This window comes from Bremia lactucae, linkage group LG8 (assembly GCF_004359215.1).
Source record: "Bremia lactucae strain SF5 linkage group LG8, whole genome shotgun sequence".
NCBI lineage: Eukaryota > Oomycota > Peronosporomycetes > Peronosporales > Peronosporaceae > Bremia > Bremia lactucae.
In genome coordinates this window covers 1,362,922-1,420,186 of record NC_090617.1, presented here as the reverse complement: position 1 = coordinate 1,420,186, position 57,265 = coordinate 1,362,922, and the positions used below count along the sequence as shown (strand labels likewise).

General features: G+C 44.6%; 11 protein-coding genes across 11 annotated transcripts; 5 read left to right on the top strand and 6 right to left on the bottom strand.

Annotated features, from left to right (window-relative positions):
- Positions 1–5,197: 5,197 nt before the first annotated feature.
- CCR75_003633 (uncharacterized protein) lies at positions 5,198–7,054 on the top strand (the record flags this gene model as incomplete). Its single annotated transcript, XM_067961727.1, has 1 exon — positions 5,198–7,054. One exon carries the CDS (start codon positions 5,198–5,200, stop codon positions 7,052–7,054), a length of 1,857 nt encoding a protein of 618 aa, XP_067823495.1.
- A 413-nt stretch (positions 7,055–7,467) lies between these two features.
- On the top strand, positions 7,468–9,547 carry CCR75_003634 (uncharacterized protein). Its single transcript, XM_067961728.1, has 2 exons — positions 7,468–7,816; positions 7,870–9,547. Exons 1-2 carry the CDS (start codon positions 7,595–7,597, stop codon positions 8,482–8,484), a joined length of 837 nt encoding a protein of 278 aa, XP_067823490.1. The 5' UTR covers positions 7,468–7,594; the 3' UTR covers positions 8,485–9,547.
- On the bottom strand, positions 8,635–12,138 carry CCR75_003635 (uncharacterized protein; the record flags this gene model as incomplete). Its single annotated transcript, XM_067961729.1, has 1 exon — positions 8,635–12,138. One exon carries the CDS (start codon positions 12,136–12,138, stop codon positions 8,635–8,637), a length of 3,504 nt encoding a protein of 1,167 aa, XP_067823489.1.
- Positions 12,139–14,134: 1,996 nt separating this feature from the next.
- On the bottom strand, positions 14,135–16,498 carry CCR75_003636 (uncharacterized protein). Its single transcript, XM_067961730.1, has 3 exons — positions 16,196–16,498; positions 15,453–16,132; positions 14,135–15,388 (listed from the first exon to the last, which is right to left on the bottom strand). Exons 1-3 carry the CDS (start codon positions 16,425–16,427, stop codon positions 14,345–14,347), a joined length of 1,956 nt encoding a protein of 651 aa, XP_067823492.1. The 5' UTR covers positions 16,428–16,498; the 3' UTR covers positions 14,135–14,344.
- Positions 16,499–22,903: 6,405 nt separating this feature from the next.
- CCR75_003637 (uncharacterized protein) lies at positions 22,904–23,590 on the top strand (the record flags this gene model as incomplete). The annotated part of the gene is made up of 3 exons (XM_067961731.1): positions 22,904–22,938; positions 23,234–23,420; positions 23,456–23,590. The coding sequence occupies 3 exons, from the start codon at positions 22,904–22,906 to the stop codon at positions 23,588–23,590; spliced, it is 357 nt and encodes a 118-aa protein (XP_067823491.1).
- A 3,312-nt stretch (positions 23,591–26,902) lies between these two features.
- CCR75_003638 (uncharacterized protein) lies at positions 26,903–27,238 on the bottom strand (the record flags this gene model as incomplete). The annotated part of the gene is made up of 1 exon (XM_067961732.1): positions 26,903–27,238. The coding sequence occupies one exon, from the start codon at positions 27,236–27,238 to the stop codon at positions 26,903–26,905; it is 336 nt and encodes a 111-aa protein (XP_067823488.1).
- Positions 27,239–32,436: 5,198 nt separating this feature from the next.
- CCR75_003639 (uncharacterized protein) lies at positions 32,437–34,215 on the bottom strand. Its single transcript, XM_067961733.1, has 5 exons — positions 33,949–34,215; positions 33,812–33,892; positions 33,110–33,740; positions 32,944–33,047; positions 32,437–32,875 (listed from the first exon to the last, which is right to left on the bottom strand). Exons 1-5 carry the CDS (start codon positions 34,075–34,077, stop codon positions 32,741–32,743), a joined length of 1,080 nt encoding a protein of 359 aa, XP_067823487.1. The 5' UTR covers positions 34,078–34,215; the 3' UTR covers positions 32,437–32,740.
- A 73-nt stretch (positions 34,216–34,288) lies between these two features.
- On the top strand, positions 34,289–35,591 carry CCR75_003640 (uncharacterized protein; the record flags this gene model as incomplete). The annotated part of the gene is given in 6 exon segments (XM_067961734.1): positions 34,289–34,342; positions 34,411–34,596; positions 34,607–34,675; positions 34,766–34,890; positions 34,902–35,349; positions 35,376–35,591. The coding sequence occupies 6 exon segments, from the start codon at positions 34,289–34,291 to the stop codon at positions 35,589–35,591; spliced, it is 1,098 nt and encodes a 365-aa protein (XP_067823262.1).
- A 750-nt stretch (positions 35,592–36,341) lies between these two features.
- CCR75_003641 (uncharacterized protein) lies at positions 36,342–37,154 on the top strand (the record flags this gene model as incomplete). Its single annotated transcript, XM_067961735.1, has 3 exons — positions 36,342–36,494; positions 36,579–36,644; positions 36,710–37,154. 3 exons carry the CDS (start codon positions 36,342–36,344, stop codon positions 36,761–36,763), a joined length of 273 nt encoding a protein of 90 aa, XP_067823263.1. The 3' UTR covers positions 36,764–37,154.
- Positions 37,155–37,943: 789 nt separating this feature from the next.
- CCR75_003642 (uncharacterized protein) lies at positions 37,944–39,111 on the bottom strand (the record flags this gene model as incomplete). Its single annotated transcript, XM_067961736.1, has 1 exon — positions 37,944–39,111. The coding sequence occupies exon 1, from the start codon at positions 39,036–39,038 to the stop codon at positions 37,944–37,946; it is 1,095 nt and encodes a 364-aa protein (XP_067823264.1). The 5' UTR covers positions 39,039–39,111.
- A 14,435-nt stretch (positions 39,112–53,546) lies between these two features.
- On the bottom strand, positions 53,547–54,578 carry CCR75_003643 (uncharacterized protein; the record flags this gene model as incomplete). Its single annotated transcript, XM_067961737.1, has 1 exon — positions 53,547–54,578. One exon carries the CDS (start codon positions 54,576–54,578, stop codon positions 53,547–53,549), a length of 1,032 nt encoding a protein of 343 aa, XP_067823265.1.
- Positions 54,579–57,265: the final 2,687 nt, after the last annotated feature.

Below are 57,265 nucleotides of genomic sequence, written 5' to 3'. Positions count from 1 at the left end.
GATTCGCGTTAAATTTTTGAAGCCAGGCTTCGCGTCCAATGTCTTTGAGAATGCGAATGAACGCGCTCCAGGCTTGCATAAGCAACACTAATCTCGCTTATTGTTGGCACTAAACCATCGATGCTTAAAAAAGCATCGAGATAAAATCTTACTCAGCGCGAAAGTTCTTCGCCCTAGGATCAAGGCCATGTAGCTTTGTCGCAATAAATAAAGGATATTTATTGTGAGAAGTAGTTTCTCCAGACAAGCTATTGATAAGCCGTTCTGGCAAAAGCCATGGCTTCTTTTCAGGGGCGAGATGAGACATTTTATTGCCTTCACTCCCCGAGTGGTACCCACTGAAGCAGGGGTACCACAAGAACTTTTCTTACGATGGCTTACGCCATCGTCGTCACCTTGCACAGAGACACGTGCAGGTGACCGTATGGGAGACCGTACGGGAGATCGTACGGGCGATGAGGGATCATCCTCATCGTCGGATCCAAATAGACTGTTTACACGTCTATCAGAATGAGCCCTCTCATTCGAAGGCTCATAGTCAGCCGCCTGACGTCTATCAGGCGACTATTCCATTCTCCCCGAGTCGGCCATTTTGTCCGACTCGCATTTCGTAATCGACCTCCAAAGAGAAGTCGTATTCACGGGGTGAATCACCACGTGCACTCGCAACACCAAGTGTTGTGCGAGTGGAAGACACTACGGCAGACGTTCGTCTGCCGCAAGAGATAACAGTGCGTCACTCGCGGCTGCACGAATCGCAGCCGAAGGCGCAGCACTATCGACACCCCGCATGAGTTGATTCTTCATGCGATGGAATTTAAAATGATGGTTCTGACCAATTAACATCGTTTTAAAATTAAGTGGTCACATAATGGCCACTCCATCCAATGACAGTCAGAGTGATTGTCGTTTAAAGGAGGGGTGATGTAACGGGGTGTAACGTTACATGATATTAACACTTAAAAATTGGTAATTAATATATTATCTAAAAGGTAGATATTATTTTGAGAATATTACTTTATATGGTTATGTTCAGAATTCTAATTTATAAATGGGTATAGACAATTATATCTATTTCTTCCGCAGACTAATCAGCTGTAGAGATAAACAAAGAGAGATACAGATAAGATAAAGATAAGAATTCAATTACATGTTTAGTTTTAGATTATAACTAAGTCAGTATTTACAAGATAAAATGAGAGACACTGAATTATATCAATACAGCTTTTTTTTAACCTCTTTAAGCTAGTAACTTTAAAGAGAACTCTTCCTCTGCACGTACTAGTGTACGCGAAATAACGTAAGGCACCACTCGCAACTGAAGCAGTGCGAAGTGGACTTATTTTGAAGCAGTACAAGTCATTGTGCCCCGTTACACGGGTCCTCTACGGTCGACTCTCTAATCGACCTAGGATAAGCGTGTTGTCCCTTTTGGGCAACCCGTTTAGTCCTTAAATGTCACCCGCTAGGCGTATATTCCTTGAATGTCGCCCGCTAAATGTACAATCATGTCTCACTCCACTGGACTTATCGAGTGGTGGACCTTCGGCGCTGACCGTGCATTCGCACAGCCGCCGGCAGCTGACTCCATAGTGTAATTAGTCATCACACTGTGATCTTGTGCAGTCGTACTAACGACCTTACCACAAGTGAGCTTATCGCACTCACTGGTAGTACATCCACACGCTTGTGGACGCTCCAAGACGTTCATCAGATGGCCATCTGATGAATAAGCGGCAGCCATCTTTACGGATCGATGCTGCCAGCTGATCCTTAGCTCATATTTCCTGAGCCAAGGTAGACCTAGAATGACATCAAATTTGTCATCCAAATCTAATAGGGTAAAATTATCATCGTACTGTAATCTTTTAACGTTTGTTATAATTTTACTACGCGTTTCATTACTGTTATCGATGCGCCTGTCGCTCGACGCACCGTCATTTTCGTTGGACGAATGTCGCGCTCAATATATTTGAGTCTACGACCCTCTAGCGACTGGCGACGAATAAAGTTATTCGACGCTTCACAGTCCACTAGGGCTCTAAGTGACAAATCATTCGTCACTCGTAATTTAAGGTGATGAGTGATACCTCATCGCCAGGTGCTGAGACGCATAATGTCTGTGTGTCTAGAGCAACTTGCGTCATGAGATTTGCAAATTCTCGTGAAGTTGCTGGGTCATTAGGGCGTTGTGCCCCTACTGACCTTGACCGTTTTTTAGCGATCCGTCTTGCTGTTGCGATTTCGCAGCAATATCGGACCCGCGACCGTTGCCCTTTTTGCATTCGGTCCATAAAAACGTTCAGTTCCTTTCGCTGCTGGGCGTGGGGCACTACACTCATAAGCGTAGTGTCCTAATTTTTGGCAGCGATTTGATTTCTGCGATCGCTTATTGTTCGAAAAGCGAAAGTATTCGCTTTCGACATAAGAAAGGTAAATAATTTTTGGACCTCTAAGCTCCTGTCGTCTTGGAGGACGATATGATGACGAACTAGCTAGAGCCTGTCTCAAGCTAAAGTCATCCTGTTCCGCAACGAATATTGCTTCTTCAAGAGTATCCAGTTCCAAGTAGAACAGGTGGGTCCTTACGAGACCATCCGTAAGAACTTGCGTGAACTCCGTAATCAACGAGTGATCATGAACCGGATTGTTCGTGATACAACTCGCTAAGAGTCGTATGTGGTGGGCATAAGCGTGAACATCACGCTTGCCTTGCTTGAGTGAACTCAGCCCCAGGCAATTAAAATGTCTGTTGAGCCGAACATTAAAAGCTATAGCGACCCAAAGACATATGGCTTACGCAACTTGAAGCCTAGTGCCCAAGTTTTGGCACGACCTGCCAAATTTGATTAAGCAAATGCGACTTGCATTTGCTCGTCGACGATGTGACGAGCCTTTATGGCATCGTCCAATTCCACAAACCACCTTAAAAGGGAATCCTCTTCGACTCACCTATGTTAAGAGATGTTAATCTTTAAGGTTTTTGGACGACGCGTGTGCGTCATCCCAGGTAAGGGGTCTGTACCTGTTGTAACCTCAACAGTTCTGCCTGTTGAGAGCGTTGATGATTCAGCAAGGCTACTTTTTCCTTCGCCTTGTCAAGTTCATGTTGTATAAACTTGGCGATGGCTGAATGGACGGCATCTCTGTCCAAATCGGACAGCTCCCGGTCAGACGAATTCGTTCGACCACACTCCTTTCTATAATACCTAGAAAGGAGTAGCTCTCACGCGAAACGTGACGCCTGTCTCCATAATCATTTACATGTCCATGGTCTTGGACGGACTACAAAGTGCTTCCAGGTGTAACGAGGGACTGCCGACTTGTACTGCTTCAATACAAGTCCACTTTGCACTGCTTCAGTACAAGTCCACTTTGCGCTGCTTCAGTACAAGTGGTGCCACACGTCACTTCATGTACACTAGTATACGTGCAGAGGAAGACTCTCTTTGAAACACTTGCTTGAAAGAGGGTTCAAAGTAAACTGTATTTTATGAATTTAAGTACTTCTGTTTCTGTCTACTTAATACTAATTCAATTACATACTAATACGAAACATGTAATAAAGTATTATCTGTCTCTCTTTACGCGCGTCCAGTGCTGACTGGACCGCGGAGCAAGTAGATATAATGGCCTATATCTACCAATGGATAAGATTTCAACATATTACTGTTAAAGTAATCTAACCAAACACCGTTACAATTAAGATAATATATAATTCAACAATTTTTAAGTGTTAATTTCATGTTACGATACACTTTAAATCAACTAATGAACATAACTTATATTACTGTCGCCATATCAATATGAATGGTAATATTAATAAAAATATCGATTTAGATAAAATACATGATTCTGCGTTACTCTTACTATATGTAATAATGGATACGTAACGAGCTACCCCGTTACATGCAGTGCTCACAACGGTGCGAATACTGACAACTTGCGTCTGGCTTAATAACCTTAACTTTTTTTAAGTTTTGTCCATTCAAAATCATAACGTGGACACAAATAAAAATATATATGAGTCAAGGCGAAGGCAACATCTCGAATGGATTCGTAAGAATCAGCAAGCTTATAATTATCTAAGATATCTATGCAGCCCGCTTCTTAGTAAATAAAGCGCTGCGTGACCCCGCTGCTAATGAAATTTGAGGATACGCTTTCAAAGTGGGCCAGATAATAATTAAATGATATGCTTCAATGCTAATAACGATTTGAAATGGTAAAATTTAGATCGTAATGTGAAGTAATACATAGTTCATCAGCAACATGCTGCAACTACATGGGTGGTACAAAAGGTTGCCACCATATTGAGGGTTAAAGGATTGACTGACCGGCCTGTCGCAGCTGGTAGTTAAGTGCATCGACTTTCTTCGAGAGATTGTTGACTCCCTGGACATCAGACAGAAGCTGCAGCGTAAAATTTAAAGGACCAAGTCGTCTTATTTTCGAGACCGTGCTTCACTTTTCTTCCAGTCGCTTAATATTCCTTTTAAAAGGTGTCTAGCAGCCGCGAGGTCTGAGAATCAGTTGCTCACTATGATTTGAAGGCAGACGCTAAGCCCTCCGATCAGATGACCGGTGCATAGCAAGGAGTCAAGTTTTGAAACCAGCCTTGACATCAGAATAATAGCTTGCTGGCCCCATTATAGTCTGGAGTCAGACGAACACGAGATCTTACGTTTTTTCAATAATACATAGGCTTATTTCTGTCGTGAAAGTATGAAGACGCTATTCGGAGGTCTTTAACGGGTTAAAAATCCGTGATCACATGTATAGCCTTTTGAAAGATGCGATGGATGCATTAGGACATAAGAAGCTGGATAGCATCCGTTGAAAGCGTTTCAACACAATCACGAGCTTAGCTAGCACAATGAAGTCTCCTATTTCTAGCAAGTGCAGAACTAAAACAGCCGCTTTCGGCGCAGCCGTAGGACTCAAAATGTACTGGCACTTTTCAAAGCAGCAATCGCACGTTTCGACAGATATCAAGATAGAAGCCTATTATTCTTAACTAGAGATTTTTCTGTTTGTAACCTAATCAAACAGAAGGCCGTTCCAGCTGATCTCAAGTTCAAGTGGCGCTCAGCTCCCAGCAAGAAGCCGCTGAGCCAACAATGGAAAATGTATTGAATCATTTCTCAATTCCTTTCGCAGTGTTAACGCCTTTGCCACCCCTTGTGCTTTGCTCGCAATGAAAGTGATTCCAGGAATCTTGGCATTGAGCGCCTCCATTGCCGCATTGTTTGTTGGCGGGGACACGAGCAATGTTCAAAGTATCCTGGAAGCAAAGCCCGGGAGTGACTTATTCGAACAGTTCCGTACGACGTATCACTTTACTGCTCGTCAAAAGTGGATGAACGATCCATGTGCGCCCTATTACGACAAGAAGACGGGTTTGTATCACATGTTTTATCAATTGAATCCGGGAGTAACCATGCCGGGTAATGTGACGTGGGGTCACGCCGTGTCCAAAAATCAAGTCACGTGGAGGGACCTCCCAGACGCGCTTCTTCCGTTTGAAAACAAGTGGGACTACCTCAGTGTCTTTTCGGGGTTTGCCATGGACAATGCCATCGATGGCAAGCAAACCATTTTTTACACGGGGGTTACGGCGCTTCCCATAAATTGGAAGCTTGAATACCTCTTTGGGGAGCACGTCATGTACGCCACTACGGATGACGGAGGTCTTACGTGGCAGAAGGGCCGTGAACCGCTTATCAAGCTCCCACCTAAGGGCCTTAACGTCACCGGTTGGCGGGACCCCATGCCATTTCATTCGCAGTCTCTAGACGCTCATTTCGGTTACGATTTTGCTTCCGAAAAGAGCAATTATTTAATTGTCGCCGGCGGGATTCACGACGTTGGGCCCCGTATTTTCTTGTATCATGCGCACGACTATGTCAATTGGAAATTCAAAGGCTTTCTATTGGCACCAGAAAAAGGGACCAATTTTTCTCACTACAGTGGGACATGGGGATACAATTTTGAGACCAGTATTTACCGCGAAATGACAGACGAGGACGGTGAGCTTCATAATGTCATCCTGTTTGCAGCCGAAGGTCAGACGAACCGGTACCCCATGTGGGCCACAGGAACGTTCTCGAGCAAAAAAAAAGCCAACTTGAATGCTGGCCTCTTGACGCCTCATATGGTCGGTATTACTGATCGTAGTGACTGGTATGCGAATAATATTTACACGGACAAGAGTGGCAAAGACGTTGTGATTGGGTGGATCACTGAGGACAATAATTTTCTCAATGGACAGCCACAGGGGTGGGATGGAATTTTGTCCCTTCCTCGTGAAGTCACTATTACGATTCTTCGCGATATTTATGATCTCGACGACCATCTGGTTGGAAAGGGGGACTGGATTGTGTCGGACGTCGACAATATGACTTGCGCTGATGGGTCGACTGTCGAGAGCAAGACGATTAAAACACTTGGCGTAAAGCCTTTGAGTGATTTGCATTTGCTACGCAATGAAAAGGAGTATGAACAAGTGGCTCATGTGTCGGTCAAGGCTTCCTCACGAGTGCTTAAGTCCATGGATGCTTCGTTTGAATTGATGGCCGAGGTGTCGAAATTTAAACGCGGCAGTAAAGTGGGCTTTGAGGTCCGTCGGAGTTTGGCTGGTGATGAAGTCACGACGATCGTGTACGACGATACCGAGAAGAAGATTATTATTGACCGCTCAAAAAGCTCAAGTGGGGACTGTGCCGTCTTTGCGGAACACGACGTCGAGCCGAATGCGGAGCCAATTTGGGGCCACTTTTACTTGTATGATCTCTTTACGAATGCCGAACAGAATGACGAGTGTGTCACGAGCCGTGAAAACCTGCGTTTTCACATCTTTGTAGACGTATCAAGTGTTGAGGTGTTTGTGAACGATCGGTTTTCATTATCGGCTCGAATATACCCATGTGCAACTCAAACGGAATCAGACGGCATTGCTCTGATGGCCTCAGCTAGCGCCACGTTTAAAAATGTGCAGGTCTGGACAAATCCTAAACCCGCTTGGCCGGAAACACGAAAAGTACCAACGTATTAAAAGTCAAGTCGGAGAAAGCGCGCCTTCGCTGCTCACAGCTATTGCTGTCGTCTTTTACGCTGCAAAAAAGTTTCGTGTTAATAAATCATTTTTATCCCTTAAACGTATTATTCGTAGGTGAAATTTCTTCTAATAATAAAAATTACAGCTTTTTTCGCCTCTTTAAAATCGATACAGTCAGTATTTACGGACAGTATCCTCTTGCCTTGCTTTCAAGCGGCCAGCTGACAAGTCTTTAAGCACTTAGATCAATTTAACGTCACAACATTGAGGTAGCAAGCTAGCTGTCAATGCCAACATATTTGTGGACCACGTGATTTAACTATAAAACTGTAATATTGTTATAGCGCTTTGAGGTACCACTTATAGGAATATGTTGCCACCACAAAACAGACAATTCAACTATGTCACCAGATTAGTTCAAAATTATTTTAGGTTACGCGGTTCGTAAGTACCCATTTCAAACTGCCTTGACCAATCACGAGGTGTTTACTGCCTCGCGCTTCTTCACCAGCCACATCTTCGTCAACTTAACGGAAAATGGTGGAGACTCGTCGGACCTCGCAACGCCTCCAGGCCAAAGCGGCCTTAAGCCTCTCACCCCAGAAGTCCCCCGTTACTATTGATAAAAAAGTACGCCACACGCCATCACCAACCACTCTTACAACGACAAACGTGGACGCCATCGTAATGACGGAAGTCGAACCGACTATTGAAGACGAAACATCGCCACTAGAAGACGAGGAGGATATTGCACACTATGTACGTGTTTTGACCTAATCGTTTCAATAAACTGACTCACATGAATTCTTTAGGCTCGCCTCGCAGCATCAACCATTTCCTTCTCCAGTTACTCCAAGACGCTGCCTCTAGAAGTGTCTACAAAGCCACTCGCAACGCTTAAGCGGCAGCTCGTACCGAATGAATTAAACAGCGGGGCATCTAAGTCTCAAACATTTCTACATTTTCACGCGTCTCAAGCGGCGACGATTAAAAACGACGTTCGAGCAGCGGAAGAAGCCACTGTGGTCGCCGCAATTCGCAAAGAAGTGGCGCATTCGGATTGGCAACGCGTGGATGCGCAGTCGTCGTCGGCAGGACGTCGTTGGTTAAACTTTACGTCGCACGAAATGACGGATGAAGCGCGTTGTGATTTAGCGCTCTTGCGCATGAGGAATTACTTGGACCCAAAGAAATTCTACAAGTCGTCGGATCATGCTCGTACTTTACCGAAACAATTCCAACGCGGGCAAGTAATTGAAGGTGCGCAAGAATTCTATTCAGCCCGGCTCGCGAAACGACAGCGCCGACAAACGTTTACGGACGAAGTCATGGCTGATGACGCCGTAGTGCAATACACGCAACGAGTCGCACGGAATCTCCATAACGCTCGGAGTCACCACGGCAGTAAAAAATCGAGGCATAAGTAGACATTGTCGTATAAAAACATGCATGGCTTTTAGGAATTCGCACGTACGGTATATTGGTACAATTGTGTCGACTACACGAAATAGTGTTGGATACAATCAAAGCCTACGGTGTTGTCTAAAAAACTATTCAAGTGCTTCGCTGCCTTCATTTCAACTTGTCATTAGCCCCGTGGGCGATCGTTCGGTATGTGACAGTACTTCATGGTGTGGCTCGACTTTCACGCGAATTTCGAGCTGTTGCAGTCGCATCCGAAGGTTTTGAATCTCCTCGGCCATTCCAGCATACGTGGCTTCTGCCGCGCGACGCAACTTGACACGGTCTCGACGACGATACACTAGTTTAAGCGTCTCACCCAACGCGACCATTGTGACGGCAAAGACCATGGCAAACATCCATTCGTACCATTGAATGTACGCAAACCCAAAAAGATCATCATTCACCATAGGAATGGTGGTCACCGAGAGCGTCAAGACCATCGACCCCACAGCTGCTAATTGCATCCACTTGTTGCTAAATAAATCCTTACAAACCGATTGCGTGAAGCTCCGTGCCGTGTACGCACGGAGCATCTCCATAGTGGTAATGTAAATAAATGCCATGGTCTGGGCACGGGCAGTACCCTCGGAGACACAGTCATACGTGCCATTAAAGCACAGCAATGCGTCGCTTTCGTAGTACCCTTCTGTTCGAATACTTTCGTCAAAACGGTACGTGCCGTCACGATTTCGCGCTTGGCAATTGCTATATGCTTGCCAACCATGTCCAAGACCCAACCATCGCGAGCACACTGCATTCCGGTACGCCACTTGTCCTTTTGTGGCATCAATATCGGCAATAATGTCGTCGAGAAGAATGTGTTTAAAATTCCAATACAAGCCACACGTAAAGACAATCAAAGCTCCACAGGCAATTAAAAACGCATTCACAAGTACAATGACCCAGAGTCGACCAAAAATAATACGCTCGTTCCGTGGTCGTGGGCGATCAAGCATGACCGTGCCATCGCCCTTTTCAAGACTCAACGCCACAGCTGCCATACCATCCGCAAATAAATTAAGCACGAGAATCTGCAACGGTTCGAGTGGATTTGGCATGCCAACCGCCATGGCCACAAAAATCACCGCAATTTCACCAAAATTCGTCGAAAGGAGAAAACACACAAACCGCTGAATGTTGCCATAGATTTCGCGACCTTTTTCCACGGCCGAGACAATGCTGCAAAAGTTATCGTCTGTGAGAACGAGATCCGATGCTCCTTTGGCGACCGCGGTCCCAGCAACGCCCATGGCGATGCCAATGTCGGCTTCTTTCAACGCAGGAGCGTCATTCACTCCATCGCCAGTCATGGCCACGACGTGTCCCTGGCGTTGCAATGACTTGACAATTTCAATCTTGTCTTCGGGTTTCGCACGTGCAAAGATCGAGACTTGACTCGTGAGCTCATCGACCATAGCATCGGGCAAGTATTCGTTCTCATTCGAGCGCAAGTCGCCACAATCCACCGCTTGAGTTTCAATAGCCACGTCGAGAGGCAACAGCTCGACTTCGCGTGCAATAGCCACGGCTGTTTGGAGGTAATCACCTGTGATCATCACAGTCCGAATTGAAGCTTGACGAGCAGTCTGAATTGCTTCTTTCACACCTTCTCGAGGAGGATCAATGGAGGCAATGAGTCCCACAAAGACGAGAGAAGTGCATAAACTTTTGCACTTTATCTCCATGTCGTCGTCGTCGTCGAAAGACGGCAACGTATCCATTGGACGAATCGCAATTGCAAACACACGAAGGGCTTGGGAAGACAGTGTATCGACAGCTTCGTAAATACGCTTACGTTCAAAATTGTCCAATGTCGCAATGGATCCGTCCGTCCGCACAAATTGCGTGCAATTCTTGACAATCGAAAGAGGCGCTCCTTTCACATTGGCCACGATCGTAGTGTTTCGGGGCAATTGAAGCAAATCGAAACGACACGTTCCTGCTGGCACTTCGTTGACGGTAATCATCATTTTTCGCGTCGATGAAAAAGGCACTTCCAATTGTCGGGGGTAGTTTCGCATGGCTTCGTCGCGCCAAATATTCGCTTTCGCCGCCGCCACAATCAGTGGTGCTTCAGACGAATTGCCCATATAGACCCACGAGATCGCACCAGCTTCGTCTTGATCTTGTTGCAAATTTGTGTTGCTGCACAACACGGCCGACAAGAGGGTCGCACGGACGGAAATCGACTCGTGTACGTGACTCACGCCGTCTGCGATAATGTCCCCATGCGGCGTGAACCCTTTGCCCGTAATATCGTACATGACAGCGTCACTCCAGAGTTTCACGGCAGTCATTTTACATTCCGTGAGCGTTCCAGTCTTGTCGGTGCAAATGACAGAACTTGCCCCCAACGACTCGACGGCAGCAAGTTTGCGCACAAGAACGTTCTTCTTGACCATCTCCGCCGTACCCGTGGACAAACAAATGGTAACGACCATGGGAAGACCTTCGGGTACGGCACTTACCGCCAGTGAGACAGCAATCATGACAACCGACAACGTCACGGATCGATCCGGGTCTTTCGGGTCGGCATTGCCACGCACCATGCCAACTAGAAAAACAATACTACAAATGCCCATGACCACGGCCCCCATAAACAAACCCAAGTGATGCAAACTTTGTTGCAAAGGCGTTCGTTTGGGTGTAGTATACACGTCCACGAATTGGTGATACCAACTTGGTCTTCTTGTCAATGGAGTACGACTTTTCTGTAGTAACGCGGCAATCGAGCCTACACGGGTACGCATGCCGGTTTCCACCACGACTCCCGTAGCATTGCCCATGGCTACGGACGTTGATGCAAAGACCATATTCGAAGCGGTTAAGTTATCAGTAGGTTTTGTCTCGATGTCCACTTTCTTAAGCACGTCATTGGATTCGCCCGTGAGAATCATTTCATTCACTTGCAATTCAGAGCTCTGGATCAATCGCATGTCCGCAGGCACAAGATCCCCCGTGGCCAAGAGGACAATGTCGCCCACGACAAGTTCTTCGCTTGGGATTTCCACGTGTCGTCCACGATCGCGCAGAACCATACACTGTGGCGTCGTCATCTTTTGCAATGCATCGAGCGCATTTGTTGCATTGTGTTCTTGAATCGTCGCAATGATTGCATTTAACGTCACGATCGCAATGATCGCAATCCCTTCGACGTACTCGTGCAATGCAATGGACGCCATGGCCGCAGCCATTAGCAATGCAATAATAACAGTGGTGAATTGCATGGCAAATATCAGTAATAATGGCGTCTTGCGGTCCGCTTCGAGTGCATTGAGACCATTTTGCGCCAATCGCTTGCTTGCCATGTCCGCGTCGAGACCGTGTGTTGCATTGACTTGTAATGTGTCGAGAATTGTCGTGATTGATTGCTCGTGCCACGCCCAGACGTCGACTTTTGCAAAAGAATCGCGTGTTTTGCGTGGATCCATGACCACGAGATGCTCGGCGCTGTTTAAAAAACGGTCGCGATGCGACGAGCGGTACTCCATGTCATCAATGCGAAGCCGCGCATCGATGGGAGTGTGTGCGGACGCGTACGACAGCGCTGACGACAAAGGCATTCGGGTCAAACAGTCTGCATCTCTCGGAGACGACGCGCACTTGAGTTTGCTCATGGTTCGACTCATGCGCTGCGATCTCGGCCATACAAAGGCTTGACGTTATCGGAGCAGGTTGCGGAATGATGTGCTTTCTGTTTATGGGTTTACAGTTATGTAAACGCGTACTCTTCTGGATGTCTTTGTGTACCCTTTCTGTAGGATTAAGTTGCACGAGAATTGTGGGTTTTGTCTTGTCTTTTGCTACTTTGTCTCAAATATTGCCTAAAACTTACGGAAATGTTGCTACTTGGTAGTCGAGGTGCCTTAAATTGGGATGACCAATCGGGTTATAGCGTCAGTTTTTTGATTGTACCACGGTATCACAGCGCGTAATCGTCAGCTCTGTGAATCTTACCTTCAATTTGAACGGTGGACCAGAGAAAAAACGTCCAGAGACTTTTTGAGAGTACCAGCCTGTACATTGTAGGTACGATGGGAGTCTGCTAAAGCGAATTGTTACAGATACGGCAGTATCGAGCCACGAATGAGATTGCACCTCATGGGCCTGGTTTTAGGCCTTCTATGTTAATGGAAAATTTTGATGCGATATAAGGATAAGCTAGAGCGACTAAACCGCCTTCACGACGTTACATACTTGGAGTGGCAAGTGATCCTTAAAATCTTCTAGATGCTACGCAAGAACAGCTTGTCAAGTGCGAGAGTTGCTGGTACCATCTGAAAAGTGCAAAGCCAGTACATGATTTTACTCTTTATTTTCCTACTAAGCAATGTTTGTTGACTCGAATTTGCAAAATAGGTCTATAGGATGAGGTTACGCTTGTTGACACGGGTTGATGCTAATATTTGGACACGACGTGCTTGAAGAAAGGAGTGCGACTGAAGACTTGAAGGAGTCAGATCGATAGAGCCGGATAGCAGTGGCTTCACTTATGAGTTATAGACGAGTCGGTTTTCTGAGCAGCTCCGAGTAAAAAAAGCCGATTAAAAACGGATATGAACTTAACCCTTACATGCGACACAAAGTTCTGATCTTTGATTCATCCTGAGCGTTTTTTAAGGAATACTACTAGATAATGAAGCAATCGCCGCACTACGACTCGATTTAATTATTGCACAGTATACGTTTGAAGATTCGGGGTTGCGATCCGCATTTTATTTAGAATTCGACGAGAAATTATAAATAAGTGCTATCTATTTGCTTTTACGGAGTGAATTACAAAAGCAATAGTAAAAAGCTATAGCTTTTGAGTAGATGGAAACTTGACTCATCGAACATTTTTATTTCGAAAGGACTTTCTGTCTAGTAGTTGCTAATTTTTGGCCAGAAGAACGCAAGAATCCTAAAAGCGAGAAGAGCTGGATATTATCATTTAACACAAGCATTATCAGTGCTTGTCTCAAGGAAGAAGATGTGAGCCTTACGCTGCAAATATAATGATTCTGCAACATGGCCACGAAACTTTTAAGTAATGTAATTGATGCTCATCAATCTTTGAAAATGTTCTGGATAAGCTTTAGCATCGTGAAGTAGATCAAGTAATCGAAAAAATTCAGTACAAGCGCGTTTGCATTGAAATGGTCTTCAGCTGACACCAAGAATATCTGATCAACACATGCAAACCTGCTATTTTTATGCTGGTCTGCTGAATGCATATATTTTTTTATTCGTCCTACAGATCAGAACTTAGTCTCTATGCCATCTGTTTTAGCAACCAATCTCGGCATCTTTGTATGTTTTGTCATCCCTATTTCTTCAGCTTCTTCATGTTTAAGCACTGTGTCTTTCAGCTGATAACTCAGCAAAAACAACAACTCGATAATAAAATGTTAAACTTCGCATCTAGAGCTTCAGCTTCTGCAGGCAGCATATGCGCCAAAATCACATGGCATTAATAGTCGGATTCTTCGCTCGATCGTTTGTCTGAGAAACCAATACGACCTGACCGTATCGAGGACTCGCTTCTTCTTGCACATGACAGTATCGTGCTGTTTCAAGAAGTAACACGGTACCTCAGCGATGGTATGAACAATAAATGGAGCACTAAATTGATCACATTAGCAAAGTATCGCTTGTATTGTCGTTTTAGTTTTTGATTTGCTAATTGCAAAAAATAAAAATCGGATTATATTTACCTCTGCAACCTGAAATGTGCATGTACCAAATTATTTGTACAAGGTAAATTCTGTCTAACCTAAATTCATGGAACCAAAGTCATGAGCAGCACAGAGACAAAGTCAATACAAGAAAGCTTGGAGTTCATCACTTTCGGTCAAAATGGAATTGGACATCACTCTGCACAGGCTGAAACCTAAGAGCCTGGCCAGCGTTCTCCGACCTCACTATAGCCGGCGCGAGTGCCTCACTCACCTCGCTGCCTTCGTTGTCAAACCACGTATCTAGCAGCTGCGACGCAATACTGCTAACATCGTCATTGTGGTCATACGACAGCTCTTCTATCTTTGCTAGACACCCACTTTCTTCAACAGCAATGCGACCTTCCATGGGATCTTTCTGCAAGAAGCTCTCAATCGCTTCAAGAATAACGAGCTCCACCATAGGGTCTTCCCACTCCTCCAAAAGTGGGCAAAACAAACGCAGCGCGCCTAATTGAACAACCTCTTTAACAAACTCGACATTGGCGCGTACGATAATGTTGCACATGGCCCACGTGGCTTCGCGCTTGACGCCGTACTCTGCCCACGACATTTGCTCCACAAGCCCCGCAATGACTCCCGGTGTGTTCATCATTGCAACTACTTGTTCTTCTTGACCGCCAGCAATGTTTGAAAGCATCCAACACGCTTCTTCGCGCACGGCACGGCTCGTTGTATTCAAAACACGTGGCATCACTTCGAGCAACTTGGCATCAAGAACGGCTTGGGAGTATACAATTTCAGCTGATACAATGTTGCCGAGTAACCGTAACACTGGGGCAAGCAGGATACTACTCTGAGATATGTACAGCAACTCAACGAGTCGGGGACAAAGACCGGCCTGGACAATTCCTCCAACAATGTCACTATCGTGAAGGGTCATTTCTACGAGGGCCCAGCAAGTGTCGCATAATGTCAATCCTTGTTCGTCCAGTAACTCCGTCTCTTCCTCGTTTAATTCGTCGTCTTGGCCAAGGGCGTCGTCCATGACTTGAAGGGGCCGCATGTCTGCTTTCTTGGCCTTAAAGACAAGATTCTCACCCGTTTCAAAGTTTACATCCACGTCCATAACTTCCACCGTCGTGGCGTCAACGTGACGTACATACCGCACGACGGCAATCTCATTCGGTGCGGGTTTCCCCGTTGATATCTACAAGCGAAAGAACGATCTTAATTTTTTCTTGTTACAAGCCGTTTACACAACAGCTACACACCTCAAAAATCCGCCAGGGTGCAATCTCCGCATCTCCTAGTGGAAACGAAAGCGTCTCTCTTTTCAAGCCGCCCGTTCCCGATACAGAATGAGGTACTTTTTCATTCGAGAGCTGTTGAATAATGCTTACCAACACTTGCATTGTTTCTTGCTTGATGTCTTCGCCCATGATTCGGCGTTTTGCCATTACTTCGGGATACTCGACAAGACTCCGTAAGAGCCACACCGATGCCCGTCGAAGAGATGGCGTCGCCATGCGGATATGAGGCAGCACGAGCGTGGGGGGACAAACTTGGACAATTGCGTCGCAGCTCTCGGACGAAGCGGATGCGATGTTGCCAAGACACCACGCTGCTTGTATCTGTAATTCGGAAAGACCCGATTGGAAGAGCTGCACAAGGCGAGGCACCACACCTGACGCAATTACAGCACTTGCCTTGTCCATCGATGATATAAAACGCATTGCAAACGCGGCATCCGAGTGGAGTTGCACCGCATTGGCATCTAAAAGATCTTCGTTTAAAATTGCGACAAAGGACGGGATCGCGGCTAAGATTGTGTCCCATAGACCTTTGTGCTGCGAATCGCACTCGTCAAAAAGTGGGGGGACGCCACTTGATAATAAATACACAAAAGCACGCATGGACTTTTGCCTCGTTAGTTCGTCTGGTCGCTTGATTCCTGCAATTATATTCTCTTTAGAGTACTGCTACATGTATGTAATGAAGAGGAAAGCATGTGTACCGAGAAGCAATGCCTGGGACCGTGAGGCTAAATTCAGCAAAAGCTCCTTGCGACTCGTCGTCTGCACGGATGTCTGTGGATAATTGGCTTTCAAATTGCGACGCGTGGCGTACGCATCCTCTTTCTTCGACTTGCGAATCGATAGCATGGTCTCGTGGCGGTTGCGGCGACCCGTGAGCACGCCCACATTGCCGACGACCTTAATGGACTTGCGGACCTTAGGAGTCGACATCCTTGCGTCGAAACGTTAGTATGTGTGGACCACATATAAACCTTTACATTAGAGTCACATTTAATTTATTTTACGAAAGCTTCAGTTTTAATCTTAAAAACGTTGGCACGGATTGTGTCTTGGGCCATGTGTGCTTAAGTTCGGTCCCCACTAGCACATTATTTGCAGCATGGCCAGGATGTTGTGATTGGGTGGATTATTGACGACAGTAATTCCTTAAATCGACAGCCGCAAGGGTGGGATGGAATTTTGTCACTTCTGAAGTAACTATTACGATTCTTCGAAATATTTTACGATAAAAAAGACCACCTGTTGGGAAGGGCGACTAGATCGTGTCGGACGCAGACAATATTACTTACTTGCGCTGATGGGTCGGCTGTCGAGAGCAAGACGATTCAAACGCTTGGCGTGAAGCCTTTGAGTGATTGGCATTTGCAACGCAGTGAAAAGGAGTATGAACAAGAGGCTCATGTGTCTGTCAAAGCTTCATCGCGAGATCTTAAGTCATCGGATACTTCGCTTGAATTGTTAGCCGAGGTGTCAAAATTTAAACGCGGCAGTAAAGTGGGCTTTGCGGAGTTCGGCTGGTAATGAAGTTACGACGATCGTGTACGACGATGCCGAGAAGAAGATTATTATTGACCGCTCAAAGAGCTCAAGTGGGGACTGTGCCGTCTTTGCGGATAACGACGTCGAGCCGAATGTGGAGCCAATTTGGGGCCACTTTTACTTGTATGATCTCTTTACGAATGCCAAACAGAATGACGAGTGTCATGAGCCGTGAGAAATTGCGTTTCTACATCTTTGTAGACGTGTCAAGTGTCGTGGTGTTTGTGAACGATCGCTTCACATCGTCGGCTCAAATGTACCCATGTGAAACTTTGACGGCATAGCTATAATGGCTTCCGCCTACGCCACATTTGAGACCATACAGATCAACACTCAGGCTTAAAATTTGGAGATACATTTATGACGCGTCGATCCTGAAATAAAATGATTGACAAGTTATACTTAATTTGATTGGCTTATGTTTTATAATAATAAGTCTTTAGCATTTTGTAATTGCAAGTTCCACAATAAATTATTTTTAAAAGAGTGGGTCACATAACTTGCTATATGTGTACTGTAAGCTGCAACGTCGAATAAATGGGCTTCGCAAATGTGAGTCGCAATTTAAAAATGATTTGCAGACTTATACGTAAATTTCAACATATATTTAACCAATAACGAAAATCTTAAGGTGATAAAAGTGTAGACCGAAGTCATAATAGATGCAGGCTGCGTGTTAGCCCGCTCGTTTTCGGCAACGAGCTATATTCAGTTGCCATATCTAGCTCAAAGTAGAAAATTTTAAGCTTGATCTTTTGAAAAGCGGGCAATGTTATACATTCCCGAATATTAGATTATCAAAGAGCCAGCGTGCGAGCTTTAATTAAGCAGCACAAAACGCCGAGAGAATCTGGTACAGCGCACAATTTTTCGTTTCTGCGCGACGATGCGTCACTTTCGGAGACCGTTATTTACTTATCATGCGGTGTTCTCAATTGTGGAGACAAGTTAATTAAACATAACGAACGAAGAACTCCCTTCAAATGAGCGAAATAGCCATTTTCTGGTTTGGACTTTCAGAACAGTCCTCGATCTTTGACGTTAAAATATCAGAGTGTGATTCAAGGTGCAGAGGACTGAATTGGAAACGTCACTTGAAACGGGCCAAGTGGCTCATTTTACACGTCCTTTAAAAACACTTAACGGGGGGTCAACTAATTCGTGTGTATTAAATTGACCTGCCACTTGGGAGAGATTCACATCCTTGTGCTAGTGATACACAGAGGTACACTTACACTAAAAGGGATGACGTCTATGACGGACGGGCATTTGCCAACCATGACACAAATTCCATAGGAGTGGCATCTAGCCTTTTGGCAACATCTTGCAATAAGATGTCGCCGAAGCACTATTGAATTGCTTCTCATCCACGCAAATGTCTAAATTTGGGTTGCCTCTTCCATCAACGACGGTTCCTTTTTAGAGAGAGCCTGTCGCGATGAGTCCTTTCATAAAAATAGGCACCTTAATGTATTCTGGTATCGAGCCCACTGTAATGAATGCCGACAGCGAGCGCATCTCCCGCACATACTCTTACAGATATCACTTTGCCTGTCGCGCTCTAATGAAGCGCGGCTGAAGCAACACTTTGTTGCTCAGTGGATGATATGGCGCGAATCTCTGTCTTAAAGGCTGCCGATAAAGAAATCACCCACTGCCCGACATAAGCGCAGAGTGAGCCCGCTTTGTGGTTTTTCCCGCAAATGGGACATGATATACGACCTCAACCGGGCGTCGTACTCGATAAGCTGCGCCAAACTGCATTACTGTACGGAACTGCAGTCATATAAGGCGAGGTTATGCGAACGGGACTCGGCTGATAAGACCGGGCAAAGAGCGTTTCAACAGTCCTGTTGAGAGCCTCGCTCCGATCCTGCTCGCGCCAAAGCTATTGCTGAGTGTTAGTGATGCACTCGGCTGCAGCATCACTACGTCTCTCGGACGTGGTGATACGCTTTCCAATAAAAAAGTCTTAAAATTTTCCAACTGAGCAAGATGTTGCTCAGGAGGACTACTTTTTAAGAATGGCCAGGGCTTGCTCACCAAGTTTCCTGCGCCTAGTGCTCAGCCACCTCCCGATGATGCTTAAAGAGGTGGGCGGAAAAGAGCCCAAACGATATTGTGGCCCATCCTCAAAGACACACTCACAGAGACGGGTCGTGAGAAGGACGTATATTGCTACGAAGTGTAGGCGAGCGCACCCCGCTTTACAGCGCACGGACCTTCGGGCATAGCGAGGTAGTTAGTGTGCACCTCACACAACAGAAATTTACTCTTTTACAGTTGGCGTCACGAAAGCGTTTATCCGTCTTCTCGTGCGAAAAGAAAGATTAAGGCTGATATAAATTAAGTAGAATCAAGTATGAGTCATCGCTATAAATGATTAGATGTCATCTCTGTTGCTGCGCATCCCTACAGGCAAGCTTATAAAACTACATGTACCTCGGCTCGGAGATGATGCCTATAGTGTCAGTCACCATAAACCTGACTAAATAAGAGCAAAAAACAACAATAAGAGCAATGAAGCATGGTCAACAGGCGAGCGAAGCGCGAGCAAAGTGCGGTGACCCGGGATCGAAAAGGGACCTTCAGATCTTCATTCTGACGCTCTTTAAACTGAGCTACCGAGGCATCGACTGGATAGGCACCGCTGGTGCATCAAGGATTTGCCACGCTTTTGCAAACTTCCCTGACCTATCCACATGCGAGACCGTTGTGTCCATTCGGTCGGGACCTTCCTGGCTACGATTTACCTAATCTGCCATCGCCAAGATCCTACTACCTCATCGCGGTGGACAATTGAGCCAGTACCATCGATGCTTGAAAAATAACATCGATGGCATAGTGGCAACAATAAGCAAGAGCCTGGTTAGGGCTTGTTCACCAAGTCCCGGCGCCAAGTGCTCTGCCACCTCCCGATGATATTCGGGGAGGTGGGTGAAATGAGCCCAATCGGGAAAAAGCGGGAATAAATAAAATTAAAAATTAACCTCGATATTCGGATGCGGCATAGAAAAGTACGTCTAGACAGCTGACTTACAAAAAAAAAGACGAGCCATTTTGTATAAGGTCTTACATACAGCAAGTTGTTTGGCTTTCAAGATAGAGGAGAGCTACAGTCAGGACAAACATTATAGCCTGCTGTGGAATCCCAACGAAAAGTTACCCTTCGTCGCATTTGAAGGCCAAGCTAATTTGCTTTAGTTACAGCAATGGCCTAATATGAAATTAAGTGATACCTTGATAATTTAAGTACAGATCTCAAGCTGAAAATACTTCGGGAGCTCCGCGATACACCATCAAGTCTATGGGCTGTAAAAATACATTCTTACGAGTATCAGAGAAATAGTGGTGGGCCCATGGGTGGCCAACCATATTTGCTTCGGTGAACAGGGTCAGCGCATAAGTCTACGACGTCTAGTAATGCTCAATTGAAAGTTTACTGCCAATACCAACTGACTGCTAAAAGTCGGTCAATTGGACGGCATGTTTGGCATACCGCCTGACCGCAAGGGTATAACGGGGCTCCTTGTCTTTGTAGCACAATGTAGCGGCTCAGCGTTCTTAATGCAATGGCAAGCGCACAGAAAAGCAAAATAATATGCGGACCATTTGGTCGCGTAAAACAATGAGCGCTTTCGTGTGTGAGACAAAAACTATTTAGTACTGCTATCTACCTAAAAGGCAGTTTCTGTACTACCTAGTGGTACTACGAAACTGCTGCCGCGTTCACCGAGACATTTGCGAAGGTCGGGTCTGGTTATTTAAATGTGACTCTCGACCTCGCGCTTTTTTTGAAGAAGCGCTTCGTTTTTCTATCTGGGTCGTCTAACACTATATGGGGATTTACAAAAGACTGCATAACATCATCCGTCTAAGGAGAACAATTTTTTCGCTCGAGTTTCGTTGCGTGGAGGCGACGGAGAAAATAAGTAACTTTCAGCCGTGTATATACATGGGTGCCAGTAAGGGTGTAGCACCAAGCGGTCTGGTATCCCTTCTGCTTTACCTGCACGAGGTGGAGACACCGTGGCCGTCACGAACACTTCTGCTGAGTCTGCAGTCGGCATCGTGTTTCCGGCACTTTATGTCGTCGAGGATCTCTCGGGAGGCACACGTATAGCGTTTGGATAGGTAGGTGTTTATTTCGACCACAATCCTTCTCTGCAATGCTTGGAGGCATAAATACACAGAGCAGTACACCTCAGTCTAACTACTGTGCACGAAATGTGAGCCGTTGGTTTTGGGGAGGGGGAAAACGGAGTGTCCGTTACATAAATACTATTTCTTATAAGAGGACTTACTAATACTTTTTTATATGAGAGGAGATAATAAAGGGTACAAAATAATTATTCATTATTAATTTTGACTTAATAGTTCCAATATTACCAAATTTGGTTTTATTGACGCAATAAGACTTAAGTTTTATTGCTTGGTTGATTTAAGTTCAACCCTGCCAATTGTCATAAGACACAATTGTGTGGCGCGCAAGTAGGCGGCATACATAGTTTTTCAAATTTAATAAAGCCGGTAGTAGATAGAAGATCGTCACGTTAAAACTTAATATATAAATACAGCTCTACTTTTCCTTTATTAAAGCCTAGGAATTTATCTTTAGCAGCTAAGACCTCTTAGCTACTCTGAATCTTCCTCTACACGTCGTGTACGTGAAGTAACTAAGACACTTTAATCAGTGTAGGTTCACTACTACTGTAAGCAGTACTAGCAAAAGGCGCTCCGTTACAGGAGGGATGGTCCATAAGCACCAAATATAAAGATTATTAGAATGACAAACAAGCTTGAGAATTTGAATCTATATAGTTACGTGAAGGCGCCTGTACCACTTGATTTCGGGTTAAGAAGTACTGACTTAACACCGAGAAAATTCATGTCATTAAGGCGTCGGCTGGTGAAAAGCGCCAAATTCTTGCGCAAGTTCAGACTCAGTGGTGGGCAGTGCAATGACATAGTAATTGTATACATTATTCTAAAGACATGAGCTGTAACATTAGTTAGAGCCATAGGTTTTGCAATTAAATTAAAATAGATTGATGGATAGTCAAAATGAAAATCTATATTGATATTATCAAAGGTACCAGTAATGTAATAAAAAGGTTAGAAATGTGAAGTTTGTGTAACTTCGCTTTTAAAGGAGATTTTTACAATTCGCTCAAGATTCATAAATTCGACGAACTAGCACGCAGAAAGCGTACATAAAAAACTTGACTTGTGATTTTTCTTTTTTTTGCGATGCTGTCAGTTTAATTACGGTAAGAAGTATAATTTATACCGGACGGTCCATATTTGCCAAAAACGTCGAATTAAATGCTTTCATGAACGATTAAAAAGTAGCGTCATTCAATCACATTGACGTATTGGGTCGACAAATGTAACGAACGCACTTGACCTTGAGGGTAGTATGGTTAGTAAAGTTCAAAAGTATGATCTGCTGTTCGCATACACTGTACAAACGCAAATTATCTTAGAGGGGATGGGCATCTAAGCTTCTCGAATGTTGAAGATGCAGTCTAGTTCTAAAATGGTTAACCCTAAGAAGATCTAACGGTAGTTGACTTCCATAATATTCACTTTCCATTGTTGCTTCGTGCTATTAAGACCAGCTGCAACAGGCCAAGGTGTGTCAAGTGTTATGAACCTAAACGTGCTTGGCCCGAAAGGCCTCTTGCAAGACGACCAATATTCTCTATGGGAATTTAATGCTCGTGTATCGTAGGCCAAAAGGATCTCCTCGACCATGTCATGCCTAACCGGAGCACGGTATGTTACAAAAGTCAACCAAATGGGAAACAGCGGATTTGAAGATCTTGGCAATGATAGCCAAACATCTAAGCCCTAACTATAACTCAATGATTAGGACTGCCAGTAACGCGTATGAGGCAGGGTACATCCTCCGGATGTTTTTTGTCCAGCATAGTCTACAGAGTCGTGTGCAGCTGCGCAAACAGTTGCATGAGTTTAAAACGAATTCTGGACCCGGTTTGATGGAATGCCGCCCACTAAGCGTACATTCATGTCTCAATCCACTCGACCTTTTCGAGGACCATCTGATGCGCTTTGATTATTTGAATTTGCGCCTATCAGCACTGGTGATAATTTAGCGAAGATGAAAAATTAGTGATTTTATTGAAAAGTTTGTCGCGCGAATATGTTTCATGGTGAAACTATGGAGCTCACAGTAAGTTGTCCCTTTTGGATGCCAAGGAGATGCTCCGACGACAATATGAGACGCTCCAGAAGCTCGAGAAACAACAAGAAACATTCACGATGGCAACTTACGGCTGTGGTAGCAGTGGACGCAACAACGGGAGACGGCAGGACCAGCGGCGGCCGAACAAGGGTGGTCAGCGTGTGCGTGGACACCGAGTAAATAATGGCGGTATATAGCTTGGGATTTATAGTCATTCCAACAGTGTGGACATAAGCGAAACGACAGTCCTTGTCCGGACAATTTGGACGATAAAAAAGAATTTTCGTATTCCGCCAGTAGTGAGGCAACGACGGCGTGGTTACGCCAGCTGCCATATGACGTTTGATCGTTATGGTTTTTGTGAGCTCAAGGAGCTTAAAGACGTGGTGGAGATAGCAGTTGCCAACGCGAAACGTCTATGAGCTGTCGTATCGTCTTCTGTTCGGCTCAGTACTTTTAACGGGCGAATTTGCCAAGTTAACTGACGTACTACATGTTCCGCAGTTGGACCCGCAAAGTCATCTCGAAGTTATCACTGGTAGCTAAAGGTGCGAATTTGCAGTTCTCGTCCAATTGGTGTGCGACCGGTTGTTACGGGAAGGTCGTTGCGCATATGAAGAAAGAACGAAAATTGTACACTTGGCATTGGGGCGTGGAGTACAATCGTGTTATACGCGAAAATACAGCAGCGGTTAATTTTACAGACAGCCTAGAGCTTTCGCATGTACTCGGGGAATGTTCGCCAAATCGAATGACGGCGACTGCTAGCGCAACAGCCGGGATTCCTGAAACTGCCGATGATAAAGAGGGTACCACCCTGTGTGAAGGGTGCATTTGCGGCAAGATGAGCATCTGCTTCTTCAGCGCCAATCAGAAGCTCAGTGAAATTGAACAGGGTGAACAGCGACGTAATGGGAGCCCCCCCCCCGAAGTCAAAGGGTTGAGCGCGGTTTGTGGTTACTTTTATCGATTATTTCTCGCTATACGTCCATGTAGCCGACAGAAACGGAAACCCTACAAAAATAAAAGAGCAAACAAACTAGTTAAAACATGTAGTGACGAATTTGGGCAGTAATAATTCACTTCCTGCACCAGAGTGATCATCGCCCACGGAGTCATCTAATGATGACTCCCCACCAAAGAGGTCGGACGAGTCACACAACCACGTCTTAAACCTCTATGGTTGTCACGTTAGAACCGAAAGGTTTAACGGACTCGGCCTCGAGTGATTCAGCAGCCTTTACAGTACCACTGAATCGAGCGATGCCGGTGACTTGGTCCAGTTACCTACAATTGGTGTAGCAGATGACTTGTTACCGTTACCTGCAATGTCATCAACAGATGACATGTTCCATTCACCTCCAATGGGAGTAGAAGGTGACATTTTCCCCACATCAGACGCATTAGCGTCTACTGAAATATTTGCATTACCAACAGCTGCACTGATCCGTGCAGATGCCAGCTTTGCGGCCTCACGGACCACGCGCACAGACAAGTTTGTCGCCAATTGAATTTTGAAAAAAAAAATATTGCAAGCAAAATCAGTATTTTTATTTGAAGCAACAATGCGAAATTGCAGGGACAGACATAATAGTATTCTATTCACTCGCTATAGTGACTGTTTGTTGGGGGGGTGACGTAACAAGGTGTCCCGTTACATAAGTATTTTTTTCATGTAAGCGGTTTAATTGATATTATTTCCTATGAGAGGAAATAAATAAAGAAGTATAAATTTATTATCTTTATTATCTTTGACTAAATAGCTCCAATACTACCAGATTTGGTAATATTGATGCAACAAGACATTAGTTCTATTAAAAAGGTTGATTTTAGTTTAAATAAATTCCGCCAATCGTATAAGATACGATTCTGCGGTGCAAACGGAGGCGCCATACTTAGTTAGTTATCAATAATAATTAGTTTTGTAGTAGCTAGAAGATCGTTGCATAGGAAACTAAAATCATTCAGACAATTTTAATTTTTCCTAATTTTAATCCTTTAGTAGCTAAAGCCCCTTAGCTACATAGAATGTATCCTTGTGTACGTGAAGTTTCGAGGCAGCTCACCTATGCGACGAAGGAACTGCGCTTGGCTCAAGATGAGTTGCCCATTGTCTCTATCATACTGCACTTCCATTCCTAGTATGTACGATGCATCATTAAGTAATTTAAGCTTGGACTTTGCAGTGGGTTAGTAGGCAAATTCCTCGCTTACGCTTCCAATTAAGCAACAGTTCTTAGGCCCCCAACGTACACCGCAGAAAATATCGGTCTATGTTGCCTAAAACGTACAAAAAGGCAAGGATTGGAGACAAACGGCGTAAATCTTAGCTCCACAAACACGAATCGAAGGGAACGTCTGCCGCTTGCTTCAACCCATAGAGTCTGTGGCGCAATTTGCACACCAGCTTTAATGCCTCCAGGCACTCTCATGCAGACGGTTTCCTCTAGATTACAATTGAGGAATGCAGTGTCCACCTCATACTGTTCACATATTATTTGAGCCGGCAGCATGTGGCAAACACGTCTAGTATTGTAGTCATGTTTGCAACGGGAGAGTATGCTGCCGTATAGTCGACACCATATATTGCAGGTATTCTAATGCCACTAAACGAGCCTTGTAGCGCACGATACTTCTTGATTTGTCTCTTTTCACAGCAAACACCCACTTGTGACCAATTGCTTTGACATTTGATTGACGGACGCCAAGTCCCATGTAAAACTCGAATGTTGGGAGCGCAGCTTCCAATGGATGTTCTCTTTTCCGACCCCTCGGTGTGACGAGCGAAGCCATGGCATCGGCATAGGTCTGAGGAAATTTAAGTGCACTCAATATAATCTCATTATTATCGACCAATCTTGCTCGCTGTTTGCTTGGTCGGCAGGCTAACAAAGTCATCCATTATTTCACCAGATCTAGAGCCGTCGCGGTATGTAGTGAAAGTACCATGCTAGCTTCTGGATCAGGTGACAAAGTCGGTTCGGAAAGAGGCAGAAACCGACGACGCGTGCTGAATTCGGTTAATTGCTGCCGCTATGGGGTGACGGTTAGCTGAAAAAGATGCGACTCGAAGCGCAGCACCCACCACAATTTCACACCAACTGCGAAAATTATCACTGCTTATCGAGTTTGATGTAGCTCGAGTTCCATTATCGGCCACTAATGCAACCGGTGGCACAAGTACATTATTGCAACTGCAAGTTCATTGACTGAATCAATCTCCATATCTCCATCACTATCACCCGATGGCTCAGGAGGGTCAACCTCTATGTCGTTTGTGGTAATTTTCCCTTTTGTGTTGTCTGCATTAATCGCCGTCATTTATAATGACAATCTTGATTGGCTGGACTTGCTGGAGGATTGCCGTTCCGGGTTCGAAGTGCATCAGAAGGCTGCTCATTTTCGGGAAAATGATCGCGAAATAACAACCCGTTCTATCGTTAAGTCCCAAACTTTGTACGCCTTCGATCCTTCACGTATTCAAAAGAAATACAGTGATGAGCTTTTCCATCCCATTAAGAACGCTGCCGTTTCCTAACAAAACCAAAACACGCGATCCGTATAGGTAGATGCGGCTTTACAGCAGTAAGCACTTCGAATGGAGCCACGCCGCTTGGCAGTGTTTGGTACTCGATTGATGATATAAAAAGTGCAGCTTTTACCGCATCTCCCCACCATTCTCGCTCCATATGCTGGTATTTGAGTATAGCACGTGCGGTTTCCACAACCGTGGAGTTCTTTCCGCTGTACAATTTGTTGCGGAGCGAAGGGGGTACTTGTTTGACGCATGATTCCAAATCGGGCCAGAAACGCATACTGGAGTATTCACGTCCATTATCACTGCGATACTCCAGTAAACACTTCGAATGGAGTCACGCCGCTTGTGCAGTGTTTGGCACTCGATTGATGATATAAAAAGTGCAGTTTTTACCGCATATCCCCACCATTCTCGCCCCATATGCTGGTACTGGAGTATAGCACGTGCAGTTTCCATAATCGTAGAGTGTGTTTATTCTTCCGCTATACCTTGGCAGAGCGTAGGGAATACTTGTTTGACGCATAATTCCAAGTCGGGCAAGAAACGCAACGAATACTTTACTGGAGTACACGTCCATTATCACTGCGAAGACCTTTGTTTTTTTTGCTCGTTTGCATTTCGAGAAGTTCCTTAAACACATAAAATTTATCGAACACCTCACTCTTGGCTTTGATGAGTGGATCAGTGCTTCTTGAACCAATAGGATATCACTTGATGACTAGGTTTCATTTTCGTTTCCATCCCGACCTGTTTGCACTGCGGAATTATCAATCTCTTCATTATTGAGAGTTTTATCGTTCTCATTAATTGTATTGGTATCGATGCTGAATCTTTCAGCATCGTTATCAAAATCAGAAACATAATTATAGTTATTACTGAGTTTGTCCTTTCCAATTGTAATTAAGTCAACATTGGTATCCTTCGCATTGACCTTAGTGCTAATACGTGATGAGCAAGAGCTAGAAGGTTCTCTGCTCGAGCGATTTCCTCCACCTTGAATAAGAGTCGCTCTCAAACAAGGTGGTTAAACGTGGGTGGCGTAAGCCATTCGCAAAAAAATGGTGTACGCTTTTTAGAAACATGCACTGAATTGCCGACGGCAAATTCTACCATTGGCAAGAACTCGCTCCAGCTCTTAAGAAGAGTGGACGTATCCGCGAAGTGTCTCTTCGAGAATACGGCATTCACGGTCCGTCTGACCATCTATTTCAGGATGATCAAAAGTTGAATTTTTCAACTGAGTTCCAAGTAATTTGATCACAGTTTGCCAAAATTCCGCCGTAAATCGATGGTCTCGATCCGAGACCGATTCGCGGGGTATACCATGGAGTCGAAATATCGTGTCAACAAAGAAACGAGCACAGACCTTGGCCGTGAGCAATGCCGATACTGCAGCAAGATGTACCTTTTTGCTAGAAGGGTCAACAAATACAAGAATACTATCGTTCTTATGCTCGTCGTCGGGAAATCCGAAGAGGAAGTCCATGAATACAGACTGTCAACACTCTGCCGGAACAGACAGAGATTGTAACGAAGCACGGGTTGAAGCACTGGGCTTCACCCCTTGACAACCGCAAGCACGAATGTACTTGCGGACGAGCTCATACTAGCGTGGTGACTTATCATGAGATAGGTCTTCTCATATCACGGATGACCACTTCTTGGTGCGCCGTGGCACTCATACATGATGCGTAAACGCAAATTGTTATGGGCAGGGATGACGATACGTAGTGTGTCGCAGCAGTGTCATATTGCATTAACGCACAGCCGATTGCAAAATCGCTGGCGTCACAGACCACATGAAATAGTCGGTCTTGGGCAGCAATTGCCAGGATTGGCGATCGCATCAAAATTTGCTTAATACCCTCGAACGAATGCTGTCAATCATCGTTCTATGACCACATTGCATTTTTTTCAACAAAGAAGAAAGATGCATAGTCATCTCGGGATAATTGCATAAGTACTTGTGCAGGTACGCCGCTAAGCCGATAAACCTTCGAAATTCCTTTACATCGACTGGCACAGGCCGATCGGTAATAGCCTTGATCTTATCCGGATCCGGGCGTTCACCGTGTTTATCCACGATGCACCCAAGAAGTGGAATTTCACTGCAGCGAACATACACTTCTTGATATTCGCATTCAACTTGTGCTGACGCATAAGTGTAAGAGCTATTTTGACGTGGGTGCGACGTACTTCATCGTTAGTCTTTCTACTCATGGCTCTACTATGAACGAAGACATCATCAAAACAACTCGGTGCGAAATCCTTCACCGATCTCAACAGATTGTTTACACATCTGTTTAATGTCGCAGGGGCACTACTAAGTTCCTTTGATATGACTAGCCATTCCCATATCATACGGGTGCTTACTGCTGTGAACGATATATCTTGTTATTACATAAGGATTTATTAAAATCAATCTGTCCGATTCATTGACGAAAAGATAGTACTTTTTGACATACCTTCAATGACTACGTCTTTTCGTCGCATTGGCGTTGAGCCAGTACCGTTGCAGCGTTCATTTATTAATTGCATGCACAATCTGCCATCCTCCAGTTGCTTTACGCACGCAGAAGGTCGGAGAGCTATGTGGGGAGGTTGGCTCCCTCACATGGCCCACTGCTAAGCGTTCAACAAAGAATATGTCGATCACTATTACTTGTTCACGTGGCAAGGGCCATTGCTTCATGACACAGTATCTCGAACTTGGAATTAGGTTAATTTTCGTGTCGAGTGCCTTTAGTCTTCGGCAACTCGCACAGTACTGATTCAGGGATGACATCCATAAATTATATTAAATAAGGGTTTGTCTTCAGGAACTCTTAGGATTGGGACGTAAACGTTCAATTCGAGTCTTCTCATCGTGGACACTTTCGTCCATCGATGTGCTGCTGAGATCCCGTTCGTTCTCGGTAAATACTATTTCTGACCAAATATCGGCCACGTAGTTGTCATGTGTGACAAGTACACAAATCTGCTTGACTTTGCCACGCAAGAATCGTCTCGGTTCTAGCGTTGGCAATTGAGTTATCTCCAAAGTTAACTTCGGAGGCGCTATTTTTGATCAAGTGTATAAGCACTGACAAGTCGATCGCAGAGGGTCTCGCTGTGGTAGCGCAACCACAGCTGGGGCAGTTGGGGGGGGGGTACCCCCCAAACAATTGTATGGGGATAAGTATCCGGATACCTGTTGTCAAAGGTTCCCAGGCACCTTTGGATATATGGTTCAAAGAAGAAAGTAAGACAATAAATTCCTTAGTAAAAAAGGATTTAGCTCCAGTCGATCTAGGAATTTCACACTGTCTCTTCTTGACGGGCGTTTTAAACTTCCTTGAATATTAATTTTTAAACAAGCATCCTTGTTTCGTACAACGCAACTTATTTGAGTGGTCGAACTTCGAAGCTACCTGTGCTTGTGCACAGCCGTTAGGATCTTACTGCACAGCGTGATGGGTTTCCACACTAAGGTCTTGTGCAGTCGTGCAAACGTCCGATCTACAAGTGAGACCATTACAATCGCTCGTAGAACATCCACACGCTTGTGGACGCTCAAGACGTGCACCAGATGACCCGCTGTTGAACGAGAGACAGGCATCGTCACGGCTTCATGCTGCGAATTTATGAATGGCTTGTACTATCTGAGCCATGGTAACCCAAGGATGACAACATATTTGTCATACAAATCTAATACGATAAAGTCATCATCTTACTGTTTACCCGTTAACGTGTATTGGATACCAATTACAAGCTTCTTAACCGTTACAGATGCAACTGTTGCCAGGCGCACTGTCATCCTTGTTAGAGGGATATCGCGCTTAATCAATTTGAGTCTGCTATCTTTTAGCGATTTGCCTCTAACAAAATTATTCGACGCCCCACCACAATCGACTACGGGGGACTTAAGTGGCAATTTATGAGACACTTTTATTTCAGGGTGATATGCTCCGCACCTACTAACGCCGAGGCCGTTTTTTATTCCGATCCGCCTCGCCGTTGCAATTTCGTAACAGCATCGGAGTCGCGTCCTCCGCTGTTCCTAGCGAGAGGTCGGTCTTTTCGCTCGGAGTTTTTTAGGCACTGACCGTGGAGCACTACACTCCTAGGCGTAGTGGACCGTCTTTTGACAACGATTACATTTTTGTAATCGTTTATTACTAGAAGAGCGAGGTTTCTTGCACTCTACACACAAGAGATCAATGGTTGTGGACCTCTGTTTTCTTGTCGATTCGGTGGACGATATGCACCTGAGTGGACGAAAGCCTGTTTCTAGCTGAAGTCTTCATGTTCGCCTATAGAGATCGATTAATCGAGCGACTCGAAATTTCGCCGGAACAAGCGGGTCTTAACAGGTATGTCTGCGGGATCTTTACTAAACGCATATACCTGTTTTTATTCATCAATTGGATAATGACAAACGATACAAGTGACTAGGTATCGTGTATATTGGGCATGTCACGCTTGCCCTGCTTTAAATTCCGTTTCTCAGCTCGAGCCTTGAATTGGGCACGTGGCGGCTCAAATCTTTTTCTAAGCCGGGTCTTAAAGACCTCATACGACCCAAAGACTGATAGGACGTCAAGATTGAGCCCCAAGGCCCAAGCTTTAGCACGTCCGGCTAAGATGGACCTGCAGACTTTCACTTTCATCGCATCATCACTGATGCGGCGAGCTTCTATGGCTTCGCCTAACTCGACGACCCATTCCAAAACGGAGTCGCCTTTGACTGCTTAAACTTGGAGATTTCTATCTTTAAACTTTCGGGTCGATGCGTAAGCGTCGGCCGATTAGTAGTATTTATATTCTGCTATCTAAACAATTCCAATTGCTGAGCACCCTGTTCTATCAACACCTCTGAGTGTTGAGAGCCTTCCTGGCGAAGCAAGGCTACTTTCTCTTAGGCCGCGTCGAGTTCGTGTTGTATGAACTCGACTATGGCCGCATGCTGTTCATCTCTTTCCAGAGTGCACAGCATTGCGCCAACGGCTCGCTCGCCTTCGGCTGAACTATTTGTCGATCGCCTTCGACAAAATCGCCACTTAAGGTTACTCAAATGAGCTAAAAACTTCACTGTGGCGTGATAGCCTTCTCGAGGGAATGGAAAGCTTCATCCTTCTTCGTCCAACATGTCCATGTTGGATGTAACGTGTGTAGGTCACTGAAAGGACTACGAAGTGTTACCAGGTGTAACGGGGTACCTTTCACTTGTACTAGTAAGTATTAGTTGATCTTACACTGATTACAGTGAAGGTTAGGCACCTCGAAACTTCATGTACACAAGGGTATAGAGGTAGATTTCTAAGTAGCTCAGGGGCTTCAGCTACCAAAGGCAATTCAAAGGATTAAAATTAGGGAAAAGTATGTATAAATATATTTAATACCCTGCGTATTGATCTTCTATCTGATACTGAACTTATTCTATAAATATCTAACTAAGTATGGCGCCATCAGCGCACCGCACAATCGTGTTATATAAAGATTGGCGGAGTTGATTCAGAGTTAAATCAGCCCATTTATAGAGTTAGTGTCTTATTGCAATAATATAACGAATTTGGAAAGATTGGAACTTTTTAAATCAACATTAATAAAGATAATTATTTTGTACTTCTTTTTTGTTTCCTCTCATTGATACTAATATTTGGTATTCCTCTTATAAGAAATAATACTAATATAACGGTTACAGTATCTTTCGATTAAAGATCGGTACGGTGTTATCATAAAAAGGTCCATAGTAAGTTGGTATTTCGCGAGAAATGTTTTACTTAAAATGTCAATTTATGTGAATTGGCAACTTAAGCGTTTTACCATACAAAACGAAAGTCATCAAGCTCTCATCCTGTAAACTGTATTTTCCTAAAAATCATTCAATTAATTCGTCAACGTTTCTTATCTACGAGGAATGAAGCAAATGATGATTTTATCGGGATTGCGAGACGCATGAATTGCGTTTCTCGATGCTCACATGACGATCGTACCAGGGTCCGGGAGGCTGGTGGAAATGGCTTTATGCGGGAGAATAAGGCCGCCATTGATAAACTTCTCATCCTTCACTTGCACATCTTCTCCAACGACAGTCGTTCCCTCGACACGACACTAGAAAAGCAAAACCCGTCTTGAATGTCATGGTATTGTATAACGTCGTATTGATAAAAGCTGCGTACCCATCGGCCAATTGTCGAGCCCCAGCCAATAATACTCGACTGAATCCATGAATTTGCACGCACGGTGACACCACGAAGCAATGTTGTTCGACTCATGCGTACCCCTGTAAAAGTATCCACGATTAGACACGGTATCACGCCAGACCTCTCGATTAAGTTGACGCACCGTCTTCAATCACACATTTTGGTCCAATCACGACATTGGGTCCCAAGAGACATTTATCGCCAATCGTAGCACTTGAATCGACCAGGACGTTTCCAAGAAACGTCGGACCAGTCGAAAGCATCTCGGGGTTCGTGCGTTCGAGGTACTCTAAATGAAGACACATTCCCGCAAGAAAGTCTTTTGGTTGCCCAATGTCCATCCAATACCCTGGTAACACCATGGAATAGAGATTGTGTTCAGCAGCCATTTGAGGGAAAATCTCGTTTTCTATCGAAGTGGGGCGCAATTGGATCCGATCGAGAACATTGGGATGAAAAATATAAATTCCCGCATTAATTTTATTCCCCACGTAGTCACGAGGTTTTTCCACAAATCGCTCGATTTGACCATCATTCTTGGAGAGGACGACACCGTATTTTGACGGTTCATCCACACGCGTAACCAATATCGTACCCTCGGCCCCATGCTGTTGATGGTACTCGAGCAACTCCTGGAGGCGGTATTCGCAGATGACGTCACTATTAAAGACAAAGAATGGATCACCATCGTCTAAGAGATCACGAGCAAGAGCTAAGGGGCCTGCGGTACCCAGTGGCTCAGTCTCGTGGGAGCACGAGATCTTGATGTGGTACTGAATTAAGGCAAAGGTTACGTTGAGACCCCCAGAACGTAATGGTTATTGCATACTTAGTGAGGTGATACCTTTTTCTCCATGGACTCGAGGGCTGCAAGCATTACTTGTGGTTGATAATTAACGGCCAAAATCACCTCTGTCACTCCCACCTAAGTAGACGGCGGTCAGAATAAAAATCGTGACTACATTGACGACAAAAACGCACCGCAACGAGTGCCTCGATCTGATGCATGACAATGGATTTGTTGCAAAACTCAACCAAAGGCTTCGGGCACGACAGTGTAAGCGGTCGTAGCCGCGTGCCGAAGCCCCCTACGAGGATCAGCGCCTTCATTCTTTTCGAGTGTAACTCTTTAAGGGATACATACACGTACGATGTGGTGTACCATACCTCAATTTGCAGTAGCCCTTAAAGATATTTCTATTTTTGTCCGCGAATTTGGAATAAAGAAAAATACAAACTTTTCTGTTAGGCTGAAAAAGGCAATTGCCAATTGACAGTACCCTTGATAATGATTCTTTCAACCTTCTCTTTTTTTCATGTTATGGTGTTACTGTCGCTATTTCACGGATGCCTCCATGATTCAATCGATCATCAAGTAGTTCAGAGTCACCAGGAATACGGACAAAATGACAAAATCACCCTTTTGACGCTCGAATTCGAAAGCTGCCCGAGGAAGATTTGACCACTTTTCAAACATTCGAGTCGACGCCTTTTAGGAATCATTCCCGTCCGGTTCAAATAACGCCTTACTACGACGAAACTGCGTTCCAACTTCTTTCACAAGAGAAGCGCGCGATGCTGTACCGAATCATTCCCGAAGCCATTCGTCGCTTTCAAGCTGCATTACAGGTCATTCCAGTACAAGGGAACTAAGCGCCCAACGAACGTGCAAGGGCCAATGGACGACGTCTCCTCCCATCTACTAAACGTTTGTTGACAACGACATATGTCGGGAAATGCCTATTTCGAATGACCATTTCGGTTCAAACTCGATTTTGCTCTTCGTGTCCAAACGAAGGCTGTGTCGCTGGAAAGTGTGAGTATATGGAAGCTCAGGGCAAAGCGTATACGGCCTTCTTTGCTCTACATTCGAGCCGCATCCACTAGCTATTGTACGAACTGCATACTGGTCTACACATCCTCGTGTCTAAAAGATCAGTTCGATTAATTCACTTTCAGGATGCAAACTTTTGCCCTTCACAGATCAGTGCATCACTGGAAAACTTCCAAGCGCAAGTGTCGACTACAATGCACGAAATGACGCATGCGCTTGGTTTTTCGTCACCATTTTTTTCCTACTCGGATGGAACGCCAAGAACTTCTCGTGATTCTCAAGGACGACCTCCTATCTTTGAGACAGGAACGTGCCCGAATAATTCTACTATTGATTACTATGTCGAACTAAGCACATATACGATTCAAAACTTTCAAGAACGAGGGCATGTTGTGGCTAAAATGGTGACGCCAAAAGTCGCGGCTTTTGTTAAAGCGCACTTTGGATGCCATACACTAGAAGGTGCTGAGATCGAACAGCAAGACAACTCTGGGTGTCTTGGAACTCATTGGGAAGAACGGATCTTTGAATCCGAGTACATGGCTTCCGTCGACAGTTTTCGAAATATTATTAGCGCTTTAACGTTGGCGTTTTCTTAAAGGTTCCGGATGGTATCGTGCCAATACTTTTAGAATGTATTTTGGAGAACAGCGTGGATGTAATTTTGCGAACGGAAAATGTATTTTTCCCGAAACGGGAGATTAAGTGGCATTTGATCACTTTTGTACGGATAACAATGAAGAAAGCTGCTCATTTCGATCAATTTGCACCCTTTCGACAGGCCGAATAATTGCAAAGATTATCAGTATTTTACCAATCCGACAAAAGGGGTGATATGTATAGTTTGCCGACTTTTGTCCAATGAACGTTGGATACGCTGCTGGAGACTGTAGTAACCCGAGTAACCTCTTGTTATGTTCTGGGCGAATCCTACTGTCCGAATTGCAAATATACCGAAATACAGACTTGAGCTCTTGGATTGTCGATTCACGTCGACAGACTGGCTGCTATGCGGTGCTATTATAACGGCACCGGTTATAAGACCAAAAGTACCGTTGAATATTCATTTCCACGGAGCAATTTCGTTGGCGCAATTGATGTCAATTGAACGAGAAAAAGCTAAATGCTATCCATTCCAGGTATACTGAATTCCTCACTTGTCCCTAACGACTTCTTTCGAAAATATCGGGGTAATTGCGAATACGCGTATCAAAAATGCAGCAGATGCGTTGCGCGGCCAGTTATCTCAGTTACAGCATCTAGTGGGGCTGATTGCTAGTACTTCGATCGCAACCCTTACTTTGTATCAAGTATAGAAACAATAGCATGAAGTAGTTCTTGCTTATAGCAAAGCAGCTTTACTTTTAATAATATTCATTGCAAGTAATTATGACAAGCAAAATACAAAGATTATATCAAGCCACAGGAGCGCATTTGGTTCGTCATGATTCGGCTTTGTTATGAAGCGGCAATTTGTGTTATCATCTGGAATTTAAGTACATTTTTCTTGATGTAAATTACATCACTTAACTTTCCAATCATGCTAAACAAGAGGAAGGAGGTATTGCGACTGTACCGGACGATTATACGAACCACGCGGATGTTCCCGCACCGAAATGAGCAAGGTCAGCTTTGGTCAAGCGTTTTGCACAAGAACGCGCGAATGGAGATCGAGCAGAACCGCTACGAGACGGTAAGTGTTTATTTCTTCATCTCTCCTATGGAGCGTAAACGTTTAAAATTAAATCGAAGCTGATTCACAATATTTGTACTTAAGGACGCTGAGACTATCTCCAAACGCATTATTTTTGGGTGGCAGTGTGTCCAAGAAGTGCAGCAAAAGGTAAAAACATGAAAAATGGACGAGCAAATTTTAAGCAAAAACCTTAATATTTAGTATGTCCTTAGATAATTAATAAACAGACGAACGTCGCCTCGACATCAGCAAATGACAAAAAGTAAGTGACTTTTAAGCCAGCTTTAGAAAGAAAAGCTCTGTGAAAATTTCTGAAACAAACACTTTATCAAGAAATTCATTTCCGGATATAAAATGATTCTTCTTACTCAACACAAAGTACAGCACAAAGAGCACGTCATATGTAAAGGAAGTTGAAGGTTGCCTGAATGTGCATCTAAGACCGACTGTTTATCCGGACGCGGTACTTGTTTGAGAGAGTATCCTTTTACACCAAATGCAGGAATGTACAAGAGATGCGACCTTGTAATGGCGTAAATATCGCCAGTTCTTGGGCATATTAGATATTAAAAAATAACTCAGATCGTAGCAGATTTTGATATAGTGAATTACAGTAGTTCCTGTAAAGTTAATATGGATTATAGTGTTTAATACAAATCTTTATTAAAAATCAGTCTCTGCATTTATACATGCAGCGACAATGGTAGACACTTTAAATATATTTGTGAAAGCATACTCGAATGTATTGAAATAATTCTTGAAATCGGTAAGACAATTTCAAGAAAGTATCGCTAGAAGCTATTATTGTAGCATTCGACAGACAAAATTTATTTCTGTTGCTTTTGGATGATTCACAATTAGGTTCTTCTGATCGTGTCGAGCTTTGAACTCGAATCTCGATACGTTTTAAAGCGATTACGCGAGGGAATTATACTTCCTCTTAAGCTTTTGAAGTTTTTTTTTTTTTTTTTAAAGCTAGATGAAGCACTATCCTTGCTACTTCTTCCCATCGACATGCTTCCTTGTAGCATTCGTCTTTATATGTTGCTTTGGTTGTGCTATTCATTCTTAACACTATTCCTGTTTCCTTGCTCACTTGCGTCTCCAAGTCCTTGAAAAATTACTGTCAAGACTTAAATAATTTCTTTGCGTCGTGAAAACAAAAACAAAAACTGTACTATCGTATTGTATTGGAACTCACACAGCTAGACTAGAGACTTGAAAACACTTAAGGACAGAGACTTGGGCTACTTGCAAATTTAAAAGCCCGACCCATAGTGTCCCTTGATTCAATTCGGTACTTAATTTAACTTCAGCCTTCTCAGCTGAATTTCTCTATAATGTCACAATTGTACATTGAAAATTAAAAGTTGCTTCCAATGGCAACTCTTTCGTACTTAATCGAATCCACAGACGTTGCAAGCAACAAAAAGTGCTAGACGCCAATCAAGTGGCCGCAACCCGACCTTTGCAGAACCGAATCTTGTTAGGAAATTCGACCGGAACTGCTCGCAGCGTCGGCGCCTTCGGTAATGGTCGTTCAAGTACAAACAACGCGGTTGGCACTTGGAGCGCTGGGCGCGATGCGGTGGCGGTCACATGATTGGACGAAAATGATGTCTCGGACCGCATTGGGACACTAGGTGGGATATGTACGAGTGTAAACAACGTGGCCCCACTTTCGCGCCGCTTACCTTGCGTAAATAATACTTGTTTCGGAAGTTGTGCACCAAATTCCGGGACAGCATCTTCTTCGTATAGAAACGCATCGTTTTCGATGTTCTCGTACTTTAGAAACAGCTCTTTGCTCTTTTGAAACTTTATAGCCTCTTTGCTAGAATACTTGTTCGCAGAGGGGTACTGGAGACTACTGTAGTGCTCGTCCTTGTACAGGAGATGCAACGTACGATATGGTGGCAAAGGATTTTGCTTCTTGGGTCCATGTAAATCGTCGCTAGCGACGCGAAGACGACGCGTTGGACCGGCATGGACTACAATATGAATATTAAAGAGCTTTGCAGCGGCGTACAATTCAAGACGGCCGCCCTGCTTTCCATCGTGACGCATCTGGGCACAATACTCCTGTACCGTCGTATTGTGTACGAACAATTGGAACAGATGGTGGTCGTTCTCAATAATGGCCACTAGTCTTCGTCGTATGTCCTGATGAAAGAGCTCATTTGAATAAAGTTGGTCGCTTATGGCCCGAAATAAACTGTTGCCATCGTGGACAGTCGGCACAACGGCCCACCCTAAAGCCGCATAATGTTCCTCAACGTGCGCATTGCTCGTCCATCGGACCTCGCTGTCGCAAGAGCTGCTCGTGACTCGAAGAGCGCGGCGACGGGATGCCAAGTCCTCCGTGATCTTTCGATGTTCATTAGTCTCGGGTCCCGCCATAGAACTCGTAGATTTGTCGCCATCGGTCCTAAGACTCGAGCGAAACCACGAGCGTACCCCATTCTGTTTAATAGTTTTTTTAACATGCAATCGATGGCAAAAGGGTGAGCTTAATTTGCCATGTCTGTGTGGTGCCGTCATGGTCGAGCTAGTACACTGGTAGATCTCAAATGGATGAACTGTCCCTATATGCGTGTGGAGTGGTAGAGGGTAGAGACGCCGTCCACCTGGCCCGTGCAATAAATTGACCTTCCATCGGACGCTCATTTGGTGCAAAGCCCGCACAATAGCACAATTTTAGACATTTCTTCGAATTTCGATTTAGTGCGTGGGATAAAGTCGTGGCCAAGTATTTTTCGATAAAAAGTATCAGAAACGTTCTGACGCGAGCACGACTTTTCAGCCTTTCGCTCTCTTTTCAGTTCTCGCGTACCAAAATCAATTCCACCTGCTACCTTGTTCATTCGAAGAATTTTAAGAGTTTGTCACTAAGTTTCCATTTGCTAGCTCGTAGGTCGTCCGACGAATAAGTGGCCGCTACAAATGTGACATGTTATTTTACGTTGCAACAATTACGCAAAATAACAACACACGCTGGCAAAACGATTCGCGAGAATTAGTGGCTGGTTGTATGGGATCCTTTATGGCTTGCACGCTGTCGTAATGTTTCTTGCTGTGGTAGGCCTCGTAGATCAATCGCTGAGATTCATTATGGCTAGCACACTCGATCAGCTCGACCATGCACTTAATAAATCATGGTAAATGACCGCATTCCAGAGCTAATGCATTGAGTTTTTATTTATGCCGTCTTTTTGCATCGGCTTTAGAGCCACAGGCCTCGTCATAAAAATTAGATATTTTCTGTACATACGAATTTCTGCTTAATTCACTGCAAAAGATACGATTTGACCGTATTGAGCAAAAAGTGGCAGCTGTTTCTTTTTGCCGTAGGTTCTATTTTCGTGTTGATGCCGATCTCCATAATTGATCGCCGAGTTGTGGAGTTAAAACGTTAACAATAGTGAAAAAGTGGCTCACCAATAGATACTTACCCTCGCTATCAACACACGGCACTATAAGGTGGTGCAAACGTCAAACATTTGCTCGTATTTTGCCTTCGGCGTGCACAAAGCTAGCCAATGAGCTGGCTAGCATTGCTAGAAATCTAAAAAATATTTGCTTTCAGCTTTTGCCGTGACGCAACATTACTTTCTGCAACTCACAGATGAACGCGAAACGTAGCAAGTGAATTGCTACAACTAATCGTATTGATTTCTTCTTAATCCGCACATTGTGCAAGAATCCGATCGGGCACAAGCAGAGCGTTTCAATTTAAATTTAAATGCCGTTGACGAGTTCGAGTCTGCTCTTGTAAATCTGCTAATCGAAATTATCACCTTAAAAATACTGAAAGGTCTGTCAGATGATATGCATTAACTAATACGCTAAATTCATCGCTTATAGGGAAAATATTTCATGTAAGAGCGCGTAAAATGACTGTGTGTAACTAATATGTTCTCAAATGGGACTATTTCTGGCTGTTCGTAGATATGTAAGCTACCACAGCGGGTGACCCTATGCTTCCAGCTTTATCTTTCTGTGATATATACTTTAAGCTGCGACGAGCTCTCTTTTATGTCTTTACTAGCAGATGACACCGATTCTTGGGGACGACAATTATCGTTTTTTTGTAACTTACTTCTCGCTTATTGCTCGGAATCTCCAACTCCATTACAAACCAGATTTCTCCGGACAAGACGAATAAATCGCACTGTTTTCCTGCTCGATGCCACCACCGCATTCGCTTTCATAGAGATATCATATAATCAATCTATTGACAGTCTCTGTGACAGATGAACTTTAGCATATGCAGAGGTAATCTGTGAGTGAAAAGTCCAGCTTCCGACTTACATTCCAAAAAAAGCACACATTATAGAGTAGCTATGAATAACTCGAAACATCTATTTTTCCTACACACGCTGAAACTATATTTAAGCTCTTAAACTAATTAGCTCATGTATTGCATTCCGCGTCATTTGGATTCGACAAAGTGTGTGCTTAGTAGGAATATCATCTTTATAAAATGAATTACACTTGGAAAAGTTGTATTATATTCTTGTCCTAACTGCAACTGAGAATTTTATAAATTGAGGTTCTGCGAGACAACTTTCACATTCAAGTCACATTATGCAAATCAATGCTCATCATTCAATTAAAATCCATGTCGAGTAGCTTTCAATTGCCATGTCGTGAAATTTACAGGATAAGATATTAATAAAATAAGTAGTTGCTTAAGCTTGTAAATTTATTAGATTAGTTGTCAAGTTATGCCTCATCTAATTAAAACATAAAGCGCACGCAGGGGCGATATTGACATGCGATCCCGTCACATGTATATTCGTCACGTAAATGTTCGTCATCATAAGGGCTTGAAGGCTGTGATCTTGAGCGATATCGCAACAGAAATTAGATTTTACTCGAAATGATGCACATAAGATAAAAGCTGAAGCTTGTTGGCGGCAGGATGACGACGGCGTTGACCGTGTCATCTCTTATCTGTAACGGGGTGTATCGTTACATGAAGTTAACACTTAAAGGTTGTAAATTAATATATTATCTAAAAGGTAAATAATATTTGGAGGATATTACTTTGAATAGCAATCTTCAGAATTCTTAATCATAAATAGGTATAGACCATTTTATCTATTTATTCTGCAGACTAATCAGCTGTAGATCTAAACAAAGAGAGAGACAGATAAGATAAGATAAGATAAGATAAGAATTCAAATTGCATGTTTAGTATTAGTTTAATATTAAGTTAGCATTTACAAGATAGATAGAAGATATGCATAATTATATTATTACGCTTTTCATTACACCTCTTTAAGCTAGTCACGTTAAAGAGAAGTCTTCCTCTGCACGTACTAGTGTGCGTGAAATAACGTAAGGCACCACTCGCAACTAAAGCAGTGCGAAGTGGACTTGTACTGAAGCAGTACAAGTCGTAGTGCCCGTTACATTACCAGTCTCGGCTTTTGAAAGCTGCGCAACTTAAATACCCTGTGCATGACAAGGAGCTATTTTTAATAGAGTATGCTGGTCACCCGTGTGACAGGCAGGTATACTAACCTTAATATATTTCTGACTAGGTAAAAACGGCACTGATTGCCAATCATTCTATTGTGACGTATCTCAGTCGAAAGGGGTTGTCCGTTTCATAAGCATTATTTCCTAATAGAGGAAAAATAGATATTATTTCCTATAAGAATAATAATACAAAATATTTCCTATGAGAGGAAATGAATAAAGAAATACAAATTATTATCTTTATTAAATTTTGACTTAAATCGTTCCAATACTTCCATAATTAATTTTGATGCAATGAGACATTAGCTCTATTGATCGGATAATTTTAGTCTGAATACACCCCGCCAATCGTTATTAAACACGATTGTGAGGTGCGCAAGGAGGCGCCATACTTAGTTACATATTAATATACTAAATTCACTAGTAGACAGAAGATCGTTACGTAGGAAACTAAATACATGAATACAGTTTTACTTTTCCCTAATTCGAATCCTTTGAATTACCTTTGCTAGCTAAAGCCCCTGAGCTACTTAGAAATCTTCCTCTGTACCCTTGAGTACGTGAAGTTTCGAGGTACCTAACCTTCATTGTAATCAGTGTAAGATCAACTAGTACTAACTAGTAGTGAAAGGTGCCCCGTTACACCTGGTAGATCTTCGTAGACCGTTCAACGACCGTCGCACGTTACATCCAACGTGGACATACTGGATGAAGAAGGAGGGAACTTCCATCCCCTCGAGAAGGCTATCACGCCACGGTGAAGTTTTCTTTAGCTCATTTGAGTGACCTTGAGTAAAGAGCGATATAACAAATAGTTCGGTCGAAGGCGAACCAGTCGTTGGTGCCATGCTTTTCCTCGGCGTAGCGGACCGTTTTCTTACAACGATTACGTTTTTTTAACCGTTGTAACTTGAAGAGCGAGGTTTCTCGCTCGCTACATCCAAAGATCCACAGGTTCTGAGCTTCCGTTTTCTTGTCGCCTCAGTGGACGATCTGCTCCCGAGTAGACGAAAGCCTATTTCAGGCTGAAGTCATCCTGATCCGCTACTATAGAGATCGCTTGGTGGAGCGACCCTAGTTTTAGCCGGAACAAGCGAGTCTTAACAGGTATGTCTGCAACACCTTTATTAAACACAATTACCTGTATTTATTCATCAATTGGACGACTAACGATACAAGTGACCAGGTATCGTGTATGTGGGGATAATTGTGAATGTCACGCTTGTCCTGCTTTAAATCCAGGTTCTCAGCTCGAGCCCTAAATTGGGCTCGTGGTGGCTCAAATGTTTGTCTAAGCCGAGACTTAAAGTCCTCATACGACCCAAAGACTAATAGGTCGTGAAGCTTGAGCCCCAAGGCCCAAGATTTAGCACGTCCGGCTAAGAAGGACCTGCACAATTTTACTTCTGTCGCATTGTCACTGATGTGGCGAGCTTCTATGGTTTCGTCTAACTCGACGAACCATTTCAAAGGGAGTCGCCTTTGAGTGCCTTAATCTTTGAGATTTCTATCTTTAAGCTTTCGGGTCGACGCGAAAACGTCGGCCGATTAGCAGCATTTACATGCTGCTGTCTAAACAATTCCATTCGTTGAGCACCATGTTCTATTAACACCTCCGCGTGTTGGAAGCCTTCCTGGCGAAGCAAGGCTAGTTTCTCTTGGGCCGCGTCGAGTTCGTGTTGTATGATTTCGGCTATGGCCGCATGCTGTTCATCTCTTCACAGAGTGTAAGTGTAGTGCCCCACGGCCAGTGCCTAAAAAAACTATGAGCGAAAAGTCGGACCTCTCGCTAGTAACAGCGGATGACGCGGATCCGACGCTGTTACGAAATTGAAACGGCGAGGCGGATCGTCAAAAAACGGTCTCGGGGTTAGTAGGTGCGGAGCGCCCTACTGATCTAGCAACAATAAAATAATTTGAAGGGATGAAAATCGATATAAAGTCGGTAAATATAATAAAGAGTTATCGGATCAATTCATCAGATGATCCATTAAGCGCAGAAGGTCCTTATCTTCTGCGTAGACTTTCTTTATGTCATCAAACAAGGCAGATGACAGAACGCTTGAAATGATTGTGGCAACAGTGGGATTATTTTCACTGTTGGAATGCGCAGCCGGCTCGAAATCGGGTTGGCGTGATATCGCACCAGGGACGACATTGAGTCGTCCTGTTTATATTCTACGGAGAAATTAATCTCTGCGAAGAAGAATAGTCATCTCGACATTCGTTGCGAGAGGTGTGGAGTGCTTATGGCCGTGCGTAATGGCGCATTGTCCGTTTATGCGATGAGCGGTCCATCTCCGAGGAAATAGACCCTTAACTTAGCCAGTGCGTATTTTATTGCATGGAGTTCATTGTCATGCACTGAGTAATTGCGTTCATTTGGTTGCAGCTGACGCGATTGGTAACAGACGACGCGGTCCGCGCCGTCTGAATCGTATTGCATTAACGCACAGCAGATTGCGAAATCGCTGGCGTCATAGACCTCATGGAATGGTCTGTCCTGATCTGCAATCGCCAAGATGGGTGGTTGCATCAAGCTTTGCTTAATTTCTTTAAAGAAACGCTGACAATCAGCGTTCCATACCCATTTCTCGTCTTTTTTTAAGAGATGAGAGAGATGAACTGTCATCTAGGCATAATTGCGGGAGTACTTTTGCAAGTACGTCGCTAATCCAAGGAACTTTCTAGGTCTCTTGACATTAACTCGAACTGGCCAGTCGGTAAATGCCTTGATCTTTTCGGTATCAGGGCGCACGCCGTGTTTACCAACGATGCACCCAAGAAGTGGTATTTCGCTTGCAGCGAATATCCACTTCTTGAGATTTGCGTTCAACTTATGCTTTCGCATAAGTGTAAGATCCTGACGAACGTAAGTTTTAAGAACTTTCCACGTTCGTCTTACCGTCCATGGCCCGGCTATGGACGAATACATCGTCAAAAAAACTCGGTGCGAATTCCCGCTCCAGTCTCAACAGATTTGTTAAACATCTGTTGAATGTTGAAGGGGCGTTACTAAGCCCCTGAGGCATCACTAGCCATTCACAGAGCACCCCACTGGGACTGCTCACTGCTGTGTACGGGATGTCCCGTTCACGCATAAGGATTTCATAGAATCCATACATCAGATCAATAGACGAAAAGATCGTACTCTTAGACATACCATCTATGATTACGTCTTTTCTAGGTATCGGCGTTTGAGCCGGTACTGTTGCAGCATTCAGTTTGTTGAATGCGTGCACTATCCGCCACCCTCATGTATTTTGCATCCAGAAGTAACAGCTTCTGTCCTAGTAGTTGTGGCCTTTCGCACACAGAAGGTCGGAGAGCTATGTGGGGGGTTGACTCCCTTACATGGCCCGCTTTTACACGATCGGTAAAAAAATTATCTATCGCAAGTACTTGTTCACGAGTCAGTGGGCACTGCTTCATGGCACAGTACTTTGAGCCCGTTTTGAGCTCCATCTCATGTCGAGTGCCTTTATCCTTCGGCAACTCGCATGGAACTGCTTCAGGGAATACATCCCTGAATTCTATTAAATCTTCGTATAGAGGATTTCCCTTGAGTGACTTCCAAGATTGAGTAGTGTATCTTTCAATCCGAGTCTTGACATCGAGGACACTTTCATCCATCGATGATCTGCTGAGAGCCCGTTCGTTCTCTGCAAAAATTACCGCTGATAGAATATTGTATTCGTCCTCTGTGACGAGTTCGCAGATCAGCTTGATTTTCCCACAATGCAGATCTCTCAAGAACCGCTTGGATCTAGGGTTATTCATTGAGTTCTCTCTGAAGTTAACTTCAGAGACGCATAAAGATCAAGGGTATATGCGCCCACTCTTGATCCGTCATTAACCAAGAAATTCAATGTCTCGGTTTCTTCCTGGAATTTTTCCACAGGCTGCCGAGGGATTAAGCCCTCGGGATCTTGAAGTTTAGTAACTTCTATTATTTGAGGAGATTCCTCCTCAAGTACGTGGGGACCTCTTCCCTCAACGTCTTCCGATTGTGATTGCGCTATCACACTCGGGCCCTCTCAGTCGACTCTATACTCGACCTAGGATCATCGTGTTGTCATTTTGGACAACCGGTATCTTCCTTGAATGTCGCCCGCTAGGCGTACATCCATGTCTCAATCCAGTCGACTTATTCGAGTGATGGACCCTCGGCGCTGCCTGTGCATTCGCACAGCCGCCGGCAGCTGACGCAACAGAGTCCTTAGTAATGACACTGTGATCTTGTGCAGTCGTACTAACGACCTTACCACAAGTGAGGCTATCGCACTCACTCGTAGTACATCCACACGCTTGTGGACGCTCTAAGACGTTCATCAGATGACCATCTGATGAACATTTGGCAGGCATCTCTACGGATCGATGCTGCCAGCTGATCCTTGGCTCATATTCTCTGAGCCAAGGTAGACCTAGGATGACATCAAAATTGTCATCCAAATCCAGTACGATGAAATCATCATCGTACTGTAAATTTGTTATTGTGTAGTGAACTGTTACTACGCGTTTCATTACTGTTATCGATGCACCTGTCGCTAGACGCACGGTACTAGGCTTGCGATTGCATTTCTGCAATCGCTTATTGTTCGAAAAACGACGATTGTTGCTTTCGACATAAGAGAGGTCCATAGGTTCTGGACCTCCCAGTTCGTGTCGTCTTGGAGGACGATATAATGACGAACTAGCTTGAGCCTGTCTCAAGCTAAAGTCCTCCTGTTCCGCAACGGACATTGCTTCTTCAAGTGTATCCAGTTCCAAGCGGAACAGGTGGGTCTTTACGGGACCATCTGTAAGACCTTGCATGAACACCGTAATCAACGTGTGTTCATGAACTGGATTCTTCGTGATACAACTCGCTAAGAGTCGTATGTGCTGGGCATAAGCGTGAACATCACGCTTGCCTTGCTTGAGTTTCAAAAGCTCTGATCGAGCTCCGAACTCAGCCCTTGGCGGTTCAAACGTCTGTTTGAGCCGGCCTTTTTAAGTCTCTAGCGACCTAAATACATATGGGTCGCGCAACTTAAGGCCCAATGCCCAAGTTTTGGCACGACCTGCCAAATTTGACTGAGCAAATGCGACTTGCATTTTCGTCAACGATGTGACGAGCCCTGATGGCATCGTCCAACTCGACGAAGCATCTTAAGAGAAAGTTTCCTTCGACTTCCCTATCCTTAGAGATGTCAATCTTTAAGGTTTCGGGACGACGCGTGAGCGTCATCCCAGGTACAGGGGTCTGTACCTGTTGTAACCTCCACAGTTCTGCCTGTTGAGAGCCTTGCTGATTCAGCAAGGTTACCTTCTCCTTCGTCTCGTCAAGTTCATGTTGTATGAACTTGGCGATGGCTGAGTGGAGGGCATCTCTGTAAAAACCGGACAGCACGGCCAAGGTGGCATTTTCCCTTACGGTCGAACTCATTCGTTCGACCGCACTCCTTTCTGTGTCACTTAGAAAGGAGTAGCTATCAAGTGAAACGTGATGCGTATTTCCATTATCATCTAACATGTCTATGTTAGATGATGGAACTGTGGTTTTTAGACGGACTACGAAGTGCTACCAGGTGTAACGGGGCACTACTGACTTGTACTGCTTCAGTACAAGTCCACTTTGCACTGCCTCAGTGCGAGTGGTGCCTCACATCACTTCACGTACACCAATACCGTGCAGAGGAAGGCTCTCTGTAATAAAGTTGCTTTTAAGAGGGACAATTAAAACTGTATCAATATAATTAAATTTTCTTGTCTATCGACTCAATACTAACTTAGTTATAAACTTATACAAAACATGTAAGTCTTATCTGTCTTTCTCTTTGCGCGCGTCCACCGCTGACTGGACCGCGGAGAAACTAGATATATTGGTCTATATCTACCAATAGATAAGCTTATAGAATACTACCATGTCAAATTATATTCTCCAAATACTATCTTCCTTTTAGATAATTTTTTAATTAACAACCTTTTACTGTTAATTTCATGTAGCGATACACCCCGTAACAAGCAAGGTATCGAAAAATTAGCATCAACACCAACTGCAACCGCAACCACAACCGCAACTGCAATGCAACCGCAACCACAACCACGTCAACGAAACTGTCGAGTTTGCAATTCGGAATCTCATGACTAACAAAATTGCCCTGATAGAATCCGAAATTGTAGAAGTTGGTAGTGGGGTTGCAGTAGTTGTTACAGAGGGGGTTGAACTAAAAGTGATATATATCAAGCATTAACCTTCCTCGTTCGTTAATACCTACACATGCATACGAAACGGACTGCAACTATACCGTCTATAATTCACGTCTATCCCGCTCCGTCACACCAGTCAGGACGTCAAGTCTGTTAGACAATCAGGTACGGTTGTTACTTACCGTGTGACAGGGTATTGCCCTTGACCTTCACGACCTGCTAAAAACAATAGCTTCTAACACTCCTCCTCAACCGTATCCGGAGGGTTGTTAAAATTGAACATCGCGTGTAGATCTTCCATCCTTAATGCGGCCAGTGCCTTGGTCAGGAGATCAGCAACCATCTCTTCTGACTTGATAAAGCGTGGCTCAACCTCGTTTGCTTGAGCGTAGTGGCAGATGAATTTGAACCGAATATCCACAAGCTTTGTACTTGATGAGCTCTTCTCGGTCTTCAACAAGTTGATCGCGGCTTGATAATCCATCCCGGCTTGACGATCTTAATGTTTAGTTCGCCTTGCAGTTCCTTCAACCCCAACAGCTCACGACCAGCGTAAGATGCCGCGATGAAATCAGCTTCCATAGTGCTCAGCGACACACCCGTCTGCTTCTTGCACGCCCATGACACGACAGCACCATCCATCGTGAGAACGTATCGCGAGACCGACTTGCGGTCCGACTTGTCCGCGGCAAAATCTTCATCACTTCAGCTATAAATCTTGATTGGGTCGTCCATACCTTGTGAATTGTTGATGCAAAACTTCAACCTCTTTGTCTATTTCAGGTATCTTGTGACTCGTTTCGCCGTTCTCCAATCCTTGGTTGTCGGCTTGTGAGTCTGTCGAGTCGCCCGGTGTACCGCGAAACAAATGTCCGGTATGAAGCAACGCGCGATCCAGAATAAACTTCCGACGAGTGAATGGAAAGCCTTGACACTTGCATCTCCAGCCTTGGCGGTCGGCTTCAGTGACTTCGGGTTCGTCTCATCGACGTCATTGCATTCGTCTCCTATTGGTGATCGAACCCCGTTAGCTGTAGGCAGTCCATGTTCCTTCAGCAGTGAATCGATGGCTACCTCTTTGGTCTAACGCGTAGCCTTCGTTATCGCCCAGCTTGACCCTCAGTCCGAGGAACATGGTCATAATGCTAAGGTCCTTGATCTCGAAAGACGCTATGTCCTTGAAAAATTGTCCGACGACATCATTCGACGTTCCAGTCACCAGCAAATCGTCGACGTAAACACCGACGACCGTTACATCTGTGCCGCTTCGGTTGACGTATAGACACATGTCCGTCGTGCATTGTCTGAAGTTCAACTCAGTCAACTTCGAGTGCAGTAGCTTGCTTTATAATCTTCCTGCTTGTTTCAAACCGTACAACGATTTCTTGAGCAAAAGCGCGAGTTGTTTTGTCCCGTCCGCTCCATGATGGTCGAAGGTGTCGTTATCAACTTGCATACCGCTTGGAATTTGATGTAGATATGGAGGTCCTTTTCTTGATTAGCCTTGACGTATGCGTTCGGCACATCGCCGTGCCGGGCCGGTACGTTCCATATGCGTGGGAGGACTTGACTGTCCCGAGTTCCATAACTGCGGCAAATGTTAAGGTGTAGTCGACTTCAAACAACTGCTTGTTCCCGCACGCAACAAAACTGGCCTTGTATCGTTCGAGTTCCCGTCGGCGTCGATCTTTGTCTTGAAGACTCATTTGTTGTGTAGTATGTGGGCGTTGTCTGGTGGAACAACAACCGCCCACACACCGTTTTCCTCCAGTGCATCCAGCTCATCCTTGATGGCCACCGCCCATTTGTCCTTGCTGTCGCTCCGTACGGCCTCGCCATAGCTCCTTGGGTCTCGAACAATGTTGACCATGTCGACATTCTTGTGTGTGTCAGTTTCATCACTTGATGTGTCTCCATCAATACGACGTGACCGTGTCATATGCGGATCACGAGTCCATCCCGATGATCTTGCCCTTGATTTTCTCGTGCCATCTTGGTTACCGAGCTCATCCTGACCTTCGATACTATGTAACGTTTTGGACACGTTTCTCCCTTGTACGTTATCCAGTGTCTCAATATTTCTCACGTGTTGGCTCACCACCACGACATGTTTCATCGGTATGAAACCCGACATCCTTTCATCTCGTCGTTCTTGCCGATGATGATCCCCTAATTTCTTCGAGGACCTAACGACTTGTTCGAGGTCGTTCGGTGAACGGTGCATGGAGATTCGAAAATTAATGTCATTTTAGACGGGTGCATTCTTGGTTAATATCTCAATAGGTGAGATGCCACCTTCGTTTGCCTTATTAGGGCTTCGATTTAGGATGTATGCTGTATATTCTGCAGCATCACCCCAAAACGTCAAGGGTAACCCACTTGCAAACACCATGCTTCGCACCATGTTCATGATGGTGCGATGCATGCGTTCAGCTTTACCATTGCTGATATGATTTTCACGCTCGCTTACCTGACGAGAGACACGGGCTTCCTTGCAAAAAAACGTCCAGAGGCCTGTACTCACCTCCACCGTCTGCACGTAGAACGTGTATAAGGTAATTAAGTCGTTCTTGGCATGGTTTGTAATGTCTTCGACAACCGTCATGATCGCTTATCTTGGTGACCCAAATCGACGGAGATCATCGGTCGTAACTCCATTGAAAGCTTCAACGAACAGCACACTCTTGATGCGATCAACATCCATGATAGGTGTCCCGCCAGAATGTGACACCATGACACGCCTCCCTTCTCGGTATTCAAGGACGCATCCTTTCGACTCGAGTTTCCCAAATGATATGATGTTACACTTCAAATAGGAGGCGTATTAACCATCGAGAAGACGAATGGTCTTAGTAAATACAAGTGCTTTGACCCGGATCATGACGCTTCCTTGTTTGGTGATCCGAAGTGGTTCACTATCCGACGCTGCGGTAAAACATTCGGTGTTACAGTCCACCGCATCTTCCAGCAAGCTCAAGTCATTAACCAGATGACGACCTGAGCCGCTGTCCAACAACCAGTGACTAGGTGAAATCGTCCGATGTCCTGGAAGTGTCCAAGACAAAATTCGCATCTTGTTTCTTCTTGGTACCTTTTGGGCAATTCATCTTGAGGTGACCGGTGCTGCCACACATGTAACACTGCCTGGGTCGTTGCGGGTCATGTTGTTTCTTAAACCGTTCGGTCCTCTCGGGTTGGTTGTTCGGTTCGACGATATTAACAACATCTCGACCGAAATGCTTTACGCGAACTTCAAGTTCCGTTGACTGAGCAAATTGGGAGAGCTCTTCAGCTTGACGAAGGTTGTCGATCCTGTTTAAATTCAGGCGGGACATCATGGTCGTGCGCATAGTCGGATCGGCATAATGTACGATGTTGTCCAACACGAGGTTGTCCGCACCTCCACACGCATCGCTTACATCGGTCAGGTACAGAAAATGTTCCGCCCAGCTACGTTGAGACGACTTGGCTGAAGTAAACAGCTTCATGCTCTGGGCAGATGTTATCTTGGTGTTGAAGGTCTGGAGTAACCTTTGCATTGCATGCTCCAAGGTCGGACTCTCAGACCACCAAGTTTCCACCTGCCGCCGATAGTATTTCTGCGCCGTACCAGCGAGGTGTTGGACGAAGACATCGGTGTCGGCCGAGGACATCAACCTTGATGTCCTCAGGCCATGCGAACCCGCAGGCGCGTTCCGAAAAGGCAACCTGTCAGGCAAATTCTTTCCCCCATTCAATGAAATCACTATTAAGTCCGAGTTGGAGTTTGTTGCCGTTGCAAGACCAGCTTCCTTTCACGTCCATCCGGTACACCCTGATGTACCTGCCCAGGTTGTGTAACACCGGACCCGGCATCTGCATACCCGGGTATGCTCCCGCGGGCATGGCATGCCCATGAATTCCAGGCTCAAGTCCCTGAGCCATTCTATGGCTGACATTGGCCTTGGCCGGCGCGTCGACCATGTGATCCCCGGCCAAAGCCGGTCGTCGGGCACTAAATAGGTGGCCGGCGAGACGTTCGGTGAACGTTTAGATGGCAGGGTACGCTCCAAAGCCTGGAGTGTCAAACCGGCACCTGAACCCAGAGCCGAACCAAAAACACTCGACTCGGCAGATTCCTTGCATTGGCCACCGACTTGTCCGTGTTGGGAGGATTCCATTCTACCCATACGCTCCGACAAATCGCCAAGCACGGCGAGCATCTTGTCCGGTGCTTCCGCGGGCACTGCCGGCTTTTCTTCCAGTTGGTGGTCTTCGGTCGTTCCTCGACCTTCGACCATCACAGCGGGTGAGGCTCCTGGAGCTGCGCCGCCGACGCGATCCGTTGGGCTCATAACCTGTAGAAGTTGGTAGTAGTGTTGCAGTAGTTGTTACAGAGGAGGTAGAAGCAAAAGTGATATAAATCAAGCATTAACCTTCCTCGTCCGTGAATACCTACACATGCATACGAAACGGACTGCAACTTTACCGTCTATAGTTCACGTCTGTACCGCTCCATCACGCCTGTCAGGATGTCAAGTCTGTTAGACAATCAGGTACGATTGTTACCTACCGTGTGACAGGGTATTGCCCTTGACCTTCACGACCTGTTGAAAACAATAGCTTCTAACAGTAATCAACCCACATCAACACAACGACGGACGTGAGCACGCACAGCACGCTCAGCATCTTCCATCGACGACAATGGTCGGTTGTTGAAAGCTTCCCAAGACGCGTCAGGGTCAGCAGTGGCAGCAGCGGCATTAACAAGGTTTGCGTCATTCATTATGATATTTGGGTGATCTCTTTTGGATCAACACACCGATTCAGACGACCCACGTAAGAAAGACGGGCGCGTCTTCATATACGGCGGGAGAGTGACCCAATAATTTAGGTCTCTAACCTCCTCGACCACCGTAACGGACCATATAGAGCAAGATTAGGTCGCGCGGGAATCCTTAGTGAATATTATATTTCCAAAAAATAGATGGTAATATTGATGGACTAGATTAGTAAAACCTAAACATCCTTTTGAGTTTACAAATTAATAATTGCAATAGATTTGCTTCAGTCGTCTCTTCTCCAATACCTTTTTGTCTGCTTTTGAACCTCGTCAGCTTTATCTTCATAATCCCAAGTTATTAACAGAGCATCTTGTAGTATTGTTTTTTATGGACTTCAATGTATACTACTATACAGTTGCCGAACGGGGCGGACGAAATTGTAAATGAAATGATAATCGTACCATTTTAATAATTAAGCTAAAGTCGAAGAAAAAACGCCGTCTCAACGTTGTTTGCATTCGTCTTCCAGTGCAGTCTTTCAAATGTTTGCTTCTTATCGCAGTCAGATAGAAAACTGGCATTTTTCCAGTACCTCTCCGACTTGCTCTTAGCAACTTTTAAGTGCTTCGAGCCACATAGACGCATCGGCTTCGTGGTCTGCAAATACGTACAGTGCCTTGTGGTTCTCAAGGCGAATACAAAGGCCATTTGCGCGTCCATTCCAGCGCACTGCCGAAAGCACCACAAAAGTTTTTTCCGCTTCAAGTGGGTACGAACTTCGCAACGTCTGATTCCGTCGAATACTCAAGTGTCCATTTGTATACACCATAAACCGCTTTCGCCAACTATAGAGTAACCCTCCCCGCATGTACAAGTACCCTTGCATATCACAATGAAGGCCACTTTCGTCATCGTCGGAAATGCTTAATTCGTTTATTGTCGTGTGTCGAATACAAGACCCCTCGTAGGATCGTTGGGAAACATCACTGACCATAGTTCCTCGAAGTGATATTGGTCCCATCATTTCACTACGTACATAAGGCGCATCGTCCAGTACTTTTCGCCACTGCTCCCGCGATTCTTGATCACCTGCTTGGACATACAGTACGCGTCCACTTGAGCTCGTAATTTGAAGTCCATAAACTGTCAGACTCGATAATTCGACCTTGGCAACGCGTAACCCGCCCCGTATGGGTAAATCAAGGCATTGTGTCCCACCTCCTAATACGTCCGATGCAATGACACAGCATTGGGCATAATACGTGAGCGCAACCCCATTAAGTAGAAAAAAACGTTTTTTCCACGTCTTAAATGAATGCCCTCGTTTCCATAGCCATCCGTAAAACACTGCGCCTTTTAACTCCTGCGTATGGTAATTCATCATCGTTAGACGATCGGGGAGCGTATTCGACGCATGAAACGCTGCGAGAGACGACGAAGACGACCGGGTTTGAGAGAGTGGGGACTGAGCAAGCTTGCGCTTGCTCACGCTAAAGCGAGGGTGGCACGTGTGCATACTCGGATGCTCGTCCGGATTAACAGGCGAGACGTTGTCGCCCAAGATGGGGAACTCGGAAGTGTCTACAAAGCCTTTAAGAAACGATTCACCAACGACGACAGTGCTTTCGCTACGGGCCATCATGGGATGCGATAGGCGAAACAAGGCCTATAGGAGATCTGCAACAAGGTACGTTCGGTTCGCAAAGAAGATTGTGACGACTTTTTTGGTCCAAACACGGGAAGTAGGGGAAAAAAGAAGACTGATCGGGGAATGAAGCCGCGAATTTAACCAGCTGGTTAAAGTACGACTGAAGACGAGTCTTCTGCGAAAACTGCGCAAAGAAAGCAATTTGTGATTTTTGTGGCAACGTGGGTCTATTAAAAGTCGTGCACTTTTAGCCAACGGCTGCAAATTTGTGAATTTGTTACTAGCGGGCTTAAAAGTGACAATTCGTGCGAATCGTTGCAGCAGTAACTTCATTTACCTTGCTCAATGCACGTTACCATACGGTTTTGCCATAAGAGACAGCGACGAAAAGCAGACGTGCCATGGAGTAGCAAAACAGCAAAAAAAACGACACTTTTCATGGCAGCCGAATGGGCGCTCGAGACTTACTTCAATGGTCTGTTTGTGTTTAATCGATTCTGCGACAATAGTGGTCTCGTAAGGCAATTTAAGTGTTTTGTTGCCATTCCAAGTCCAGTATGCAACTTGTAGGCGGCAACATCACCCACATAGAAAAGTATACGACTCGCAAAAAAAGATTGATTACGCAATTGACGGAAATTAACTAGTAAGGCAACGATTAGGCCTCTCTGTTGCCGTAATAGCGGCTTCATTTAACAAATGGGAGCTTTTACCTACTACACAAAAGATGCTCCCTTCTTCGTCATGAGGCTTCTATGTGTATCGTTGTCGCATCGAGTGACGAAATAAAACGGACCTGGAACCCTTTTTAGCATCCAACAGACTATTGGCCTTTATTCTCGTGATAGCGGAGTACGGACTACATTTTACATCATTCATACCGAAGCGTGGGACCAGTTTCAGACATCCTTCGCCTGAGCCATCCGGCATTAATGTTTGCATCTCTTTTTCCTGCGCACTTAATCGGTTAGAAATTTCTATGAAGTATATGAACCCTACCTTCTACGGTATGGAGCTGCGTGATATTTTTGCCACGGGCATTAGGTAAGGCTCGTTACATCATAAAATCTTGTTTTGCGCACGCCGGTCACGGACTGCACTTGTAGGAAGACGTCCAAGTCGTTTTGTATTGAGCTTACGGTTTTGCTCTATGTACGTGACCCCGTCTTGACTTCGTTTTTCTGGATTATTTGGCTGGACCGATATCGTTATCTCGTTGGTAATGTCTTTATTTTTGGCAGTATTAATTTTGCTTTGTTGAATATATTCTTCATCAATTAAGTAAAAAAATCAGATTGAGACGCTACTAGACTTCGACGGCCTTCGTTCTTTTGTTTATGTAATCATATTTACGTTTTGTAATTTGTCACTTGCATTGTCTTAATTGACCTTCAAACAGGTACCTTCAAACAGGTAAAAGCTGCCCGTAGAGTGATTATAAATAAAATGAAAAAATTGGATTCTTTTGGACCATGAGCTTTCAGATCTTTTTGTTGCGTGTGCCATATTTTTTCCTATATATTTATTTACGAATACCTAACCAAAAAGACCAAGGTAAATAGCCAGTTTGACGCCAGAAACAGAAGTCGGGAAGCAATTTTTAAATTCGGCGTTAATTCGTCGTTTTTATCGCTTTATTTAGTGTTTTCTTAGGTCAAGCCATTTTGCCATTTTTGACTTGAATGCATTAAATTTTATGTCAAATTTTCTAAGTCAATATCAATAAAAAAATCTTTATTATAAGTTCTCGAGTGAAATACCTTTGACTTTGCAGCTTGTAGGCGCCCTAATTTACATGTCTGTCGTCAGATGCAGCACCGTGAGACGGTCTCTGCCCGCAATGACTGTTGAAACCCAAGCTGATGTTTCACTAATGTCATTTTTGATTATCATAATAGCGTCAAGCAACTGCGGCAGTTCCTTTGAATGATCTACTTAGCCTCAAAGGATTTGCTAGCTAGTCAGGAAATATTTAAATTAATGTTACTTCCCTTCATCTAATTGTGTGAGATATCCTGTGGCTCCGCCTGCTATGTCAAGTTTGTTGATATCGGCCCTGGGGAGGGGCATAAGGTGCAAATAGATAATTAAGAAGGGACATCGGTCGCGCAGATTAATACTCCGGGGGATGAAGCGGGCTAAAGTTGCCCAAATGTAATACAGTCCCCGTTAAGTACACTTGGTGTAAAGGGGTTGGTCAAATCACTTAAATAATGCAATTAGACCCACCACTCGGGTGTGGTTCACATTTGTGACCAACCCTTGTGTATGTGATGCACATAGTTGCATTCATATTAGGAGGAATGACGCCTAGCTTCATCCGTTTCGCCAGGTATTTAGAAAGATAGATTACCGTTATGTTATCTAGCCAATAATAAGTAAAACTCGCAAAACATCTCTTAGTGTTATCTACAGAGATGTCAATTTCAATTGGTAAAAATAGGTATTTGTAATTGAATATAAATCTGTCTGAAAACTACTTTTACTTAGTAAGTGCACACATGGAGCAGGATTACCGCTCCCGTGACGACACTTTACTAGAGTACTTAGTGCGTTGGGTGAGGTCGCTAAGGCGCCCACCACAACTCCTCACTGCACGCAAGAGAAGCCTGTCTAACCGCTTCCTCGCTGTGTCAGAGTGTGTGTCAAAGTCGAGCGTAGCCGCATTAAGACGTGCC

Excerpts from the sequence above, each read along its gene's own strand:
- CCR75_003636 (XM_067961730.1), bottom strand. The coding sequence starts at position 16,427 with ATGTCGACTCCTAAGGTCCGCAAGTCCATTAAGGTCGTCGGCAATGTG. Across the intron at positions 16,133-16,195 it reads GTCCCAGGCATTGCTTCTCG|GAATCAAGCGACCAGACGAA; the intron begins GTACACATGCTT and ends ATATAATTGCAG. Across the intron at positions 15,389-15,452 it reads CACCCTGGCGGATTTTTGAG|ATATCAACGGGGAAACCCGC; the intron begins GTGTGTAGCTGT and ends TTTCGCTTGTAG.
- CCR75_003639 (XM_067961733.1), bottom strand. The coding sequence starts at position 34,077 with ATGAAGGCGCTGATCCTCGTAGGGGGCTTCGGCACGCGGCTACGACCG. Across the intron at positions 33,893-33,948 it reads AGATCGAGGCACTCGTTGCG|GTGGGAGTGACAGAGGTGAT; the intron begins GTGCGTTTTTGT and ends CCGTCTACTTAG. Across the intron at positions 33,048-33,109 it reads AAAATGTGTGATTGAAGACG|GGGTACGCATGAGTCGAACA; the intron begins GTGCGTCAACTT and ends ATACTTTTACAG.
- CCR75_003634 (XM_067961728.1), top strand. The coding sequence starts at position 7,595 with ATGGTGGAGACTCGTCGGACCTCGCAACGCCTCCAGGCCAAAGCGGCC. Across the intron at positions 7,817-7,869 it reads AGGAGGATATTGCACACTAT|GCTCGCCTCGCAGCATCAAC; the intron begins GTACGTGTTTTG and ends TGAATTCTTTAG.